This window comes from Passer montanus, unplaced genomic scaffold (genome assembly GCF_014805655.1).
Source record: "Passer montanus isolate IOZ18808 unplaced genomic scaffold, ASM1480565v1 scaffold27, whole genome shotgun sequence".
Taxonomy (NCBI): Eukaryota; Metazoa; Chordata; class Aves; order Passeriformes; family Passeridae; genus Passer; species Passer montanus.
Genome location: NW_024367372.1, coordinates 1,294,196 through 1,363,873, shown reverse-complemented (window position 1 = coordinate 1,363,873; position 69,678 = coordinate 1,294,196). Strand labels below are relative to the sequence as shown.

The 69,678-nt window shown below is 44.9% G+C and overlaps 1 protein-coding gene across 11 annotated transcripts; it reads left to right on the top strand.

Annotated features, from left to right (window-relative positions):
* The first annotated feature begins 9,678 nt into the window (after window positions 1-9,678).
* Window positions 9,679-67,607, top strand: KTN1 (kinectin 1). 11 transcript variants are annotated; one of them, XM_039712656.1, is made up of 44 exons: window positions 9,679-9,819; window positions 13,444-13,895; window positions 15,610-15,747; window positions 18,084-18,251; window positions 20,507-20,637; window positions 22,999-23,115; window positions 26,192-26,332; window positions 28,185-28,291; window positions 29,607-29,739; window positions 30,725-30,812; window positions 31,105-31,271; window positions 31,867-31,935; window positions 33,715-33,752; window positions 34,337-34,427; window positions 34,691-34,759; window positions 35,481-35,518; window positions 35,635-35,725; window positions 37,959-38,027; window positions 39,079-39,113; window positions 39,239-39,329; window positions 40,644-40,712; window positions 41,999-42,036; window positions 42,669-42,759; window positions 42,922-42,990; window positions 44,515-44,552; window positions 45,018-45,108; window positions 45,212-45,289; window positions 46,155-46,192; window positions 46,865-46,955; window positions 47,057-47,125; window positions 47,490-47,527; window positions 48,451-48,541; window positions 50,479-50,565; window positions 52,435-52,524; window positions 53,500-53,580; window positions 54,141-54,230; window positions 54,314-54,406; window positions 55,892-55,963; window positions 56,407-56,490; window positions 56,687-56,770; window positions 59,019-59,102; window positions 60,424-60,516; window positions 65,719-65,838; window positions 67,294-67,607. In XM_039712656.1, the coding sequence occupies exons 2-43, from the start codon at window positions 13,478-13,480 to the stop codon at window positions 65,821-65,823; spliced, it is 3,963 nt and encodes a 1,320-aa protein (XP_039568590.1). In that variant the 5' UTR covers window positions 9,679-9,819; window positions 13,444-13,477; the 3' UTR covers window positions 65,824-65,838; window positions 67,294-67,607. The 11 variants fall into 11 exon arrangements, with proteins under 11 accessions (XP_039568590.1, XP_039568583.1, XP_039568582.1 ...); XM_039712649.1 differs by having other exon boundaries at window positions 13,444-14,000; window positions 18,150-18,251; XM_039712648.1 differs by having other exon boundaries at window positions 13,444-14,000.
* Window positions 67,608-69,678: the final 2,071 nt, after the last annotated feature.

Here is a 69,678-nt window from a genome sequence, read left to right as displayed (position 1 = left end):
ATTGCTTCTAAAGCTTCTTTTGTTCCTAAACCATTTTGAAACTTTGTTTCTAACAGTATTAACAGCACCACATTCTACAATGTGAGGGATCTGGCTTGGATATAGAAGTGCTGTCTTTATGCCTGTGTGAAAATGTGCTTTAGGATAAATGTTGAAGGACAGCTTTGCTATGGAGCAGTCAAACTAATTCATATCTGCTGTGGAAGTTTGTTCAGCCTTCAGCTGGTGCAGATTTCTGCTGGAGCAGAAAGTCAAAATATCAGTGCTGTAGGAAGCCCCATCCCCAGCAGAACCTTCTGTGGTCCGGGTTTGGTCCTGAGCATACCTCTAAACATTCCCTGTGTTCAGAGGGTTTGTAAGTAGAGTGTGAACAATGCTTTAATCTGGCAAATGATTTTAAATTTAACGCACAGTTGAAATAAAATCCAACCCTCTTTGGAGTGTCGTTCCTAATGTCACTATGGATTAAAACTCATTGATTGCTACCAGCATAAAGAATGAAATAAAACACAGTGCCCCTGCTCCATGCAGGGGCTGCAGATTGACCATTACAGCACTGAGCACCTTGCTGGATTGAGCATTGAGGGTGTTTTCCCAGCTTGCAGCCAAAATGCAGCCATGGCCCATTGCTGCCCATTTGTCCCCAGGCCAGCATTGTCCTCTGGCTTCAGCCCCTCCCTGCAAGGTGGGAGCAGAGGAAGCTGGGCAGGGTCCTGTTCCTTGGGTGCAGTTCAGGGCAGCAGAGCTGTTCCTGCACAGAGGAAGGGAGGCTGGCAAGAAATGCCTGCTCAAGCCTGGCTGTTCAGATTTTCCAGTGTTTTTGTCTTTCTGACCCACCAGTGGTGTAGAGTATTAAAAGTAAAAATAGACCTGCTGATGCAGTGCTTAGCCGGCTGTGTGGGCTGAAGAGGAGGCAATTCCAGCCTCGTAGTACTCCCTAAATTCTAGTTTGGTAGTTTTGCATGTTGGTGATAATTTCCTTTATGATGCCTCTGTCAGCTTACAGGAACTTTGACTTCTCTGTGTTTAGTATCTGTTCCTCCAGCTACCCAACCTAAACTGAAGCTGCCCTTTTAAAATCTTGGGGTTGAGAAAATAACTGCATGCCCCTGACTTCTAAACTCTTGGCACATTTGAAAATTTATTATCACTCTGTGAACTTTGGTTGTTTAACTGGTGGATACTTTTCCCCCCATTCTTTTATTGTACTGTGTGTGGTGACAAAGAAGAAAGAACTTCCCTGTTGATTTCTCTCTGTTTGCAGCTGAAGAATTGTCAAGACTCAGTCTGAGGATGGGGTGCAGCAATCTTGTTTCACTTGCTGCCTTCTGATGCTCTCATTTAGCTACATCTGTGCCACATTGACAGTAGTTTTCTCTTTAGAGACAACTGAAATCACTCAACTGCTTAGACATAATGTGTGCAATAAATAATGTCTTGAGACTCCAGGTAGTTAGAAGAAACCACATGAAAACGTCTAGATCTGATATAATTCACAATCACTGAAGTTTTGATTTCCCTCTGAGCTAACAACTCTCCTCTGCCTTGCAGCCTGTTCCCAGCACAGCTCAATTTCATTTTCCTCTAGGAATTCAGATAGATGAGAGCATCTGTCTGCTGCTGGCTTCTCCTTTTGTCCATTGCTGCTCAACAATAGGATTGTCGAGTCACTGAGAGGTTAACGAAGCTTTTTTTTTTTTGTCAGTGGTCCAACCTCTTTGTATAGCTGTGTGGAACAGCACACTGAACAGAAATAATGGGAAAATCTTGTTGCTGGAATGACTGGGGCTGTCATTTTGTGATACCAGGGTAAAGACCTGCTTAAGCTTCGGGCTTGTGGCTGTGTTATGGAGTGGCTGAGCACAAATCTCTCTACAAGAACATTAAATATTAGTTTCTCTGTGTCTCCTTGCACCCAGCAGTGTTGGAGCAAGGGGAGGGAATCTGAACGATTACAGTCTCTTCCCATTTAGTATTTAGAATGGTTTTGTTAGGAGCTTTTTGGGGTTTGGCATTGGGAAAAGGATGAATTGTAGCCCTTAATTATGAAGTGTGGGAACAATTGGAGCTGGACAGACAGGCAGCAGTCCAGCTCCTCTTCCTGAGCGAGCAAAGCTTTTGTGCTGTGCCATCCCACTGCACAAATGACCGTGCCGGGCTGGTGCTGGATTGATTGGTTTTGATCCCTTTTAGGAAGGGGTTTGGAAACTCTAATTTTGGGTTTATCACAGTAGTCAGGCTCCTGCCCTGTTGCTCTGAGCAAGGCTGTTACTGTGGCTGCCCCAAAGAACTTCCCGTGGAGGGGGGAGTGTGGGATTAAAACCCAGTTGTTAAATCCAGTTGAACTGGGACATCAGTGGCTTGGCTCGTGTGGGTTCAGTGACAGAGTAACTGCAAGGAAAGATGTGAAGATGCTGTGCTTTGCTCCTGCAGGGAATGGAGAGCTTTGAGGAGGAATTGAGCTTGGGATGGTGTGGGATGGGTGGCACTTGGGTGAGCTGTGGCTTGCTGGGTGTCACCTGGGACACTTTTATTGCCCTATCTCTTACCAGCTTGTGCATGAGGGCACCCAGCAGAGCAGGCTGGCAGTGGGATTTACAGGAGTGTTTGCTGGTGGCAGTGCTCCAAGAAACTCTCACCTTTTCCCTCCAGAGCACCTCTCCAGGCTGGGCTTTTCCTACAGCTCAGGCAAAGTGCACCTGTTATCACTCAGGCCCTGCTGCTGATCCCAGCCATGCCTCCTTTCCAGCTCTCATTCCAGCAGAGCTTGTGCTGAAAAATGGAGAATACAGAACTCCTCTTTGGGACACAACTTCACATTTTTTCTCTCTTTTAAATCTTCCCCTCCTGGGAGCTGCTGAACCTCCAATAGTGGCTGGTGTATGCATGGCCCTGCATTCTCCTGTTGGGAATGTTAAAAATACCAGCTACAATTTTCCCTTTCCACATACCAAAATATATTAATGTGCTGCTGCTTTGATTAGTCATTTCCTCTTCTTTTGTTCCTTTCGCAACAGGGTAAAGGACAGCGTGTGCACACTTGAGTAAAATCTTGTCTGGTTAAGAAGTCTGAAGCTAAATAGATTCTCTTAGGTTAATACCTGTCTTTGTTGGCAGAAGAATTCTGTTCTTATCCCTTCAATATACATTCAAAAATAAGTCTGGATAAAGTCACTTTTATGGTGTTCAGACTAAATATCTTTTGTGTGATTTATTTTTGTAGTGGAAAGAAACTCTAATATGAACAAGATTAATATTCTTAGATGAATTTAATATATTCTTGCAGGAAGACCTTTGGTGATACATTGCTATAGGACATTTTCCAAATTCATTTATTTTGAGGTTTCTTGTCTTCCTTCTGTGCCATCACCTCGGTGCACACAGTCCTCCTTCCCTGAGCTCCTGTGAGACCTCGTTCAGTGTGGGTGGAAACGTGGTGAAAGCAGCAGTGACACTGTTGGGCTGTGCATGGCTCAGTTTGAGGTAGTTCTGGCAGCCTCTGCACCCTCGGGGTGTGGGGGTACAAAGGTTAATAAATCCAACCCGCAGGGACCTGCTTGCCCTTCAAGCCTTATATTGAGGATATTTTTTGCTTCTCTGTTGCTGTGACTGCCTTAGTGAGAAATTGGGGAGAAAAGCTTGAGCACCAGGTGGTCTGGAGAGCTGCAGAACAAGTGGTAGGGCTAAAACTTCCTTGTGTGTGTGTGTGTGTGTGTGGAGGAATTCCAGTGAATAAGCTGAAAAGTTGCCTGGTGAGTATAGTTAAGGGCAAAGTTGAGTAGAAATCTGGAGAATCAAGCAATAAACTAAGACTGATCTCTTCTCAGTTAAGTCCAAACTTTAGAAACACAACCCATAAACAACATGCCATCCTCTTTAGCAATCTGTCGTGGTTTTCCTGTCGCTGTGGCGCCGAGGGCGGCTGCTCTGCCCTGAATTCAGATGGAGAACAGCTTGTGCCTGCCCAGGGAGGGAAAACTCTGCTGCTGGGGATGTGCAGGAGGAGGATTTTGCCTCTCCTGGGATGCACAGGCAGGTAATACATTCGAGTTTTCTCCTTGACTCTTTGCAGCTCTTGTGTATCAAGACCTGAAAACCTGGGTTGGTTTTTTGAATGAGCATTAGTCTCCCAGTACTCGGATGCCATTCATACTTTCACAGAATCTGCTAAGGCAAAAAAAAAAATAGCTGGACCAAAGGCCTTTGCCTCTTTTGTTTCCATCTCCTCTTATTTTACATTTATTTTTTAAATTATTAACAAGAATTCATAATACAGGAATATATGTCTATATAGTTATATTTGCTGTATGCACTGGGAAGGGGAAAATGTTCCATTCCAGCTGTTTTCTCTTTGCAGATTTCTGTGAAGGTATGAGAGGAATTTGAGTACTGAGAAGCTACTGCTCATACCTGCTGTCCTCTGTTACAGAATCATGGAATGATTTGGGTTTGGAAGGGACCTTAAAAACTATTTGATTTCCACCCCATGCCATGGGCAGGGACACCTTCCACCATCCCAGGCTGCTGTAAGCCCCATCCAAACTGTATTTGAACACTTCAGGGATGGGGCAGCGTCTCTGGGCAAACCTGTGGCAGGGCCTCACCACCCTCACAGCCAAAAATGTCCTTCCACATTTGGAATTGGGGATAAAGAGATTAAAGGGATGTAGCAGCCCTGAATGTCTCAGGAGATGACCTTATGTTTTTTTTTGGTTTTACTTGGAATTTGGGGCTCTGCCTCATTTATGACCAGAGGGTGGTCAAGTGCATCATTCCCGTGGGTGCTTCAGACTTAATTGAGTTAAAATAATAGAGCATGGCAGGGATAGGTGCAGAATGAGCACACTTACAGTAATGCAACTTATTCCTGCGTCAGAAAGGGATTAAGCTGTGTTAGAGTGAGCAAACCCAGCTGGGCTCAGACCTGTATTGTACCTGTCCTGGCTTTTTAGGGGCTGGTAGCTGCTCCCTGAGGCTTTCTGTGGGTCCAAGGTGAAGATTATCTTGTGAATGTCTATTTATACACTAGACCACAACAGCTGTCTTAAGGCCTTTGTTGAGGTGCACAGCACTTTAAAGCTGTGTAAATGGCTTTTGTGTGTGGTAAAGCTGAGCTGCTGTGGAGTGTCACAGCAGCCTGGATTGTACAAACCCCTGTGAACTTCCCAGACAGCTAATTAGAATAAAAACAGGTGTGACCCGGTCCCTCCCTCCTGCCCAGGTGCTGGGCAGAAGCAGATTTCAGGTGTGGTTTTGTGTGTTTAATGCTTTTGCCTGTCTGACCCAGGAGTGCTGGCTCCAATCTGTACCAGGTTTGTGCTTTTGGATGGGCTCATGTTGCAGGAGATCCCTTGATGCTCAAAAACTACACGACAGATGGAACTGCTGCTCAGACAGGGAACCTAAGCTCAGCTTTGGCCATAAGTCTGCTAGATTTGGCTCTTATTTGTAGTATTATTTTGAGAAAATTCTGTGATCTCTTTTTTTGTGCCTTCCTATTTTGAGAAGTATCACTTCCCAGTTCCCTGTGCACGGAAGCGGGTGGTGATTGAAGAGCAAATGTCTGATCTGGTCCCTGCCTGCGTGGAGAGCAGGGAAAGGGGAAATGCTTACCCAAAAGCCTGAGCTGGCTGCTTGGGTGTTTAAATGCCTCTCAAATAGTTCATGGTGGTGTGGGCAGAGCGTGTCTGTACATGCATGTGTGAAGGAAGGAGCTGGGGAAGCCTCAGGGACTCCTTGGAAGTAGCGATGGGAAGATGCAGACTTGCTGAGTAATTCCTGCTGGAAGAAAGAAACCTTTGATTCTTTGCAGGCACTTTGGAAAAAGGTAGTGTAAAGATAATTTGTTATCTTCTAACTCTGGGGATAATAGGGCTGTATGTGTGAGTTAGCTGCTAGTGATTTAAAGGGGAAACTTGCAGTTTCTGGAGCCTGGTGGAGCCAGGGACATTTTTTGCTGATCCTGACACGCACTGGTTTTTATCCCAAGTAAAATCCCCTCACAAATACTGCAAGAAATGTTTTGGTTTCCTAAAACTTTGCTGTGCTGAGCAATATAGACTCATTTAAGTTGGAAGAGCCCTGTAAGATCAAGTCCAACCATTCCCTCAGCACTGCCAAGGCCACCACTGACGCCTGTCCCCAAGTGCCACATCCACACAGCTTTTAAATCTCCCAGGGATGGGACTCCATCCCTCCCCTTGGCAGCCTGTGCCAGTGCCTGACCACCCGTTCAATGAAGAAAATTTCCCTAATATCCAATCTAAACCTCCTCTGGTGCAACTTGAGGCCATTTCCTCATGTCCTGTCCCTTGTTCTGTGGGAGCAGAGCCTGAGCTCCTGGCTGCCGCCTCCTGCCAGGGAGTTGTGGAGAGCAAGAAGGTCCCTCCTGAGCCTCCCTTTCTCCAGGCTGAACCCCCTCAGCTGTTCCTGGTGCTCCAAACCCTTCCCCAGCTCTGTTCCCTTTTCTGGACAAGATCCAGCTCCTCTACATCTTTATTTTCATGAGGGTCCCAAAGCTGCCCCCAGGACCAAAGGTGCTGCAGCAGTGCCCAGCACAGAGGACAATCCCTGCCCTGGTCCTGCTGCCACACCATTGCTGATATCCGTGTATTTGTGCCCATGCTTTGGTGAGCCCAGTGGGTGCTGCTGTGCCAGGCTCTGTGCAGTTTGGGATATCAGTGTGAGGAATGCAGAGTGTGATTTTCCCACTCTGTGCCAGCAGCAGGTGTGTGTGCATTTATCCCCAGCTAAACACAAGGTTGCTCGCTCCACTTTCACTGATGCTAATTCCAGTGCTGGGCTTTATCCTCCAGCCCAGGTGGTTTCAGGGCGTCAGCTGCCGCCTGGTGAATCCCTGCCTTGCCTTATCTTGTAGGAACTTGCCCAAACAGCCGGGCTGTGGTGGAAACCTCTTGTGGGAGGTACCTGGGTGCTCCCTGCTGCCGGCACTGGGACAAGATCAAGGCCATCTGCTGGTGCTGGTGGCGAGGTGGTGCAGCCGTATTGTGCTCCCGGCTTCCTCTCGGCGCTGCTGCTGCAGTTTGTCAGGTGTTGGCTCTGAAGCTGCATCAAAAAAAAATCTGAAAGTAAAGGCTTTTGTTGAAGCAAAGCTACTCTTTCTGGAATTTAATAAAGAGCTTGTCTGTGTTAACTAACATCAAGCGACTGAGAGCAGACAGAGCCTAACAGATGGTACAAACAGCGGCATGTTTGGAATGGAAAATATTTACCTAGAGGGTATTTGAAGCACTGAGCTTGTGCTCTGCAAATGGCTTAATTGTATCAGTGAAATAAAGTGGAGAGCAAGATTTATTGACAAGTTTTGCTCTGCTCTTGCTGTCAGCACCTTGGAGGGGGTGTCAAGCACTGTTGAGCTTCCCTTGAACAGGTCTCCTTTCTGAGAAGAGTAGTTTTAACACCTGAATGGCTCAGTTGGTGTTTTTGAGTGTCTACAGCTTTCTCCTGTGGCTGCACAAATCATGCTGTCAGGGCAAGACTTGAAATGAAAAATTCAGAGCTTGAAATGCTGTTTATTATGCTTCCCCCCCAGTCTTGGGTTTGGGGGGATTGGTGTAAACAGAGCATGGAAATAGAGATACAAAACTATATTATTTAAAGAGAATACAAATATGTAGGTTAAATTTTACCCTGAGTAATATGGATGCCACAATATAAGAAGGTTAGGAAAGTGTTGGAGGGTACCCAAGGGCCATAGAAGTGGTGAAGGGTCTAGAGGGGAAGCCAGGAGAGGAGTGGCCGAGGTCACCTGGCTTGTTCAGCCTGGAGGGGATGAACTGAGGGCAGAGTTGATCCTGATCTGCAGCTTCCTCACGAGGGGAAGTGGAGGGGCAGATGCTATTCTCTTCTTCCTGAGCAGCAACAGGACCTGAGGGAATGGCTGGAGCTGTGTCAGGGGAGGTTTGGGTTGGATATCAGGTTCTTTCCCCAGGGAATGGTCCCATCTCCAAGGCTGCCAGAGCTTCAGGAGTGTTTGGAACATGCTCTCAGTCACAGGGTGGGATTGTGGGGGTATCTGTGCAGGGCCAGGAGTTGAACCCAGTGATCATTGTGGGTCCCTTCCAACTCAGGGTATTCTATCACTCTCTCCTGTAATTTTCTGATTTGCCACTGGGATCAAAACTCACAGGTCCATTTAGAGCTCCAGCTTTTGTGGCTGCTGAGTGCCTCATGCATGACTTCAAACTGTGCAATTTAAAAGTGACCTGTGAGAAGATTGTGTGTGACCTTATTGGAAGCTGTGCCTCTTTTTTATGTAGGTGTCAGGTGAAATTTATGTGCAATACCTTAATTCTCCTGTGAAAAACTGCTTGGGTGCAGTCAGCTCCTTGCTGGTGTTCTCTGCACTGGGTGGTTTTGGGAATGCTGAGGACTGCAGGGGCTCCTTCCTTCCCAGTGTGGCTCACCTGCTGAAGTTAGCCAGGTGTTAATGAACTCAAGCAAGTTTGATGGGCTAAAATCCCTGCCTGCTCCAACAACTGTTTGTGTCACATCACAGCAGCTCTGCTGTCTTTTTTGTCTTGTCTTGGGACATGAAAAACCCATCGTGTTTTTTCAGTAACACACAGGGCTGCTTAAAAAACCCAAATCTAAACCCACCTAAGCTGTAATTCTGCAGTTCTCCCATATACAGTACCAACACTGATGTTAAATGAGGTACCCTGAGGTTTTTCTGGCAATCCCCCTTCCTAGAGCTGGAGCCCAGCAGTGCTTTAGTCAGGTAATGCAAACAAGTCACAGAGAGCTGGTTGCTCTTGCTGTATGAATGTAGAATAGGCATGGAGTGGCTGAACTTCTTGTTTAATTTCATACCTTGCCTGTGGCAGGTCTGGGTTTAGTTGCCCAAGTTGCAGGCTTTTCTCTGGAAAAGTTCTGGGGGAGGATGGGTTTGGGAGTGAAGCTGTTTTCAAGAGGATCCTCTTTGCAGCTGGCTGATATGGAGTGTGTTCCAAGCTGCGTGCAGATTAGGGAGAACAAAAATAATGTTATCTGTTGGAGGAATTTATTCAGTCCAGATACAGCTCTGAGACTTCTTGCTGTGTTCCTAGTGACTGTTGGATGGGAGTCTGCTTGCCAGCTTGAGAAAATCCCAGGGAAATATCCCAATTAAAGGAGCTGTTGCCTTGGCTAAATCATACGTGGTATCTCCTAAACTGCTTAGTATTTAAAAAAAGGCATCTTGGTACCTGTATTTCCCCTCTTTAATGTTAGTTTTTCAAAGAGGCACAAATCCCTGAAGATTATGTGCATTTTGGGACCCAATCATTTATAGAAGCCATGCTTCTCATGTGCTGGGGCTAAGCTATGAGTGACTCATTAGCCAGATGGAGCTATAATTTATTTCTATCTTCTCAAGTAAGTTAATCCGCTGGACCTAAACTGAATGAATATCCCGTGAATTGTGGTATCTGCACAGGGTGAAACTTGAGATTTAAATGCAGAAAGGCAGAGGGTGGGTTAGAAAATCCAGGGCAGCATGAACTGGCAGGAGAAGTCAGGTGCAGGCAGTAATAGCACACTGGAGTTCAGAAATAGTTATTTTTCTGTGGCACGGGCTCTGTTCAGGGAACAAAAGTGCAATTCTTTTGTTAAAGGCAGGATGGGAACAGTAACTGGGTCTGTGCACGGCCTGGGACAGATGCAGCTTGTTCCCCTTTTTCAGAATGACTGAAGGGATGTTGTGAGGTCTGGAACTTACGGGTGAGATGGGAGCATGTCTGCAAGGGGGGAGCCTGGCACGGGTGCTGGACTCTCAGAAACGTGATCAAGAGCAGGTTGAATATCAAATGCAGATCAAAGGTGAGTATTTAACCAAATCCCTTGAAATTTAAGTGTAGCTAAAGTTGCTGTGCCTCTGTAGGCAGTAGGGAGGGGGAGTGCAGTGTGATTGCTGCTGGGAGTGCCTTGCTGGGATTGTGGGTTTGGGTGGGTGGGGAGCTGGTGCAGCCACCCTGGAGACTTCAGAGCTGCAAGTGATAAAAAGTCCCTTTTTTTATTTTTTTTTTCTTTTTTTTGAGTGTGTCTCCTAACCAGGATGGTAAAACTAAATGGAGCAGTTAAGCTGGTAGGTGCAGGTGTGTCAATGCAGCATTTGCTTTTTTCTGTCTTAATAGAATGAGTTTCTTCATTCTGTTTATTTCTGCATGGCATAGAATTTTTCCCCCTATGGAGTGGTTCTGTTTTTTCCTAGATGGCTTGTCAGTGTAATACAGAAATATAAATGGAAGTTATAGAACTGTTGTAGTAATTGTAGATTGTCAAAGGACAAGTGGAAACTGTGTGAGCCAAAACACTGCCAATTTACCCCATGGCAAGGATGCCACTTTATAAAGACATTTTGACAGAGGGTGGTGTGATGGATGTTGTTTTGTCATTCTGCATAGTGCCAGCAGCAGTGGGATCCCCCTGGAGTGAGTTTTAAATACTCTTGCTGGGCTGAGATGAGAAATTAGTCTGACCATCAGAGCAGAGCTTTTGCTTGCTGTTCCTGTATGCTTAATCAATTCTAGTTACACCCTGAGACTTAGATTTAGATTTAATGGGGTTTTTTGAACTGTGTTTCTATGTGAAAAACTGGATTTGTGTATGGAATTCAGAGATCAGATCTGCCTTCCTCTGATCAGTGTTTGGGGTGGAAAGGTCCGTGTGGCTCATGTTTGGCTTTGCCCTAATGAGCAGGAGGGGGACAGGAGCAGGAATGGAGCTTGGGGATGCTCTGGACCTCATCACTGCAGTGTCATGCTCCAGATCTGGGAGATGATCCTGTTTTTGGGGAAGTACAGGGAGCAGGAATGGAGCTTGGGGTGCTCTGGACCTCATCACTGCAGTGTCATGCTCCAGATCTGGGAGATGATCCTGTTTTTGGGGAAGTACAGGGAGCAGGAATGGAGCTTGGGGTGCTCTGGACCTCATCACTGCAGTGTCATACTCCAGATCTGGGAGATGATCCTGTTCTTGGGGAAGTGCAGGGAGGGGGGAGCAGGGTGGGGGACAGAGGCTCAGCAGAGCTTGTCTAGCTCTGAGATCAGAGCTTAGCTAGTCCAGCACACATTCCCCACCCAGAGTAGCTGTTGTCATTATGGATTTATGGCTCCTCTGGAAGCAGCTGTAGCTCTTCAGTGTGTCTATCCTCTCTGGTCTCGGAGCAGCAATCTCTTTGTGGAGCATGTCCTGCCTTGGTGGCCATGGTGCCCTCCTGACCCTCTTGAAGAGCCTTGAAGCTCTTTACCAGCACGTGTTACCCTGAACCTGTGCTTTGCCCTGAGCATCTGGTGTCAGATGCTGGGAGCTGTGTAGGGTGTGCCTGTCCATGCCATGAGTTCATGGCTGGCTGTGTGCTGCTGTCATGAGCTGGGCTGTGCTGGGCTCCTTGTGCTTGGCTATTGTAGCTGCTGCAGTAATGTATTGTAATGATCAACTTAATTACACTTGTGAAAAATCTGCTTAATTACATATTTACTTTGGGGATTAGCTTTTCCCTGTAAGCATTCAATATTGACTCTGGCTGAGACAAATTTTCAAGATCTGCTTCCTTCAAGAGATGACTAATATTAGATCACTTAGTGCAGGGAGCTGGGTTTATCAAGTAGCTGTAATTAATCATTTTGAAAGCTCCAGCTTAGTTTTGAGCATCTGTGCTTTTTTCCCCCCAAAAGACAAGCTTTTCTTCTCATCCCTCTCAGCCCTTCCAAAACTTTCTGTGCTGGATGTAATTTTAGACCCTGTAATTTTCAGTGAGCTGTGTGCATGCAGAAAATAAGTACAAACTGGGAGGAGACTTAATGTTAAGACAACTGATGAATAATTAGTGTATTGAAGTGTTAGTCTTCTATTTGGATAACTTAATAGCCAAATTAGTGTTCCCAAGCCTTGCTTTCTGTGCTGCTCAATGCACTGTACAAATATATTATCACAGGAACTCCTCTCTGTCCAGAAATCATTCTATATAACAACTCTTCCCTCTTGAGCCAGAGCCAGACTCCACACCGAGCTCTCTGCAGTGTGGCAGGATGGCACAAGCCAGTTTGTGACAGCAGCTTCCAAACCAGTCAGGAATTGAGGTAAAACAACTTGAAATGAGTAAATGCTCTGCCCAGAGGCAAGGAGAGCTTGCCCTCTCCCTGCACCATGCAGCTTCTCCATGGATTTATTCCCTGTGCCCTGGGTAGACACATCTGTTTTCATTTTTCAAGCAGCAGTGGAAATATTCTGAGCAACCTGGGTTAAATCCCTGCCTTTCATTCCCAGGAGGATGGGTGTCCCAAGGGACACTCGAGTTGAAGAGTAATTTTTTCTTGTGTAGAGGAAAATGGAGTTGTGGCATGTGCTTTCCATGATGGGTTTTAAACTGAATTGGTGGATTGGGAATTGCAGTTGCCTAATTAGTTTGGATTAAGTGTGGATTATTTTTTTTTCAATATTAGGTGGTGGCTTTTTTTTTTTTTTTTCTTTTTTTGGTTTATTTTCCTTCTTGGAGCAAACAGTCTGGAGAAGATTTGTATTCTTCTTGCAAAAATCCAGGTCTTTTTATAGCAATCAGTCATGAAATGGGAAAATCTGGCTTGTTTTGACCCCAAAGTTAGGATTTTTAACCTTGTTCTGACTTTTTTTTTTAAACTCTGTGGTTCCTGCTTTTTTAGAAAGAAAATAAATACGATGTTTGGGACAAAAATACTGTTTTCAGCAAATTATCCTGGAATCATCTGGTCTGTATAAGTGCCCTAGAACTTTTATGCCATCACATGTTCAAAATAAGTAACAGATCTTCCTGTTTCCCCATAAATGTATGGAATTTTCCTGAGTGTAAAGCTGGGTTTTAGACTTCAAAAAGCAGTTTTGAAAATACCTGATTCTTTATGGCTGACTAAAATTCAGGGCTCTCTCCTGTCTTCTCCTCATTCCACTTTTGAAGCTGTCATAAATCTGGGAACAAAAGGAAGGTGAAATTTAATTCCCACTTGCCAGGATAAGAATCTTAATTCGTTATATTTGATTTATGAAAGGAAAAAAAAAGAAAAAAAGTGGAGTTCTGCATTTACTTACTGGTCTTTATTTCACAGCCTCTGGAAGTGCTGTCTCGTGTATTTATGAAATCAAAAGCTTTACCTTTATGAAAGTCACGTGGGAAGGAAGAGTGAGGAGGAGGAAGGAAAGCAAGGGAAGGGAATATTCTCTCCCCAGATCAGCAGTCTGGCAAACTGCACTTCTTCCTGTCCAGCCAACAACTTTGAAGCAAGTGGTAAATGATTCCAGAAGCTGTTCCATGGCTGATGTAGTTTGGTAATTTTATTAAAGCTACTTTGAGGCTGCTCTGTAACAAGGAGAAATCTTCTTTTATTATTATAATTGGTGGAGGAAATAACACTGAGGGAAAACCTGTTCAAAACCTAATTTTTCCTCTTTTTTTTTTCCTTTCTCCTGTAGGTTTTTTAAGAAATCATAGCTAAGAAAAAGCACAATGGAGTTTTACGAGTCTACCTACTTCATCATCCTCATTCCTTCTGTGGTTATTACAGTTATCTTCCTCTTCTTCTGGCTTTTCATGAAAGAGACTTTATACGATGAGGTCCTCGCCAAACAGAAACGGGACCTGAAGTTCCCACCCAGCAAGGCCGACAAAAAGAAAACCGAGAAGAAGAAGAACAAGAAGAAAGAGGCTCAGAACGGGAACATCCACGAGTCTGACTCGGAGAATGCCCCTCGGGACTTTAAGCTGTCTGATGCCCTGAGCACGGATGAGGAGCCCGTCCCTGCTGTCCCCTCGGGTGGCACCGAGCCCCCCGCCGGCCTCAGGGAGCGGAAGAAGAAGGAGAAGAAGCACAAGGCCAACCAAGATGATCACGTAACTAAGGACTCGGAAGGATCCAAGTCTTCAGGCAAGAAAGTAGATCCAGTCCCTGTTACAAAACAGCCCACTCCACCATCTGAACCAACAGCAGCTAAGAAGAAGCCTGGGCAGAAGAAGCAGAAAAATGGAATGGGTATCTGATGTTGCATATGCTTCTTGCACAGAACGCCAAAACCATGTTCTGCTTTTTGCAAGGCCACAGAGTGTCTCTCACAACTGTTCTGCCTGATCTCTACGGGACAAAGCTCCCTTCTAACCTTCTCCTTTTTTATGAGCTATTGCTTTTTGTCCCCCTTGTTTTTCATCTGGCAGCAGTGCTCTGGTTTTCCTCCTCCCGTCCTTGCTTTCTTCTACTAAAGATAAAGTGAAACAGAGTAGCTCGTTCCTCTGCTTTGCTCTGTGATTTGGCTGCTTTGCTCTCAATCAAAATTTTGATTACCTGAGAGAAGTCAGTAGATAGTTTTGCTGTGTGCATTCTGAGCCAGGCTGTGGAAAAAGGGAGTCCTAAGAGTGGTTGCTCTGATAAGGTTGGGCATCTCAAGAAACCTCATAGCAGTCTGCAAAATAAATCACTGTAAGTGCAGGCTTAATGCACAGAGAGGTGTTTGGTGGCTGATTCATGGATTGGTGGTTGATTCATTGCTGCCCACCTGCTACACCTCTTTAACTGAATGGAACTGATGCTAAAACTGGTCTGGCTGTTGTGACTGAAATATCCAACCTGGAACAAACCAAAAACTCATCAGAATCACTTCTGACTGTCTTGACCATATCCTCGGCAGGATATGTCTCTGTGTGGTTGTCTTGACTAGGAATAGAAGTGAAAAAAGAATAAAAATACCCAGTTCTAGAAATAAATGAAACCCAAGATATTTGCAGATCCCCTTGTGAGATGCAGGCACAGCAGGTCTGCACAGGGAGTGAGGAAAAAGAATGACATTGCTGCTTGATGTGGTAGATTTTTTCTTTTTCTGAAAAAAACCCACCAAAAAATTGGAGAAAAAAGACCCACCCACTACCAACAGAGAAAGTATCCAATCTTGTTTGTGGGTGTTCTCTGCAAATCTCTGTGGCACAGTTAAAATGTGGTCTGCAAGCACAGTTCTGAGGGTAGCCACAACGAGCTCTTATCCTTGATTACAGGAGCTGACACCAGAGCCCTGTGTGGTGCGTGTCAGCTCTGACAAGAATCTTAATATAGCACAGGCTGTCCAAAATGATAAAAAAATTTCTCAGTAGAAACTGCTTTTAAAAAGACCAGTTCCCTAATGGGAAACGCTTATTTTCTGCTTCTCACAGTCCCAGTAGCTATTGGGGGTGTGTGTTTAAAGTGCCCAAGTGGGTTCATGGAGGGGAAAAGTACACTTCTGAATAAGAAACTGATATGGGTAATATGTGCTGTCTGTTCTGTCACAGTGAAATCTGGATTGGAGTTGTTAAACTGTTCCTTGCATTGCCATGTGTTCTGCTTGCACATGAGATTCCTGTCTTAAAAATCACTGGGTGCTGTGGCTCTTGACTTTGCTGAACCTTCCTGTTGCTTTGGGGTCTCACCTGACCTGGGAATTGTGTGTGTATGAGTCTGTGTGTGTATGTATATGGGGATAAGTTTGTGTTCTGATTTAAAAGAGGTGAGTTTGTTTTCCTGGGATTGGAGAATTTGGTTATTACAGACCTGCTGATTGAAAAGTAATGCTGAGAATGTACAGAAGAGCATATATTGTCTTAATTGTCTGTTGCAGATGATCAAGACAGTAAGACTGATTCTGTTGTATCTCCTGCCAAAAAGCAAGAGCCAGTGCTGCTCCACCAGGAGATAAAGCAAGAAAATGTGTCAGGGAAGAAGAAGGTCTCTGCAAAGAAGCAGAAAGTTGATAATGGTAAGAATCCAGTCTGTGACATTGCTCAGATAAACCTGACTGTTAAACCTTTTTCCCATCCATCCTTTAGTTCCTCTTCCTTTGGAAAAGGAACTCGTACTCAATAGTAAATAACTCTTGATTTGAAAAAGCAGGAATTCCAGGTAGGAAAGATTGCTGAGCTTGAGATCCTGTTAAATTTTATGAACATCTGGTACCACTGAGCATGAGATAATGAATGTTGTGAACCTTTCTGAGCTCTCTTGGATCCAAATATCCACACTTGAATGAGGAATAATAAACACACTTTGAGTATAAGCTGGGCAGACTTGAAGTTGCTCTGAGCAAGGCATGTCTGGAACTGCTGCAGTCATTGCCCCAAACAAGATTGCAGTTTTTTCAGCCAGTTGCTTTGACCACATTCCTCTCTTATTGTCCTTTTGTTGGCTGGCTCTTGCTCCAACAGAAACTGTTCATCTTTGCTGTCAAGGCCTCCACTGTTGTCATCCCTTGTTCTCTGCCAAGATGCTGCTTCTTGTGTCCTCTTGGCTCACTGTGCCTCTGTGTCTTTGTGTTTTTCTTTTTTTTTTTTAATTTTTTACAATGACTGCTGTTGTGTCTGGCTTTTGGGCACAGGGTGACCATGAAGTTCTGTGAGGCCAGCTTGTCAGCTTCTCAGGACTCTTCTGGGCTGCTCCTGGAGGAGACACTGTTGCCCACTGTTCCCTTTATACTTTGGTCAGGTTATCAGGGTGCAGATCTGTCATGGACCCTGTTCAGTCCAGGATGGAGTTCCAAGCTCTGTAGGGTTCCTGTACAACTGAAAAACTCCTAAATGATTCTTAGGAAAAGCCTACTGATGGGGAACTCAGGATGTGATCACCTTTTATGGATGTTCTGTGCTTTTCCTGATGGAAATGGATGTATTGCACTTTTTTAGGGGCCACAGACTTGTTTGTACATGGCAGGAAATGTTAGTACCAGCTCAGCAGTAGCAAAGCTGAGCTGTCAGTGCTACAGGGCAAGAGCTGATGCATTATTTGAATGCAAACTGTTTTCTTTTCAAGCCATCTCTCCAAAATGACAGAGTAAAAATGAGCTGTGGTGGACACCAGGATTAGCCAAGACACGACTGTGGGGATTTCATACTGCAAAATGTCTCATTGATATTAAATAGGTGTTGAAAGGAAGGGAAGTTCATAAGGAGAGGAAGGGAAAATATGAGGAGAGCAGCTGGTGGTTGTTTCTGCTAGAGGAGAGCTCTCCTCTCTTCTGAGCTTGCAGTGTACCTGCAGGTGTTTGCTGGCTGCTTAAGTGGAGAGAACCAGGTGACACAAAAATGTCCATCTGGCCTATTCTCCTCCTTTTACAGCATCCAGAATTTAAGAGTGTTTCATAACTGGCACTTTGGCAGCCAGGAGTGCCTACTTGTTCTGCACTGCTGCCAGAACCCTGCATCCCACCCAATTCCTCCTCTCTCTGTGCTGCTGCCTGGCATCTGTTGTCCATCAGCCCTGCACTCTGGGCTGGCTGGGGCAGTGATTTGCCTGCTGGCCCATGCACAACCTCTGGCATCCTGCAGGCACTGTGGAGCAGGAGCTGAGCAAGCTGCAGCTCTGGCTGTGCCTCTTGCCCCAGCTCTGTCACTCCCGCTGTCCCCTCACCTGCTTTTGTCTCTGCTGAAGAGCTCTTTGGACAGAGGCTGCTCCTCACCACGGTGATCCAGTGGTGTGGGAGTGGAGGGCTGGGGTCAGGCAGTGCCTCTGAGCACCTCTCTGCATGTTAATGATGCCCAAAACCTGCTCTGACAGATGAGAAATCTTCATTAAGTGCAGTGGAGTCTGCATGCAAAACAAGCTCGAGTGCTGCCCCTGCTGCATGTTCTGCCTAAGTGGCTGAGTTCACAGGTGATGTAATCCCTGGAAATGCTGGCAGTGAAGTACCAGCTTTTAACAGAATAGGGACAAAAGGCTTTACTCATATTTTAGGGATGCTGAATGATTTCCTCCACAGCCACAAGTAAAACCATTGATGCCACGTGTAACTTTCTTACTAAAGTGAAATGAAAGTCAAATGTAAAGGTTCTTCTCTTCTTGTTAAAATGCTAAAAGACAGTTTTGGATGTAGAAATTTAATTGAAGCTATTAAATTACTATGCATTAGAGACCTTTATTTAATGGACTTACCTGAAGAGCTTTAATGAGTTAAACTGTGAAGGATAATAGAAATGGAGAGTATAATTAACTGTTGAGGTTAGAGTTGCTTTACTTCAACTCTTAATGTTGTGGCACCTTTTCTAAAAATACTGGTGTCAATTATTACAAAGTTTAACCCATCCTGTGGACTTATGATTACAGTTTTGGTGGATGAACCTCTTATTCAAGCAACAACTTATATTCCTTTGATGGATAATTCTGACTCAGGCACTTTGGAAAAGCGTGAGCCGGTTGAAGTTGTAAAACACAATGTGAATGAGGGCATCCAGAAGAGCAGTGGCAAGAAACTGAAGAATGAAACAGATAAAGGTAAGAAACTGATATTTCAGTCTCTTTCTGGCATAGCCTGCTTGCAAAATTCAGTAGGGAAGATGTGTGGGGAGGGGGGATCCTCTCTGATGTAATGTGAAGAAGGGATTTGAGGAAAACATTTTTGCTCTTCTTGTGTGTGCTCGTTTCTGCCTTGTCTTTGGCACTGTGGAAAGGGCTCAGTGCCATCTGAATCCTTTCAGCTCTGACTGGGCTTTTGTGTCCCCAGTGAGCAAAGGGGCAATCACAGACCACACAGATGCAGCGAGGGAGTTCACAGTGGAGAGTTCAGACATTGCTCACAGGGATGGACTCCAAACCCAGGCGTTCAGCACAAGCTCTTGGGGTCTGCTGGAGGCTGGAAGGGCAGCCTGCACGCTCTAGGACTGTTCATGGAGCTGTCTGAGGCTGACCCAGTGCAATACAGAGTGACCTGAAGCAGATTGTCAGTGGAGAGAGTCTGGCAATTTCCAGAGAGTCCAAATTTTCCATTCAGTGCAGTTGGAATTGGTTGGGACAGGAGAACTTCCTTCATACTCTCCCACAGATGCCTGGAGTGATTAATGAGCATTGTGTTCCACTCTGAAGCTTGAAATAGGCCTTTGGCCATCTCAAAGGCTGACAAACTTACTGAGCCATAAGGTGAGACCTCAAGTTTGTGAGCAGCCAGAGAGAAGCCAAGCAGCTGAGCAGTGACACCCAGCTCAGCTTTGGGCAGAAGGCTGATTCTTCAGCACTGTCTGGTCACTCATTTCACTCTTTGGGGCCTCTCTTTTTAGTCTTGTCTTCTAAAATATCCCCTGGAAAGCTTCCTGGCAGCTCTTTAATTGGATTCCCACATTCCTGAGGTTCCTGTTGTGCTGCTGGCTCAGTGGCTGCACGTTACTGTCCTGCAGCATCAGAGCTCCTCACATGCTCCTGTCCCTTCTCATTTCCTCAGCATGCTGACCTTCTGCATGAACTCCTAATTCTCCTGTGTCAGCTGGGATTTGCCCTCCCAAGATAGAAATCTTGCCCTGCTCTAATTGTAAGCTCCTTGGATGCAAGGGCAAGGTCTCTGTGCCTTCAGGGGTGACAGGGCTGGGGCTGGTCCTGGCCCAGCTGGGATCAGTTCCTGGGCTGTGGGCTCAGGATCTTGGCATATTCCTGGTAGCAGCATCACTGGTGATGTCAGTGCAGCTCTGATGTGAGCTGAAGTGAAGACTAAGTTGGATTTAGGACTAGGACAGAGTGTGCTGGAATTCCTCAGCTCTCCCTCTCCATGCTCTGTCATTCAGTGGTTTTATGTTTTGTAATTTCTTTTAGGGCATAGAGTCACTGCTGCTTTTTTGCTCTTTATTTATTTCTCAGACAGTTGGGTTTGATGTGTTACTTGATTTCAGGGGCATGTATAGCACATGTGGTGAGAAACCCAGACCTGTCTCCATTATCTGTGGGACAATTTCTGACCAAGCATCACTTTTAAGCTTGTGCTTTTTAAAATTCCCATCCCTTCACACACTTTTGGGCACTGGTGAATATTTGGCAAGAATATGAGGTGCCTTGGTCTTGTGCTCCTATTTCCTGGAGTCAGAGGGCCACCTAATGACCTGTCTATGAGCAGCCTGTTTGTGAGCAGTGGTTTTGTTAGAGAAAACAGTTTTGTTTCAGTTGAATTGTGTTTCCTTGTGTGTGTCTTTTTAAATGCTTGGTCAGCCATTAAGAGGGATCTTACTGATTTATCTTCCTTCTGCTGAACTCTTCTTGCAGCAGTTCCCTCAATCTAAATTTGGAAGTTAATATTTTTGTCTTCCATATATTGTAATCAAAAATGTGCCAGTTTTTTAATTAATTAACTTTTCATGTGCATATTGCTTGTGCAGCCAGGCTGTCCCTCCAAATTGAGAGCTCAGTTTAAATTACTGTCATGATACACTGGAAAGGACCCTTGAATTTTTCACATTTATGCTATTTTTCTCCTCCAAAATCTGTGTTATGCTTTGTCTTCTTGCTAGCAACACTATAAATGTTACCAACTGTGCAAACAGAGTGGTGGGATTTTCTCTTTTCCCAAAACTATCAGCTGGCAGATTGTTATCGGGTTTAAATTGGAGAGATGTTGTTTTTGCTGAATGTTCCTGACCTCTTGCTTCTTGGCATTTCAGACTGGAATTAAATATAATGCATAATGATACCCTATCACATGCTGTTTCAAGGCAAAATAAATAATTCTGTATGGAGTCCAAAGTAAATAAATCCTCCCTTCTGTGTTGCAGAGAATGCTGAAGTAAAATTCAAGGATTTTGTAACATCCATGAAGAATATGATCTTCTCTGAAGACGAGGCCCGTTGTGTAGTGGAGGTGTTAAAGGAAAAATCTGGTGCAATTCATGATTTCTTGCAAAAGGTGAATGACTGTGGAGTGTGGGGGGAAGACAGAACTGATTAAACACACAGAAATTGGAAGGGGTGCTGTCAGATGAGCTCTGTCAGTGTGATCTGGGCAGTCTGCCTTTGGGACACTCTCTCCAGCTGCTCTGTGCCTGCCTGGCATGCAGCAGTGAGCTGTCACATGCCTTTGTGCTGCCATCTGCCACGCCAGGGGTGGCTCTGGCCACTTGGGAAGAGCAGGCATGGCCATGGAGAGCAAGGAATAAAGCAGGAATGCTGCTGCTGACACGTGTGTGTTGGCACGGGGAGGGATGGCTGGTGGCTTTTGGGAGTGATCTTTCCCAGATGTGTAAATAGGATAAGCTATGGGAGGAATTCAGAACAAGCTGTGCTTGCCTTGATCAGCTAATTCTGTGTTTTGCAAGTCTACACAGTGTAGTTTGACTTCTTTGGATATTTTTCATAGGATTGTAGGGCACTGCAGGCTTGGAAGGGACCTCAGGGGGTTTGGAGTGGTCCAGCCTCCTGCTTGAAGCAGGACCAGCTCTGAGGTCAGCCCATGCTGCTCAGGCCTTTATCCAGTCTGGATATCTTAAAGCCTTCAGGGAATGGCTGCAAAACCCCTCTGGGCAGCTTGTGCCAGTGCTTGGCAGCTCTTTTTAATTCTTGTAGCCAGGACAGAAGAGAGTGGTGTCCACCAATATCTTATCAATGCAGAATCTCACAATCCTTGGGGTGGAAGGGAGCTCTGGAGGCCGTCCAGTCCAATCCCCTGGCCAAGGCAGGGTCATCTGGAGCAGGTGACACAGGAATGTGTCCATGTGGATCTGGAATGTCTCCAGAGAGGGAAACTCCACCCCTTCCCTGGGTAGCTGTGCCAAGTCTCTGCCATCCTCCAGGGAAAGCAGCTCTTTCTCATGTTGAGGTGCAGCTTGTGTTTTAGGTTGTGGCCATTGCTCCTCGTCCTGTTGCTGGGCACACACCTACTCCTCCCTGCCATGACTCAGTGTGGGTGTCACTTTGTGCTTGTCACATCCTGTGTGTCACACTTGAGCTCCTGCAATCCTGTGTTCCTCTGCAGACTCGGTACCAGAGCAGAAATGCAGAACTGGCTACGTGTCAGTCCAATTAATGCAATATATCAGAATAACAGCACAGTTTGGGCTGGGAGGGGCTTCAGGGGCTCTGCAGTCCAGCTGCCTGCTCAGAACAGGTCCAACACTGAATTCTGAGCAATTTGCTCAGGGATTTGTCCAGTTGCATCTTGAAAACCTCCAAGGACAAAACCCAGTAGTGCTGCCCCTGGAATGGTGTTGCCTGTTTGAGCAGCCACCCTGCTTGCTCTGTTTTATTTTTTTTTTTTCTTTTAAAGGAAGGTTTGGTGTTAAAGCTGATCCTTTAGGATGAAAACTAGTTCCTGGGTTTATAGACCACAAAAAAAAGTGGGTTTCTGTAGGTGGAAGTGTGAATGGTGTTCTCTCTGTAGCTCATGCAAGTCCCTGACAGTGTGTTTGTACTGCAGGCATGCACATTATCACTAAAGGAGAATTTCCAAACAAATTCAGGGTCCATTTGTGAGACTGACACTTCTTTCCTTCTTCAGTTCTCAGACTTCAATGGGTGAAGTCCAAGTAGTCCACCCTCCTCCCCAAAGCAGCACCAGCTCTGAGGTCAGCACAGGCTGCTCAGGACTTTACCCAGTCTGGGCTTGAAACCTTCAAGGGCTGAGACTGCACAACCATCACTCAAATCTGAGCACAAACACATAGAATTTGTGCTCTTTATTACATTTATTTCATTTGTAGGACCATGGGGATTGTTCCTCTAGGTCTGTTCCCTGGAGTATCTCTGAAACTTTTTGTGTCAGTGTGCCAGCAGAAATGTAACTACATCAGCTGGAGGCTCTCCTGGGAAGTGGAAGGAGACACCAGATCAGTGTTTCCTTTTCCCTTTGTGGTGAGATGTTTCAGGCAATTACATTTGTTGGATTATACCTGCCCTGATCTGGGCTGGACCAGCTGATCTTGGAAGTCCTTCCAACCACAGTTATTGACTGATTCAGCATCTCTGCCTCTGCTTCCATTATTTCTCTTAATGGCTGTTCTTTGTTTTCCCCATTGCAGCTCTCTTCAAATGGGAAGCACCTTAAAAGCCCATTTGCCTTCCTAATTGCTTTCCATGCTTTCAAAATGCATTTCTTTGCCTGGTGAATCCATTAGTGGCAGAATTGGGTACTGGTGGTGGTGCCACGTGCACCAAAGTGCAGATGGAAAATTTGGGAGCAGGAAGGGAGTGTTTCCTCCTCTCAGGTTTGCTCTGCTGCCTTTTAGTGTGCTGTGCCACTAGTAGTGGTTATTTTTATGTCATCCTGCTGCAGGCCAGCAAGGCTGAGACAGCTGCAGCTCTGCACCAGCTCCAGGACAAGGAGAAGATGCTCACAGCAATGAAGGAGGAGGCAGCTGTGGCAAAGGAGCAGTGCAAGCAGCTCTCCCAGGTAAGTACTGAGGTGTTCATGGGTGTAGAGAGGAGCAGGGGTTTGGAGGACTAACAGCCAGCAAATGCTGGTTTACTGGCTTAGTATAAGCCAAAAGGTGGAGTATTTTTACTGAAAAAGCTTACCAAGACACTACATTTGATTTTTACATTGTATTTATGCAGTTTTTATCCAGTAGTTTTTCCAGGGAGTTCAATTTACTGAGACTTGTAAGCTGAGCCTGTTTTTCTTTTCAAATCTTTTTAAAGCACTTCCTTCACTATGAGATTGTTCTGTGGATGCAAATATGGAATGTCTTTCCTGCATCATAATTTTAATTTGGTCCATAGTGTAGCATTCACATGCCTGTGTGTTTCTAGGCACCACAATCATTGGTTTTCTTCAAGAAGGAAGCTACAGAAAGTGCAGACTGCCTGCTTACCCCTGGAGGTGCAGCTCTGATTGCTTTGGAGTTGGGATTGTTTTGGGATCCTGATGCAGCACTGTTAAAACTAGTTTATGAAAATTTACTCTCTTATGAATGTTTCAGAGGAAAACAGTTATAGCAGACCAAATAATGAGGCAGTTACGGGAATTTTGGAGTGTTGGGAGAAAGATTTATGTGTTTTGCCTGATCTGGAAGCACATGAGCATTAGACTCAGGAAGGCCACGTTGTGGGACATAATTTGGGCACAGAAAGCTGGGTGGCCAGAGGTGGGAGCAGAGTGGTCAGAGGATGCAGGAGTTGGGAGATGAGAGGGGAAGAGGAGAGTGGGTGTTGTGTGAGCTCCTGGCAGGACACAGGTGTTTACAAGTGGGATCAAGAGGTTTGGGATAGTCAATATGTAATTGTAGAGAGAAAGGGCTTGTGATGTGTTTGGAGGGAAAAAAAGAAACTGGCTCAGGACTGCAGAATAAAATTGGAGAGAGGGATCTGCTGCTGAAGGGGCAGAGGGAATGGATGAAGGAATCTGAGTGTGGGAAATGCAGATGTCTTTGGGGAAAAAAAACATCTGCAAAGTGGTGCTTGTAAAAGAGAGACAGGAGCTGTAGAGAGGTAGGAGTCATTGGGGGGTGTTTCCCATCTGAATTGGGGAAGGAAAAGCTGGGAGAAAATGGATAAAAGCAAAGTTGCTGCAATGCTGAAGTATCAGGACAAACAAGGGATAAAGCTCAGCTGGACTGATAAAAGCTCTTATCTCCCAGTTAATGTGTTTCTCTGAAAGCACTGTCAAAAGCTAAAGGTGCTTTAAGGTGCAGAGTGGTTCCTGCAGGGATCTTGATAAAGATAATACCTGGAGAGGATAAATGAGAGCAAGAGCTGAGTACCTCAAGACTCAGAGGTATTTGGCAAAACACAGACTGGGGAAAAGTTAATCTCCCCAGGATCTCTGGTTCTGCCCTGACAGGGTAGCTGGGTTATGGAGAACTGCAAGTGAATGGTGGAATTGGTGTAGGGATAGAGGAGGCTGCAGTGTGTCCTGGTGCCCTTCTTTTAATTGCATCTTAGTTAAAAAAAGGCATGGAGAAAGATTTGTTTGAAGCTGTCTGTATTGTATTTGCAGAAGTGGTTTAAAACTTGGAGTTTGATCTACCAGACAGAATAGCTTTTATTTAAACTAAAAGGTGAAAAAGACTATAATTACTCCAAAGAAATGGAGGGTATTCAGGCTAATAATTTAGAGCATTTAAATTGTGTCAAGACTCCCTGGCAGTGTTAGGAGTTGTGTGGCTGAAAACACCTGAAGCTTGGGTGGTACAAACTCCTATTTGTGTGATGACAGCTGCTGAAAGCTGCACTTAATGGTTTTGCTTACTACAGCAAGTGCATTTATATTGCAGAGGAGCAGCTCTGTGGATTTCTCAGGTGTCTGGGTTGAATTACTGGCTAATAAAAGATTAAAAAGCAATGTGTATTTTCATCTGAAAGCTATAATATGGCATCATGCTGGTGGGATTCAGGGCTTCTCTGGCCTTTGTAGTGCGCTAATAGCCCATCTCCCGTGGCAAAGCTGTTGGCTTTGCTACCTGCTACAAAGCAATTATTTTGCTCTAAAGTGCTCTATTTTGCCATGGTGCTTTACCAGTGTTCTTCATTTTGCTGAACTTGGGATGATTAAGCTTGGGATGTCTAAGCTTTGTCCTCTGTGATATCTGTGGTTTTAGTTGTTAGGACTCTGTGATTTGTCCAGACTTGATAGAAATAAGACTCCCATCTCTTCTGAGACAAAGCAAGATCAGTGTTTAAATTGGCAAACTTTTTAATAAACGTGAGATTTATGGTGATAGAGGATCAGTGTAAGGTTTTGGAAGTTTGATTTGATTCTGTGAATTTGCTGAACAAAGATTTCATGCTGACTTCAGGAAGGTTGTGAGTTCGATCCTCACACCATTAAATGTTGGTTTTTTGGCTTCTTTTTTCTCTTGTTGAGGTTGGGATTGAAGGTACTCCAGATGGATGATAGTTTGTGTTCAGACTGAGGTGTTTATTATTTCTCATTTATGTTAGTTTCACAGGTGGTGAGTTCTGCAGTTCTTCACTAATTAGATATAAAATGGTTAACAATCTTTCGTTATAAGGTTTTTTAAGGCTAAACTGTCTAATTAAGAAATGACACTTAAATAATTTTCACTTTTAATGCAATAACTAATCACTCCAAGTCCGCAGTGCAGACTTTTCTGTCCAATTACAAAATACCACCCAAACCCATGGAGAAGAAGGTGAAGAAGAAGGACTAGCTTTTGTTTTAACATTTTCTATCTTGCTCTGTATATATATTGCTATATTGTAAACCTCTAAACTCTTAAGTTTTCCACCCTGTGATATTACACACTTGTAATCAACTACACACCCATAATCCCTCTGCTATCAATCAATTTTGGAAGGCTGTTCCACAGCCTCAGGTCAAATTTTGAAGTGCTCTCCTGGGAGTCAGAGTCTGTCAGCACAGAGAGTCTAAAATTCTCAGCATCCAGAACTCCAGCAACTTTGGTTTGATGCACACTTGCTGTATTTGTAGTTACCTTAAAGACACTTAGCCTTAAGAAAGCAGCAGTGGGTGATTTGTTTCCCTTTTGCTGTCACTTCCACCCCAGGAGCTGGTGGCAGAGAAGGAGAGGAATGGTTTGCTCACGGCCAAGATGCGCGAGCGCATCAACGCGCTGGAGAAGGAGCACGGCACCTTCCAGAGCAAAATCCACGTCAGCTACCAGGAGTCTCAGCAGATGAAGATAAAGGTAAATGCTTTGCCAAAACTCCTGGAGTTGGTGCTCATGAACAACTGTTGAGAAATCACTGCAAAATTTTGTGGCAGCTTCCTGGTTTAAAGGAGAGGGAGTTCTCACGGGAGGCTTTTGAGGTGTGTAAAGCCCAGTGCTGGCCAGGCAGCTGGTCCCTGATCTAGTGTCTTTTCCTTCCTGGTGTTCTGCTGAAGTATTATTCAATTAAAGTGTAAAGTCTAATTGAAATACTCAGCTTAAGGGAGCCACTAATGCTGATGATCATTTACCAGCAGATAAATGTCTCTAAGATTATGGTACAGAGTGACAGCATGGCATAATACACATGAAATATCAGTGCCTGAGGGAGTGCTTTGCTGGAAATATTTGAAGAGCAGCCACTTGTATTTTTTTAAGACACTTGTTACTTTCTATTTTAGTTGCTTTGTAATGGAGTGACCTTAGAAGGGTTTGTTTAATCAGATTTAAAAGTTTAACTTAGATTTTTCTAAGGAAAATGGCCCATCTTATGCTTAGATTTCGTCCTAGTCATTCTGTCCTGTGTGGATGTCACAGCATTAAGCCCAACATGTGGACTTCCCAACTTCAAAATTGTATCTTCTTTCATGGCCATTTGGAGAGCAGCATCTCTGCAATTTTGGAGCAGAGGAAACTTCCTTGGAACCTGTGTAGATAACTGGACAAGGAGAGGGTCTTGCTGCTGGCTAGGGAAGGAGACCTGGGCACACCTGGGAGACTTGAGCAAGTGCTGCTGTCCCAGGCTGAGCTGGAGAAAGGAAATACAAAAGATCCGATGCTTGGTCCTGCTCCCTCTGCTGATGTGCTGCAGCATGGCAGAGGAGCTGAAAATGGTCACAGCTTCCACTTGGGTGGGGTTTGTGCCCCTGCTTCTCTTGGCATCTTGTTGGCATTAAAAACCAAAAAAGTCAAGGAAAAGAAGCCCCCAATAAACGTCCAAGGCCCAGCTTGTTATGTTTGTTGGGGCAGAACTGGCGGTGGCTGCCCTTCTAGGGACTGCTCCCTGCTGCTGGGTTGTTACACAAATATTTATTTGGATTTTCTAGTGTGAGAAGTGCTCACTGATGAATCATCCACGTGTTGAAACTGGGTCTTGGAATGGTGTCAGCCATATCTGCAGACTGGCACTGATAAAGGAAGAGTGTTGTGTGTGCTCAGGGATTTTCAGAGCAGACTTTTGGGCTCCAGGACCAGCTTTGCTGTGTCTGTATATGCAGAGTCCCTTTTTTCTGTTTAAATTCTGCCTTTTGACTTAGTTCACGCCTTGGATTATCAGGGCTTTTTTCTGCCTCAGCTTTGGAACCTTGCTGAAAATCAGAATATTAGATGAGGACCTTTTGGAGTTTGTATGCTGTAATCTTTGTATTGTTAGTTTTTTGTTACTTTTCCTGGTTTGTTGAAAGGAACAGCAAATGAGGATTATCTAATGATAATTCACAGCATGTTTGTTTTATTTCCCTTTGGAAAAGTGATATATTGCTATCTAGTTATTGATAAATATCTCACGTTATGTAGCTGAGCAATTGGTATTCTGAGTAACACTTTTGTAGCCTTTTAAACAATAAAAAAGGCTGCCTTGATAAATAGGTTGATGCACTGATATAAATGGAAACCTGTGCTTTGATTTGAGCATGAGGGTCTCAGTAGCACAGTTTAATTTAAGAACTGGTGTGTGAGGAAGGAACAAAGCTCCCCCTCTCCCAAAAAATCCACTTAGTTTTATTTACTGAAATTATTGTGATATCTTACCTCCTTCTACAAGCAGCTTTATTTTGTTTTTATTGCTCCTTAGCCTAATCTTTTATGGAATTGATCTTTCTTTCCCCATCAGTTCCAGCAGCTCCGTGAGCAGATGGAGGCAGAAATAAGCCACCTGAAGCAGGAAAATGGTATCCTGAGAGATGCTGTCAGCACTTCCACCAATCAAATGGAGAGCAAGTATGTTGGCAGCTCTTTGGAGCTCTGTGTGTTTTTGAGCCTCCCCTGAAGAGTTGTTCTGACTTCTGCTTCTTTTGTTTCCAAGTCCTTGGCTGTCTCTGAGTTAGTGGTTAAGCTGGGAACACAAATATTTTGGGCTGAACAGGTAGTTGGTGGTGTTTGCATTGAGCCAGGGCTTTCAGAACAAATAATTGCCTTTTTACAACTTGAAGCCTGAGCTTTTAGGCTGTGCTGCTGAGGCTTTAAGAGAAAGAAGTGCAGCAGTGCTCAGGCACCTCTGGTGTTTTTGGCAGGGTGTGTGTGTATCCTTCCCCTGGGGCTTTAGGAGAGGTGCTGATTGTTGCCTCTTGGGAGAACAGCAGCTCTAAACTTACATATCAATACCCTGCAGTTACTGATGTTGCTGGGGTGGCACTTGGATTTATTTGCTGGTGTTGCAAATGTTTGGAGAAACAAAAATTGTCTTTTGGGAGTTATGACTTGGCCTGCCCCTGAGCTGGCAGGGAGGATTTTGTGCATTGTCCAGGTAAAAGCTGAGCACCCTGGTTAAGGTGTGTAGAAGACAAAACTGACACAATATCCTCTCTCAGCTATTTATTACTGATTGTGAAGTGCTCAGAGTAGGGTGTGGAACCCTCATTTTATGTGTCCTGTTCGTTTAAATGAAGCATCATCATCTTTCAGGCAGTTATCCTGAAAAGGCTTTAATTCAAGCAAACTTGAGATAACAATGAAATGCTTTTTACTTGCTTAGGCACAAAGGGGAGCCTCTTAAAATTCTTCCCTTGGGCTGAACAAATGCATCTCCTCTCCCAGCTGAGAAAGTGCATCAGATACCTTCATAAGTTAATAGTCAGGTCAAGGCCAGGAGGCAACAAATATTCTGAAGAAATGTGTGCAGTTAGTCCAGGAGGAATAGTCCTCAGTGAGCCAAGATCAATAATCCTTTATGGGAAAAGGAAAAGAATGTGAATTTCAATGTGAGACCTTTCCTTATGCTGAGCCTCTTTAGCTGACATCAGCCTGCCCAAATCTTGCCAGTCAGCTTGCAGACCTGTTCCAGGAGCTGCTGCTTGTGCCTCATTGCTGACCTTTAGTTCCTGACCCTGGCTTGTGGCTACTGACTTGTGCTGCTGACCAGGAGCCATGGTTCTGCTGCTATGGCCAGGAGTACCTGACCCTCATCCCTTTCCTAGGATAAAACAATTTCAGAGGGGGAAAACACCCAAAAACCCACCCTTTAGTTGCAAATACAGGACTTGCTGTTGACATTTGAGTGGCAAACCTGTGGCAATGTTTGTTTGTTTGTTTGCAGGCAGTCGGCAGAGCTGAACAAGCTGCGCCAGGACTACGCCAGGCTGATGAACGAGCTGGGGGAGAAGAACAGCAAACTGCAGCAAGAGGAGCTCCAGAAGAAGAATGCAGAGCAGGCAGTGGCTCAGCTCAAGGTACCTGGGGTTTGCTCTGCCTGTCAGGTTGTGCTCAGGGTTTTATCTGAGCTGGGCTGTGAGGCGGGTGGGAATTGCTTGAGCTGCTTGTTTCAGATGGGCTCAGCCAGCCTTGGGGTTTGTTTAATGGTTTGATTCAGTGCACTGGGTTTTGAGTGGTTACAGACCTTCCTGTGAAGTGAAACTTACCTTCCAGGTAAATATCTTTTCAACATCACCAGTTAAGCTTTTTATTTTGCTTTCTGTGAGAGTACAATTCCAATTCTGGGAGAGTACAATTCCAATAGGAGTTGGTATTTCAGAGCCATTCATCCAGATGACACTGTCCTTGTGTGGTTTTTATTTGAAGCTACATGCTTTTGATTAAATGTGTGCCTAATTTTTACAATAAACACACTTTTTAAAGACATAAAGTGTAAGTGGACAGGCTTCTAGATAAATCTCTTCCTGTTTCTTTGGAAGAAAAAGTATTTGGATTTTTTTTTAGAAGAGAAAGTGTTTTCAGGTGAGGATGTCTATCCAGAGCTCATGATTTCCTTAATATTTGCAATTAAATCTGATATACCAGAAGTTCTTCTTGCCTTTTGCCCTGGCAGATGGAGAATTGGTATCTAGAGTTGAGATGTTTTAATTACTGAATGCAGATTTATGTGATGCTTGGCTGGTCTGGCTTCTAGTGTTAATTCTGAACTATCAGGGCAAAGTGCTACATTTTCATATTACAGAAACCATTCTGTTAAGAGCCTATAATGAAATCCTGTTCACAATTTGCCTTTCAAATTAATAGGCTGAGCTAGTCTAGGAGGAGGATTACAGAGCACTCTGTCTCTCTGATGTGCCCTAATGGAAACAAGAAACAATTTCACTTCATTGCCATATGTTTTGGGACTAGCACTGAGGAGATGCACTCTGAATGCTTCAAAAAGAAATTAAAGGTAAAGAAATTAATTAAATTCTTCTCATCAACTCTTTCTTCAATGTGAAGGTCCAGCAGCAGGATGCAGAGAGAAGATGGGAAGAAATCCAGGCTTATCTCAGGAAAAGAACAGCAGAACATGAAGCAGCACAACAAGGCACGTATCACAAAATTCCCAAATAATGCTTACTGCAGTGAACTGGCTGTTGTCATTTGTAAAAAAAAAAGGGCATTATTGAGTAAATATCTTTAAGAAAGCTCAGGTGAAGTCAGCCCTGCTTCAGCACCCCTGGGGAAAGTGTTTTGGGATCCCAGGTAGTCTGAATGCTGGTGGGGGAGCTGAGCCTTGGAGTGAGGCTCCTAATCAGCCTCCCCCTTTACAGTGAAAATTATTTCCCCCAAAGTTAAATATTGATTTCTGAATTAAAATCCTGACATTTCTGCTACAGATGTGCAGAATAAGCTTGTGGCCAAAGACAATGAAATCCAGAGCTTGCACAGTAAACTTACTGATACAATGGTGTCAAAACAGCAGCTGGAGCAGAGGATGCTGCAGTTATTGGAGGCTGAGCAAAAGAGAGCTACTGAGAAGGACTCCATGCAAATGCAGATGCAGGTAGTATTCCTCAAGTGTTTTAAGGGTTTGGGACTTTCCCTTTCACTTTGTGTCTTTGGAAACACAGAAATATCCCTGAAATGCTGTTTTAGTGAAGCTTTCCCACTGAATAAAGGATGAAAAAACCCTGCTTATGGAGTGAGACCTTGTGTGTGGTGCTTTGAGAGGTGTGGAACCACCTCACACTTGGGGCAAGTCAGGAAAAGGTGCTGATCCCATTTCCCAAGCTGTGAAATGATCTGTGGTCTGGGAGCAGCCTGGCAGAGCAGCAAACCTTTAATTTTTGTGTTATCTCCCTCCTCCTGGCATCAGGTGGTGAGAGGCAGCGTGGACGTTACCTTTGAGGGCTTCAGGGAAACCAAATGGGTTATGGTGGAGCAGGGAATGTTTTTCCTTGATACAGAGCAGGTTCTGGTGCTTCCACTCCAACTGGTTGTTTGTAGTGGGGAGAAAAAACCCAGCATCTTTTGTAAAGTGTCTGACATGTAAATGCTGAACTGTTCTTACTAACATAATCATGGCTAAGAGCTAATCCTAGCAGAAGTGGAGTAGCTGCAGATCTCAGCCTGCTTTTCTTTCTGTGCTCTCTTACAAGGAGCTGATAGAGCAGAATGATGCTTTGAATGCTCAGCTTCAGAAGTTTCATTCACAAATGGCAGCCCAGGTACAGCATGTTCTCAGACTTTCTTTTGTAGTCATGACTTGTGAACTTTCATTAAAAGTAAGACTTTTAGTAGCTGGGTATGAGATGTAATGCTGAAAGCAGAGACTTGTGAGCATCCTCTTTTCTAATGTTCCTTAAACTGTTTCAAAACTTTAAGCTTCATTTTTTTGTGGTGGGGGGAAAAATCCACTTATTTCCTTCCCTAGTGGCTTTCATTTATAACTAAAGGGTATAGTACCTTTTTCAGTGTTTTTTGTCCTGTAGCTTTGCATGAATACAATTCTGTGTTGTGGTTCTTTTGGTCTTTCTGCAGTCCTCCTGTGAACCACCTGATTGTGCTTTTTCCCTTGTGGTAGCTCCTGTATCAAGCTGTCTGTTCATTTTAGTGCTGATTTCTGTGCAGAAGGAAAAAAAATCACACCAAAACCCCACCAAACCTGCACAATACCTTTCTCAGTTATTTTAATCTTTAAAATTTTGGTTTAACTAGTTTCTTACAGACATTATTTCTGTTGTAAACACTGTGTAAAGCCTCAGGATCACTGGAGTGATGTAGAAGAAAGTCACAGAAATCAGCTCAGAAAGGCTTTGGGGGCACAAGTGGAGGTTGTTCCTATGCAGTTGAGTGCTGCCTTCTTTTAATCATGGATGTGCTTGATGGAATTTGATTAAATTTGACATCAGGCTGAAAATCTGGTTTTGCTTGAAGTGCTTTAACCCACTGGGTGGGGAGAGCAGTGAGGGAAGAGCCACTCTAGATTTCCAGCATCTTCATGGCCTGCTCCTCTCATCCCTTTAAGGGCTTTGGAAATAAATTCCTGGGGAAATTTGACTTTTTAGCTGTGAGTTACACAGGGAGGGTGCTGGAGGTGTGTGCTTTCCCCTCAACTGGCCATGAAAATTCAGGGATGTTTTTCCACCATGGACAGCAGGGGTGAAAATAACATTTTGGAGAAGGGAGTTGGGGCTGTATCCTGCTCTGGATGTCAGGGATGGTGAAACTCTTTTGGTTTTAAAAGGGATTGGAATTGTGAACATGGAAGTTTGCACAGGTCCCTTGAGGCTTTCAAATACAGTGTGGTGGGTCTCTCATGCCCATTGTGTGTGACAGCCTAAGGACAGGCTTTTTCCAGAGGGAAAAATGCTACTTGCTGAATTTGTGGTGTTGTTTCTGTTCACAACACAACTCCTGATGCAATGTGCAAGATTTCCTTTTTCCCCTTTCTTTTTTTCCCCTTTCTTTTTTTCCCTTTCTTTTTTTCCCTTTTCTTTTTTTCCCCTTTCTTTTTTTCCCCTTTCTTTTTTTCCCCCTTCTTTTTTTCCCCCTTCTTTTTTTCCCCCTTCTTTTTTTCCCCCCTTCTTTTTTTCCCCCCTTCTTTTTTTCCCCCTTCTTTTTTCCCCCTTTCTCTCCACTTCCCCCCCTTTTTAAAAATTTTTTCTCGTTTTTTATTTAATTTGAGTAGTTTGTCAGCAGAATATCCCATAAAGCACTCATTTCCTGGGAGGGAAGTACTGGTGAGCCCCGTGGCTTGTTTTAATCTAGAGAAGGACAAAAAATAGGGGTCTTTTTTCCCTTCATGTTGTACCAGGCCAGAGGGGAAGGGCCATTGCAATGTGCTGGTATTCCTTCAATGTTGCTTAGCCAGGAAATAGTTGGAAGCATCCTGTGCCAGTTTAAAATAACCAGACAAATGCTATTCCTGGCTCAGTGCAGATGGGGATTCTTTGACTTGCTTTACTTCCAGTTATTTGTTTTTATTTTATTTTCCCCTCCTACAGAGCTCGGCTTCAGTCCTGGCAGAAGAACTTCAGAAAGTGTGAGCATCCATTTCCTCTGGGATTTGGGAGGTGTTGCTGCCTTTCAGTGCCTGCCACCTTCCCTCCACTCACCTGCAGAGCATTTGGGAGGCACTGCTGAAGGAAATGTTGCTGTCTGTGCTTTTAACTCCTCATGAGATCAACTTGGGGGCTGGGAAACACCTTCCTACAGATTTCCCTTCCCTGTCTGGCCTCGGGTTTGGAGTTTTGCTGTAGCTCTGAGCTCCAGAGAGCAGCATCTCCTCTGTTGTTTATCCCTGCCTGTGTGCAGGGCCAGTGCAGCGTGCAGGAATGTGCGTGACCATGAGAATTGTTATTATTTGGGCTGTGCCAGGAGGCTTCTCCCTCTGGGAGATGGGGTGCTAATTGTGTTTCAGAGCTAGGGAATGTCTCATAAATACTTTGGCAAGCAGACAGCATTTAAAATGGAAAAGCTTTTGGACGCAAAGTGTACAGTCAGCAGGATTTGGAGTAGGAGCTGGACTAAAGGGCCAGGGTGTATTTTGGGTTTAGCCTGATGCTTCCTGCACCACTTCCATCCACATCTTCTGTGCTGATCTGTCACTGTTTCCCCCTTGTGCAGGGTTGCAGAGAAGGACATACAGATCAAGCAGATGGAGGACTCATTAGGCAATGAACGTGCCAACTTAACCAGCAAGGAGGAAGAGCTCAAGGTACAATACAAGCTGTGCAAATGCCAGCTGATCTGGCTGCATGTACAAAATGAAGCCCCCAAGGCTGCTGTCTTTGGGTCTAGAAACAGCCTTTTCAGCTACAGGTCTGCTCTGCTAGGCAAGGCCAATGCTAAATGCTTGGAAAGCTGTTGAAAAAGACACTTGAGGATTTTCCTTCAAAAAATCCCCTGAAACTTCACCTTGGAGAGTGAAAGACTATCTGTGTGTGAACTGCAAATTCATTTCTTTTTTTCTTCCTTCAGGTCTTACAGAATATGAACCTCTCCCTGAAATCAGAAGTACAGAAGTTACAGGCTCTGACAAATGAACAGGTAAAACAGTTGTTTTGATTTTCCTCCCTTCCCAGTACCTGTTCTGTCATAAATGCAAATGCAGATCTGCTGGCTTTAAGCAAGCTCTGCTTAAGCACATTAATGGTGTGAGGCTTCCGGATTGGGCTAATATCTGATTCCGTGCAGTTCTTAGAGCTGGTGGGAGGCCTAATTCTTCCCCCTCCTTCACCAGCAAAGTCTTGTACTTGGATATCCAAGTTACTGAAGCATTTTGCTTGGTAGGTTTAGATTTTCAGGCATGCAGAGTGCAGGACAGTTCACAGGAGTGAGCACAGCTGGCTGTGAATATGCAGGCCTGGCATTTGCATACAAGATTCATAAACATCCCCCCAAAAAAACCCCAAAGCCCACAGCTCCCCCTGCCTCACCACAGAGATGTTTTTAGAACCAAACAAAATGCTGTCCCTGTTTTGCTGCTATGTGGCCTGTTCATTACAGAAGTGGAAATGAAGTGTTTAATTAGAGATAATCCCAGTTGTCAAATGAATCTCTTGGAGATGGTCTTCCCTTTGTATAATTGCATGCTTGTAGATTGGTGTTGTAAAAGTGCATGAAGACAAGCTTACCCCTTTCACTCTTGATTTCAGTCATGTGCTGGGAGGCCAAATGACTTGTTCTAGCTTTTTAATATTGTGGAATGAAAGGTTGATTGAATCATGTGATGTATCCTAAGTCTGTGTTAATCCTCTTTATAATCCAGGCTGCTGCTGCACATGAGCTGGAAAGGATGCAGAAAAGGTAAATAGCTCTGGGATTTGATAAACAATGTTTATCAGTCTTTTATGTTCTTTTCAATCATGCTTTTTATAAGACTTGGATGGGGAAACGTGTTTAACTGTTCTGCTGTGTCTCAGCATTCACATAAAAGATGACAAAATAAGAACTCTTGAAGATCAGCTTCGAGAAGAACTCGCTCAGATTTCAAACACAAAAGAAGAATTCAAGGTAAGATACAGAACAGGTGTTTTTGTGCTTGTTTTCAGTAAGTTTTCCAGTCTCCAGAGATTCACTGCAGAACAGTGAAATTAAACTGACTTTTGGGTGCTTAGGTAAATTACAGTATTGTGTTTGTAAGGCAGGAGCAATGTGGGATGTCACAGCAGAGTGAGAGGTGGCACAGCACAAGTTAAATGCAGTGTCTGAGTTGTGGAGAGAGAGGGCTTTGAATTCTGCAAGAAGAGGTTGGACAGTAAAAACTGTTGTGATTTCCCTGTATTCCACCTGCAAATATGCCTTTCAAGGCCTTGGTGCTTTTATTTGGAACTTCTCTTGCTTGGATGAGCATGCCAAGCCTCTGTTTTCTGTCAGGCAGATGTAAAAATGCTTATTTTAACTCTGCCTCTTTCCACATTTTCTCATAAGGCTGCAGCTGAACTGCTGAAGCTTTTGTTCTGACATCTGGGCTCTGCAGAGCAAAGCTGCTGCTTGTTTCTGGATGGTGTGTGCAGAGAGCAGGTTAATTCCTCCTTGCCCTCTGCCACCTTGGCCTTTTTCTTCTGAACCTGGGCTGTTAGAAACAGAGAGAGAGAGGTGCTGACTCCATCCCTTTAACTCCTTTCAAGCCCGTGGTGGGTGCTGCTGCTCCTCTGATGTTTCTGGTGTGAGGTCAGTCCCTCTGAAGCTGCCACTGTCACCTTGGTGAGTTTGCTGGTGAGGAACAGAGCGAGTGGGCAGAGGCAGAGGCAGGATGCTTTTGTAGGAGAAGCCTCTGGAGTCTCCTGGAGCTCTTTGAAGCAGGTAGTAAACTTGATTCTTGTATTTAAGTGACACTTTCAAAGAGGTTTTGATGAGAGTCCCTTTCCAAGGCTCTGTAGTTTCTCTAAGCTGTCAGAGGAGAAGAGGGAAGAAGTTTGTTCAATTAATGAGATAGGAAACATAGCACAATTTCAGTTGATTTTTGGAATAAAGCTGCTAACTCTTGTGTGCTGGGTCACAGGTGCATAACCAGTGTGGAAGGGGGAGTGGGAAGATGTGGCAGGTTGGGGGAAGTGGGCAAGTCTCAAGTTTGTGACACTCTCAGGGCTTTGTGTGGTGGAACATTATAAATGGTAGGTCAGGTGAAAATGAATGTGAGAAGGAATAGGAACATCCTTTTAGTGTGATGGTTTCTGTAGTAACTGTTCCCAGGAAAAAGGCCTTAGAGGTGTTGTGAATGGTTATGTGCTGTAATCAGTTCAGTGCTAAAGTAATGGCAAAAATCACCTGCAGGCAGTTCCAGCAGTTCTTGGGAGGTGAATAGAGCTGAATGCAGATCATCAGCATGGTGATGGTACAGAAATCCACTGTGTGCTCTCAGCATGAAGTTTATGTGCACTGCTGCTCTCTCCTTCCTCCTCTCTTTGATCCCAAACAGAAACCAGACCAGTGCTGTTCTAAATGCTTCCACCTAAGGAAGTGCTGCTTTTTTCCCAGGCACATGAAAGAGGGAAAAGCCAGGTTCAAAACAGAGCACTGCATTTAATCCTCACTGTTGCTGTCCTTTCCTGCCTGTGTTTTCCCTGTAAGATTTTGGGGCTGGAATGCAGAGCACATGTCCAGCTTTTCACTTTTGTAAAGCACCAAGCAAGTCTTCAAAAAGACAAAAAGCAATAATAGAGGAGGATTTTAAAATACTGTCTGTTAAGGGCTGCTGTGACCATTGTATGGAGCAGGAATGCAGGAGGAGAGGCAAAGTCTGTTTTTTCCTCCCCATCCACCTCTTCCCAGGCTTCAGTGGGACCAGGTGTGGGAGCTGTGCAAAGCTCTCTGCTGCTGGACTGCCAAGTCCTTGCTGTGCACTGAGACAGCTGAAGGGAACTCAAAAAAGGGATCTTGGATGATTTACTTCAGCAGATGAGGGTTTTGTAAGAGGCAGTTATTAAATCTTGACACTATGCTGGTGCTGCTTTAGGAGGAAAATGTGGTTTTTTCTGAGCTTCTCACATTTGGTACTGTCTGATTCTCTGCCAGGGAATAAAGATGGTAACAGCTGAATTTCTCATGGGACATAAGGACAATACTTTTGTCCTTAATACAGAAGAGCAAGACAGAGAAGGAAAGGACTCTTTGTAGTCTTGAAGCTTCCACAGAACTCTCTGTAATGACTTCTGTGCTATTTAATTGCCTCTTTGCCATTATGGAAAAGCTGTATTTAGGCTCTGCAGTTCTGAACTGATAAAATGCCTCAATTTTCTTCCAGGTTCTAAAGGATCAAAACACAGCTCTGCAAGCTGAAGTTCAGAAGCTGCAGACTCTCCTGTCTGAGCAGGTACAGCCAGTGTTTGCTGAGCTTTTATCAAGTATCTTCTGTGCTTTTAATTTCTTCAGTGTCTTTTCTTAACCTGGCTGTAGGTTGAGCTGGTTGATGTCAAAACCTGATGCTTTTTTAGGTGTTTTCTCTTCTGTGGAGGGTCAAGTAAGGCAGTTGTGACTGTTGTGTAACCTAGTCAGGAATGTCCAAACAAAATCTGGATTTTTTTTTTTTCCACTCCTGAAGACTTGTATAGCTTAACACAAGCAAGAACTTCTTTCTGCAACCACTCTGACCTTTGGAAGTAGAAAACTCTTTCCATTGTTTTGTCTTTTGCCTCCTGTTCAGTGTTTTTGCCCATGGCTCACCTGCTGCAGCCAGACTGGTGCTCACAGGATGCTGCAAAGCTGTTGTGTTGTTCAGCTTCATCTCCTTTGGGATGTTCTCTGGGAGATCCCATATGAACATCCCTGACGTTGCATCATTGTGATTTGAGAAAACTTCCTGATACACTGGGAGAAGACTGACAGGACAGGAAACTTTTCCTGTACTGCTGCTAGTCAGGAGCTCCCTTCTGGAGCTGCTCCCTTTCCCCTGGTGGAGAGCCAGACCTGCAGCCACTGCTCCCCTGGCTCTGGTGTCCTGTCTGAAGGACTGCAGGTGGTTTTGCTTGGATTCTGGTTTATGTTTCCCATCTGGTCTCTCACAATGTGGTGGTGTTGAGGAATCATAAATGTTCTGCTGAGTGAGCCTCAGGTGGAGCTTGTGGTTCTGATAAATGCTCAAAAGGGGCAGATTTTTCAGAGCTGGCTGGAAGTCCAGCAGTGTAAAACCATCAAAGCATTTGGGCTGGATTTGTCCCTCCCCTGAAAGATTGATTTGCTTTTTTTCCAGCATCAGTATTAGACACATATGCCATGAGGACTTTGTGTCCCTACTTTGTTTTCCTTTCTGGATTAGTGTTGTAACCAAGCTTCTGGTTAAGTTGGTGCTTTCCAATTATTTGTTTTTTAAATCCCAAACCATTGTTGATCCAATTAATAATGGCCCTATTTTTTATTCTTCATAGACAAACAAAGACTTGATAGAGCAGATGGAAAAAAGGTAAGAAACTTTGTTCTGTGTCAGAAGCTAAAATAAAGATTTTGGTGGCAGTAAGATTACTGTTGTAGCTAGCTGCCTTCAAAGTTAAACTAATTTTTCCTTAATTTTCACTCTTGCTTTTTCAGCATGAGAGAGAGGGATGATAAAATCAAGACAGTTGAAGAGCTGCTTGAGGCAGGACTCATCCAGGTGGCTACTAAAGAGGAGGAGCTGAAGGTAAAATCCCTCTTATTATCTTTGGATGGGGAAATAGAGATTAAGTGCTCTTGTGCAAAGTGAATGTTTGAGTGCTCATAGTTCAGTGTGAATTCCTTCTGAACAGGAAAAGCACATTGTGGAGATGAGGTTTAAACCTTTTCTGTAAGATAGACTAAGCATGAGTATCAGTGGAGTAGAATAAATGCTTCTCTCTGCTTACTCTAGGGCAGATTTTGCTAAAATGCCCTTTGGAATAATGGGAATATATTTCTAGAGCTGTACATTTGATTTAATCCCCAACAAACCTCCCTTTAGGAAAGGGTGTTTTGTAAAAACTCGGTATTATAAACCTTCGGGGGTTTTTTTGTTTTAGTTGATAATCTGAAGGGTTAAGTGGATTATGAACTAGTGACATTTCTGGGATGGTGATAAAGTTATTTCCTTCTTGTTTATTTATAAAGAAGGCAGTGATGAGAAACCTGGATGAGGCAGTACAGAAATCCCTGTTTTGAGCTGGCTCTTGCTGGCTCTGTCCACCTGGGCACAGCCAAGACAATGTTCCCTTTCTTAAGGTGCCTGAATTCCAGGGGCATTGCTACCAGCCCTGTGCTGGGGAGGGGTTATAAATCCTGAGGTCACTGAGCAGCCAAAGCTGTGTGCACTCCATAGACTCCTTTAGGCTGAAAAACCCTCTGAGATCAAGTCCAGCCATCCCCAGCACTGCCAAACCACATCCCCAAGTGCCACACCCACATGGCTTTTAAATTCCTCCAGGGATGGTTGTGTTTTGCGAGGTATTTGTTTGAAATAATGTTTTACAATTTTTAATAATGCTGACAATGATGTTTAGATTACGTGATTTTTATTTTTGTAGTGCCTTTCTGTACAGAAGCATCTTCTAATTCTTACATATTTTGGATGTTATTATTGACTCCAGAATAGGATCTAGACTGTTAAAGCCCAGGGTGTTATATAATTTTTATTTGTATTCCCAGAGTGGTGAGGAGCCTGTCTGTGGGAGAATCCCAATATTATGTAAATAGATATAAATAAGTGGGCTGTACATGATTTGTTGCATTTGTTTTTTTGACCTCTCTGCTCAGTTACAGCATTCCCACCTTGCCCGTTTCCTATAAATTAGTGTCCACTCCAAGTTATCCATGGTGAATAATTAGTCCGTTGAATACTTTGGCTCCAACACCTGCAGAGGGGGGTCTCTTCCAGACTTTCAAAGTCTTTCACTTATTCTAAAAGAAATTACTTTTCTGTCAAGCTTAACACTTTTTTCCCCCACAAATGAGTCTTTCATTATCTGTGTGTCTGCTTTCAAAGGCCCTGCGAACGGAAAATTCATCTCTGAGAAAAGAACTTCAAAGCCTGCAAATTCAGCAATCGGAGCAGGTAGTACTTTTCATCTAAAACTTTTATTACACCTAAACTAAATCTGAAAGAATCTTGCTGTGGTTGCAAAAGTCAAGGGAAGAAGGTGGAGATGCCTTTGAAGCCTGTTGGCAAAGCATCCTGTTTTCTTTCAGCGTTGGTCTGGGAGCTGATGCTTCTGTCAAATCTTTGCTTTGCAGAAGTGTCAGAAGCAGGGCAGATGTTCAGGATCCAGTCAGAGCTGCCTGGGGGTTGGTTTAGTTTGAGGGCAGCTGGGTTGATGAGGGGCTTGGAGCACAAACCCTGTGAGGAATGACTGAGGGAGCTGGGGGTGCTCAGTCTGGAGAAAAGGAGACTCAGGGGTGACCTTATAATTTTCTGCAACTCTCTGAAAGGTGCCTGTGCTCAGCTGGGGCTGGGCTTTTTCTCCAGGCAGTACTGACAGAACTAGAGCACACAGTCTCAAGCTGCACCAAGGGAAATACAGGTTGGATATCAGTAAAAGGTTTTTCACATAAAGGGTGGTAAAGTTCTGGAATGGCTGCCCAGGGAGGTGGTGCAGTCACCATCCCTGGGTGTGTTTAACAAAGCCTGGATGTGGCACTGGGTGTTGTAGTTGAGCTGTTTGGGCTGGGTTGGACTCAATGATCTGGAAGGTCTCTTCCAACCCAGGGATTTTGTGAGTTTGCCATGCTCCTGAAATGGCTGTGGATCTCCTTTTCCAGAAGCCTGGAGCAGCAGGCATGGCTGGCAGGCACCTTGTACTGCCTCAGCTTCATGGTGAATGTTTGAGCTTCCCAGTGTCAATCCACACTCTACAGGTGTCATTTGTCCCCTTTCTCCTTGTGTCTGCTCAGTGACACTGTCACAGTGTTGTCACTTCTGATGTGCTGATCAGGAAGGGCCTTTCCCTGACATCCAGCTCTGCTTGGACACCTCAGGAGGGCAATTAGCTCCTAGAAAATCATGTATGGAAGAGGGGAGGCACAGTGACCCTGTAGAGATGTGCAGTAGTGTCAGTATTAAAGGGCAGCTGATTAAATGATGGTCCTGAGCCTCACCCTCTCCTGCTAAAGGTGGTGTGGGTTTGCTTTTGTTTCTCTGGAACTTGCAGCAAGTTTAGTATTACTGGTTTTCCAGGGGCTGGAGAGTAATTTTCTCAGGAGCAGCCAGATAAATAAAATATTAGGCTGCTACAAAGCTTATCCAGTGGCAGAGAGCTCTAGCTCTCTATCCTCACCCCTCAACATTCAGAAATTGTTTTGCTGTGTTCTGTTTTTTCTAAAATGAACCTCTGTTTTTAACAGGTTTCCTTCCAATCACTGGTGGAGGAACTGCAGAAAGTGTAAGTTACTGCACAGATTTAGTTTCTTATTAATTCTCTCTGTCTTTATTCCATGACTGGAAGTATATTGCTTCCCTGAAATGATTGGCTTTTGGCTGGGTGAAGTGTGTGTGTGGCAGGAAGCATTTCCATTTTTGAAACATGTCACACCAGATCAATACCTGCTGAAAATCCAGTTGCTGCTCTGCTAAACAGTTAATTTCATAAACCTGGCTTTGACTAGGTGAGGAATTGCTCTGATTTGTCATATAATCGTTTTTGTCCAGTAGGCACTTGAAAAGGAGTGGGATTGTCCCCTGTGTGTTTCAAGTTGATAAATACTTTCTGGAGTGTCCAGTGAAGGCTGATTTTAAGTTTGTGTCATTCCAGGCACTCTTGATATCTTAATTTGCATTTTTTGACTGTAATAGTATTGATTTAGTATGTGTACTACTGATTATATAAAGCCAGCTGGTTCTGCACTAGTCCCAGTCTTATTCTTCCTGTTTGTTCCTCCTGCCTGGTCCCACTGTGGGTCCCTGAGGCTGGTGATGGGATGGGATGTGATGTGATAGCAGGATCAAATCTTGTGTATTTGCTTGGGCAGCACACTTCTTTCAACCAGCTTATGTTGTTTCTCTGCTCTTTTTAAGGATCCACGAGAAGGATGGAAAAATAAAATCAGTGGAAGAACTCCTACAAGCTGAAATCCTAAAAGTAGCAAGCAAGGAGAAGACTGTTCAGGTATCCCTGTGCAATCCTTGCAATTCCTTTGTGTGTTGGTGCCACAACCACATTTGTCTGTTTTACTGCATGGCATTCTACAGTGATCAATCTGTAGCATCCATTTTTGTGGTGTTTTTGTGTTTCCATTGTCCAACCCTGTCTTGTTTTGTCATTGAAAAGGCTTTGACACAGGAAATAGAGGCTCTGAAAGAAGAAGTAGGAAATTCCCAGCTTGAGATGGAAAAACAGGTAAAATACTTTAGTGGCAGCAGTGTGAACCAGCCTTGCCTTGGGTGTGCTGCTCACTTGTTTCTGTTCTAGTGTGTTCTGTTTCACTGGTGAATGTCCTTGGGTAAGGAACTTTTTCATGCTGGAGCTACACTGTTCTTGGACATAAAGGCATAAAAATGTAGGATAATTAATGATGTCCTTCAGAAACCATACACCTCTGGAAGTCTGAGCTTTTTAGGCCATTAGTATGAAATTTGGCAGCAATTGCTGTAACTTAATGATTTGCAACATCAGCTCTGCCTGGGCACGCTGTCCCTGTAGTAAACATGAAACCCTGGGGCATCCTTGGGGGCTGGCAGCTTGGAAATCTCAAGTGCTGAAGTTACTGCTCCTGGTCTGGCCTTTCTGTGTTGCTGGGGCAATACTACAGGCCCAGATAGTATCTGGTTTCCAGGTAAACCCAAGACTGTTTTTTTTTTATCCCCAGTGCCCAAAAAGAGTTCAGTCTTGGCACAGTCAGTTTTACTTTAGCTATCAGGAATGCAGGGATGGAGGAAAATTGGCTTTTTTGGCATGATTGCTGTCTGGCATCCAAAGCAAGGGAAGCCCACGTTTCCTTAGGGAGCCCATTCTGCAGGCAGCTGAGTCCATTGTGCTGTCAGGAAGTGTGCTTGTTTGTGTGGGTTGTGTTTTTGGTCTGCACTCTTTTCAGTCCCTTTAGCTACATTCCAACATGTCACCCCCTTCTCAGTGTTAGAGTTTTGTCCTTTTTAGGCAAAGCTTCACAGAATGTGTTTCCGTCTTGGGCTTTTCCTCCAAAGCAAATTTCCAGGAACTAAGGGAGTTATTTGTGTGTATTTCCTTCCCTGGGACTGTCAGAGCTCAGAAAAAAAATGCAGTGTAGGTTTGCTGTTTCTGGAATGCTGTGTGAGGGATGCTTGCTCCAAAGGTGCTGTATCTGTGCACCTTTTGGTCTCCTGCATGCAGAAGGGAGATTTTTGGGAATGTCTGAAACTCCTGCTGTGTTGTGGTAGAGGATTGACAGATAACCACTGTCAGGCTTTCACACAGCATTCAAAAGCAACATTCCCACTAAATCTTATGTCTTCAACCCATATTCCACCTTAGAATGGGAATGTAATGGAGTGCTGACTTTTCAGAGGGCACCCAAAAAGCACTTCCTTATGCAAAGGTGTAAGTGGCCAGGGATGGTCTCTGTGGTTGGAGCTGCAGTTGCCAGTGGGGAGGTGGTCACAGTCACTCTCTGCTTCTTCCTCTGTGTCTCCTGTGGGCCTGCTTGTTGTTCCCATTTGCACTGTTTCCTTTGCTGCTCTGAAAGTCACATTTTAAATGTGGGGACTGTAAATAGTTGGAGACACTCGGTGCCTTGTAATTAAAAAAAAGTGCATTTATGCTCACTGCAATAAATTGTGCCTCTTTTGAAAATGATAATTTTTCCTTGTGTTTCTTCATAGAGAAATTTTTAGCATTTATGTTCCTTTTCCATGTGCATTGAACTGAAGTGCTGATTATTTTCTTTAGGTGACAATAACATCACAAGTCAAAGAACTTCAGACTCTGTAAGTGCAGTTGTTAATTCTGGTCTGCCCTGTGCACCCCTTACTGACCCCTTAAATTCAGGTCAGGATGGAGGGATGTAGGCAAGGCATAGTGGAAAACCTGCTTTGGTAACACCTGAGCTGTAGGGGTGGGGAAATGATCAGTCAGTCCCTTGTATCCCCAGCTGAGGAGGGACAGGGAGGTGTTTTTGGATGAGGAGAGCAGACATTTGTGAAACCCCTGCAATGTGTCAGCACAGAGTTTGCTTTCACCTAATGAGCAGTGCCATTGATCAGGGGCATCTCCTGCTAACCCAGGCTGCAGTGGAAGGGCTCACACGTTGGTTTTTAGTAGGTGAATTGTGCTTGTGCCTTTGATCACAGATGCTGCTTTTGTTAGGTGCTGCACAGCATAGGCTGTTTTATTTCCAGATGGATGAAAGAGCAAAGGGTTTATGCCGTGTTTGTCTCTGTTCAATGGCACAGGTTGAAGGGGAAGGAAAAGCAGGTGAAAACCATGGAGGCCTTATTGGAAGAGAAGGAGAAAGAGATTGTTAAGAAAGGAGAATGCCTGCAGGTAAGCTGCTTTAATATTCTGAAGGGAAATAAGTTCTCTTGCAGCTTGTCTGGCTGGGAAAAATAAAGGCACGCTTGTAACTTTGCCTTTTTTCTATCCAAAGGGTCAGAAGGATACAATTGCACAATTAACCAGTAAAGTTCAGGAGCTGGAGCAACAGAACCTGCAACAACTCCAACAGGTACAGCCTGCAGAGTGGATGTGGTTTGGGAGTGCTGCTTGGTTGAACAGGAAGCTGCTTTTTCTCCTCTGCCTCACACAGAGGATTTGCATTGGCTTCAGCTTAGAGATGTTTTAAATCCAACTTGACTAAGCTGTTTCTAATGCAGAGAGCCCACTAGTTCAGCTGTGTTCATCCAAAACAGGTTTTACATGGCTAGCAAGTTCTGGGAGGTTTTAACTGGGATGATAACTGTGCATAAAGAGGAGCTTTGGTGGTCTGAAAGCCTTGGAGCTCACAGACAGTCCCAGCTGTGTCCCAGCCACCTCCTTGCCAGGCTGAAGCAGGATCTCTGCAGGGCTCTGGTCATGCAGGAGCTTTAGCTGTAACTGGATGTAACAGCATCTCTTGAAGTGGTCAGGCTGTGCTGTGACTCCTTCCTGCCTTTCCCTGGGGCTGGAATATTTTGACTTTTGATTTCCTGCACTGGACTTGAGAGCAGACAACTGGACAACCTTAAAGCCAGGTGTTACTTAATGGAAGAATTTTTCCAATAAGGTGGTGTTATGGCTCAGTTTGGATTTTTGTTGATGATAAAAGGAGGAGACTGAGTTGAACTTTTTATTTTGGGTGGATGTCTAGACAGAGGCATTTATCCCAGGGGAAAGATGGAATGGAGAGCAGTTGGCTGGTGTGAAGTTTGGGATGCTTGGTGTAAGCTCTGTTTCTGAAATCCATTATGTGCTTAGATATTCTTGGAGCAATGCCTGATGCAAAATTCCTGGTATTTCTTTGGCAAGTGTCTTGCAAGCTGTGTGTTGCCCCTTCTTGTGCTGTTCATTTGAAAACTATGCCATCAAAATGAGACTGGGAATTACTTTTTCAGGTACCTGCTGCATCCCAAGTCCAGGACATGGAGAACCTGTAAGTATGCAGAGTAGCAGTTCCTCAAGTGCCTGCTGGGAATATGCATTGAGTTTATCTTCAGTTGGAATGTTTGAATTGCTGTCAGGAATTTAATGGGCTTTGCTAAAATAAGCTGTTAGTGCTGGTGGCTGCTGCCATGCCTGGTGTCCCTGCCCTGAGTTTTGCTGCTCCCACACTGGGAATGTGCACCCAGGGCTCTGTTAACAGTGGAACTGCTGCTGCTTCTCCTGTCTAGTGCTGATTCCTCCTCCTGTTCAGTGTGTTGGAAGGTTGCAGTGCCTGTGGCTCAGTTGGTAGCAGATCCAGTTTGTGCCATTTTCAGGCTGAGATGCAATAGCCAATTCTCCAGCTCCTGTTTTATGGAGAAATGCTGCCAGGCTTTCCTCTGCTTTGTCTGGCTGCTCCAAGTCAGAGGAAGGTTGTATGAGAACGTGCCAGAAAGGGCTCTGTCTGCAAAGCAGCTCCTGGGATGTGCTGCTCTCCCAGCAGAGCTCTGGTACAGCCAGTGTGTGGTACCTGAGGCAGCCTCAACACACAAAATGTATTTATCTTATCTTCTGCTGCTCAAACTGCCCTAGTTTGAGTGGCTGTCCCTTTTTAGCATAAATTCTTTAACATTTTTTCCCCTACTTTAACCCTTTCTCCTTACTTTCTAAACCATCTCTGCAGGTTGAAAGGGGAAGAAGAACAAATGAAGAAGTTGAAAGCTATGGTGGAAGAAAAAGAGAGAGAAATTGCAAACCAAGTAAAACAGTTACAGGTAAGGTTTTGATAGAAGCACCTTGTCTTGAGGAGTGTGTATGTTGTGTGTGTATATCTCTATTTATACATGAGCATATATTGCCTTTTTTCTTTCAACAGGATGTGCAAAAAGAAAATGAATCTTTCAAAGCTCAAATACAGGAATTAAAGCAGGAGAACTGCAAACAGGTACAGCTTCCAATTGCAGTGTAACTGAGAGAAGTCAAAAGTGAGTGGTGGTAGCTTGCATGGATGGCATGGAAACCCAGGAGTTGTACTGCCCATGGAAATCCAGGGGCACCTTTGGGCTTGGGTTGTACTGAGCCAGCTTTTCTGGCTGTTGCATATCTGTTCCTGCTTCCTTTTATCACATGGATTTGCAGCCTTGTGTACCTTCTTATGCCTGCTGTGTTCCTGGCCAGAGGAGGCTGCACAGGATTCCCTCAGAGGCCCAGAGTGCAGCTTTCTGGTGTTGCAGCAGTGCCTGGTGAACAAGGCACATCCTGGTCTTTGCGGCTGCTCTGCTCCTAACACATCTCTGATCTCTTTGTAGGCATCTCTGGCTGTCCAAAGCGAGGAGCTTCTGCAAGTGTGAGTACTGCCAGGTTGAATGCATTAGAGAATTGATTCAGTTCACTTAATTGCTCAGGAAATTTAGAAATAAATGTCAAATGTACAATATCAGACTATGTGAAGTGGCCAGTAAAAAAGAAATAAATTAAATTACTGTCTAACAGAAGTTGAGCATGGGAGATTCTGCTCACACTGTTAATCCTCAGGTGTAATCTCCTGCAGACAGACAGTGTTGGCAATATGTTGTGCCCACCATAGAAGCAAGCCTTGATTGATGTTATTTTGAATGCATGCCAGCTCAGCTTATGGCTCAAGAGTTAAATGTTGGTGTTTCAAGCAAAAGTGACTTTTTTTTTTTCTTGGAACTTCAGCTTAGCAGAGGGTTGTTCCTATTACAAAATCATCTGGAAATCTCTTCCAGGGAAAACCTCAGGGGTAAAAGTGTGTTATAATGTGGGGCTGAAGCACATCAAATAACTATGTGGAAGCTAATGCTATATTGTGCTAAGAAAATTGCCACTGTCATGCATCTTTGGCTTGCTGAATTATTTGTCTTTTAAGTTAAATGACTTACAAATTGTGGATTAGGTGCTTAAAAGGGAACACTCTCATGCAGCAGGCAGTGCCTGTTCTGTGGTGTTGTACTGGCGTGGGCTGGCTGACTCTACCCTCAGCTAATGTGTTGCCTTTCCCTGGCCTTGCTAAATGTGTGCAGATGCCTGTTGTAGGCAAACAACAGCTTTACAATGGGTTTGCTCAGGCTGAGTGGTTCAGGGAGCAGTGGGAAGCAGGCAGTGCTGCCAAGTCAGTGAAAACAGCTTTTCAGAGAGAGCTGAAAAGGGAAGGGAAGGCAAGTTAGTGTGTGGGAAAGGGTGTCAGTGCTTCACTGGGAATTTCTTCAATGTCTCCTGACTTGTTTGTGGTTCCCTTTGTTAATTCAGGGTTGCAGGCAAAGAGAAGGAAATTGCCAATCTCCAGAGCGAGCTCGCCTCTCAGAGAAATGCATTTGAGCAGCAGAGGAAAAAGAACAACGTAAGGAAATTCTTCCCCCACCACTCCAGAAAACCCCCCAAAACAACCAAACCTGTGTTCCCAGCACTCCTTGAGGCCTGGGACATTTTGCAGAGAGCTTTTCTGACAGCTGTGTTGTGTCCCTGGGTGCTCCTTTCCTCTTGGGAGTGACACAGCACACCTGACTTCACTGCTCAGAGTTGTGTCAGCTCCTGGACAATTTGTTGATTAGATGAGAGGAAGGAGACTTGCTAAGGGACACATCCCACAGCAAGTTCTTGGATTTGGATTCAAGCCTGTTTAACCCTGTTCAGAAACGTGTCCTTTGCCAAGGGCAGGGAGGGTGGGAGGAGGAAAGGTGCTGTGCTCTGACAGAGTTCTGGTCCTTGTGTGGGGACATGGGAGGCATTACCTTCAGGGTGCTCAGATCTGGCTCTTCCCATTCCTAATAGTGGCTAATCCTGATCTTCCAAAGGAAGTGAAAGACTGAGCCTTCCTGCACATCAGCTGCTGATGGTGCAGTGTGGGTTCTTTGTAGATGGAATTAAAGATTGTATCTTCCATCACAGAGCTGTGCAGTTACTTCCTTGTAATGGAATGGAAGTGCAGGGCAGGGGAGTGTTATCTTTTAAGTTATATGGAAGAAAGTTAAAATACAGGGTGTTTGTCTCACCTATCTCTCCTTGATACCCTGTAAAACCCAATGAATACCAGGCAATAAGCTTTATTTCTTAATAGTCAAACAATCTAAGGAAAATGCACAAGGAAAATACTGAGAACTTTTGAGCAAGGAGTGCTGTTTAAGAGCTGAAATAAAGTAGAGAGCAAGAGGCTGAGTAGACTCAGAAGACAGATGATGAGCTGGAAAGGTAGAACAGAAGGTTTATTTCCTGCAGATTTACAAGGTCTCAATACCCTTTGTGCTGCAGGCAAAGTCTGGCTGCTGCTAAAGGCAGACCAGGCCTGTGGGTCCCAGCTTTTTCTCAGTTTTATCCAATGTTGTTTATATCCTGTGAACAGCCCTTAGGATTGTGGGCTAATAGAAGTAGTAAAGTAAAGCTAGTGTAGGTGCTTGATAGGCTTTTGATGAATTCAAAATGCAACCTTTCCAAAATAACCCTTTGCTAAAGGAGATTTGCTCTGAGGGTTGGAAAAAATTAAATCTAAATCCCAAGCAGTGTAATCTCCTTGCTGCAAGGCCCCACCATCCTTGCTAGAGAGGAGCAGTGAGGCTGCTCTTAGAAGAGCTCTCAGGCTCTCACTGATGGTGTTGACATCTTGTGGAGTACACGTTTGATGACCTCGCCAAGAAAGACACAGGAGCCTGGCACCATGGCCTTCCCACGTGGATCTGGGATGTGCTCACCTCTTCTGAAATCCCAGAGCCTCCCAGGAGTTCTGCTGAGCACCAAACCAGTTCTCTGTGGGTGCAGTGGAGGGAGCTGCAAACCCTGAGCTGTGTGTTCCCGGAATCAGCGCCGGGGTTTGGGCTGAGGTCTGGTTGCAGGATCAGGGATGTAAATGTGCACACCTCCATGTCTCCTGGGTCCATGCTGGGTTCTGCACTGCAACACGCCTAACACTCTGTTGTGTAATCTGTGGTTTGGTGTCTGTGTTCCTCACTACTTTTGAAACTTCCCTCTTTCTTCTTACAAGTGCAGTCAAAGTGTGGGGTCGCTGTAGTGATAACGCTCTGCAGTAACACTTGCATCAGTTTTGGACATGGGGACAGGTTGGGCAGAAATTGGCATTTTCCCCCCACCTCTTTTCATTCAGACTTTTTGAACATCACACTTGTTTTTGCTAGTGTATGTCGTACTCCCCCAGCAAAATCACCTTGCAGTAACCAGCATTTAAATGCAAATGGTGGAATGTAATGCAAAATATTTCTCTGAAGTAAAAGCGAAAACAGTTTGAGTATTGGCTGAACTGAAATCATTCTTTCTAAAAATGATTAGGACCTTCGGGAGAAAAACTGGGAAGCAATGGAAGCATTGGCATCAACTGAAAAATTGCTGCAGGACAAAGTGAACAAGACTGCCAAGGTTGTAATGTTGACTGCTAGAAATGATGCGTTAAGCTAGAAGCAGATCTGCAGCTGGTTCTTTAAGTGAAATGGAGACATTTAACTTTTACTGCAGTTTAAGTATAATCTCTTCTGAGTGATCATTCATATACTTTCACCTCTGCTTCTTCCTGTTGTCTTTAGGTTGTTGCTTTTTTTTTTTAATGGTTAGTTTGTGGGCATGCTGACTTTTGATTTCTGTTTGCATAATTGTTAGAGCTGTCGTGAATTGTTTTGGTTTGTGGGGAGCTCCAGAAAAGCTGTGCTGGTGAGCAACCTGCTTTCTTCTACTGGGTTTTGACTGTGCTTGAACAAATCTGTTGGACCTGGGAAGAACCAGGACTAAATTATTATTAAAAAATCTGGGAGCTTCTCAGAACGTTCTCACCACAGCTGTGAATTTCCTCTTTGAAGGCATGTGAAGCATGACAGGGAATATTGGACCAGTGTTCAAAATGATCTGGGATGCAAATTGCTTTCAAAGGAGCTTGTGTTTGCCATAGGCCTGATCCAGTGTTCATTACCACTGTGCAGAACTCAAAAAGAAAAAGCATCCAACTAACCCTAAGACCAGCAGCCAGGAGCAGAGGAGCTCTGCTTTGGGGTGGTGTGTGTGTTTTGGAGCTGTCTCTCTCTGAGCTGCTGGAGCCTGTCCCTGCTCTCACTGTGTGCTAATGCTTGCCTGCTTTCTCCTGCAGCTGGAAGACTTCAACAAACAGCCTTTTGCCCCTTCCTGGTGGCTCCTAAATGGCTGCCAACTAACACCCAGCACAGCCTCACCACCTAATGTCTCCTGTCTGTTTCTGTCTCTGAATCTCAACCTGCTCACGCCACCGATCCCTTGCAGTGCAGGAACTCAGAGCAGCCAGGCAGCAGCACTGATGTCAAAGGGAAAAACAATCCCAAATTATCAGTGGAGGATTTGGGCTGAAAGCTGCCCTTTTGTGCAGTGTTTCAGGCTTTCTGCATTTAAGTTTAAGTGGGAGCCTGAGTGTTGTATGGCTGAACTAACCCAATCTGCCACAAGCACAGCAAGCACATGTCCTAAGTTTAAGTGGGAGCCTGAGTGTTGTATGGCTGAACTAACCCAATCTGCTGCAAGCACATGTCCCGTGGCTGCTCTGCTTTTAATGTTAAATACATGGAAGGACAGATCTGTGCTGCCTGTGGCTCTGGATATTTATATTTGCAGAGCAAATAACAAAAAACACCAGGAGATTGTCACACAGCTCTAATAATTATCTCCCATTGCATCCAGGGTTGGGAAAAGAGGATGTAAGTGGCTTCCTCTTAAGGTTTTAAAAGTATTGTTTGAAAGTCTTACTTTCTTGGCCTGGTTCAAATGTGCATTAACACAAAGTTTCCTTTTGATTTTAATTCTCTGTTTTTGAAGTGATGATGTTACCTTACAGTGATTTTTTTTCACACCTAAAATTATTTTAAAAGTACAGATTAGAAAATAAAAATAGTTGATTGTCCAAAGTATTTGATTTTGAGCTCACTTCACTTGAGTGGCAGGGCTGGTGCGATCTGTGGATGCAGTTACTCAGCACAGTGCAGTTTGTGTTGTGGACAAGTGAATAATGGTGTAATTTCTGTACAAACAGGCTAGATTGGAGGAGAACTTCAGAAAATAAAAGCTTAAGCGAGAACAAATGCAAAGGCCAAATTCTGAAGCAATTTGGTGCCCATTTCTGAGGCAATTTACTGCAATTTTAGAGACTATAGCTCCTTTCTCACTTAGAAAAAGACTTCCTGGGTTAAGTAAATTGCTGTAGGCAGAGGAGAGGCTGTTGCCAGGTCGGTGAGCGTGGTGCCCAATGTCACCTGTGCCCTCCTCTTGCTTTAGGAGAAGCAGCAGCACTTGGAAGCTGCCGAGGTGGAGACACGCCAGCTCCTCCAGAAGCTCTTCCCCAAAGTCTCTCTTCCTTCCAACATGGTAAGAGAAGTGGATCTTCTAAACCTCCTGCTGGGGTCAGGGAGCTCTGCTCCTGCTGGGCTGGGCAGTCCTGGAGTGTTTCCTCACAGCCCCTCTGTCCCACGGTTTTTGCAGTGGGGTGAGAGTGTCTCTTGCTGGTGGTGCCTGTACTTGCACAGGGAGGCAAAGCTGTGGACAGGTTGCTTCAAGAAGTGTTAAAAGAGCAAAATCAAAGTTACTGTCTTGTGGTTTTTATGCCCCAGCATCTGATCTACCTGTCTGTGTTATCTTGTGTCTCACTGAGATAGTAAATTTTCAGGTGTGGGTAATGCCTGCTGTGTTTGCTCACTGCCTGGCACAGTGGGGATCTGGATATTCCCAGCCTTTCCAGAGGAGCTGCAGTGCCTCAGTGACAGTTAATACAATTTAGGGGGGGTTTATTTTGTTCCCAAGCACTGATTTTATATTTTATATTTTTGGTGGCTTTCAGTGATTTGCAGGGAAAGTACCCTGGGTTCATGATGGGGTGAATAACATCAATTTGTGCATTTCATTTATAACCCTTAGAGGTTTTGAATATTCATATTTAAAATTGTTCCCAAATTAAAGTCAGTGTCTTGATAAAAGGACTTTCTGTAGGGTTATAAAACAACCTTCTTAGAGTTACACAGCATCTGCTTGAAGTGCTCAGGGGTTTGGGGAAAATCCCATTTGAATCTTCAAATGCTTATGCAGAGCCCTGACACTTGCAGGGAGTCCTCTGTCACCCAGCTGCATTTCAGCTCATCCAGGCCCCCCTGAACTGTGTGTGTGTCTCATCACCTCGTGCTCCTGGGCTGCTGCCAGCTGTGTGTGGCACTGGCTGCACAACAACCAGGGGCTGTGTGTGAGCTCCAGGGACCTGGGACACTGCTCCCTCAGCAGTGGGGAGGCCAGTGTCCTGAGGAGAGCTTTCCTGAGGTTGTTCTCAGCCTTAACTGAATGATTTCCCAACAGAGCCACAGTGAGTGGATATGTGGGTTTGAAAAGATGGCTAAAGAATACCTAAGAGAGGCTTCAGGATCAGAGGATGTCAAGGTAGGCACAAAAAATGGGCAGCTGCTGTGTGGCATAATGGATTTGTCCAGTATAAATCTTACAAATTGTGCTGTGGGTTGGGAAGTTCAGGTTCTCAGACAAGTCACAAGAAAATTGTTTTATATTAATTCTAGAATGGTTTGGGTTAAAGATGATCCAGTTCCAGCCCCTCTGCCTTGGCCAGGTTGTTCAGCCTCATGCAGCCTGGCCTTGAACACTTCCAGAGATGAGTCAGCCACAGCTTCTCTGGGCAACCTGCTGTTCAGATTTTCACAGAAATGTATTTGCATCTTTGATAGGTACCTTGTGGAATTGTGAGCTGATGAAATTGAAAACCCCCATCATCCTTTTTTTTTAAGTAATAGGTTTTTTTACAGTAACTCAAGGTTTGTGACTGAGTATTGAGAGTTGTAGGTGAACACTGCACTTGCTGTTACTTTTTCATGGGTTGGAAAGACAGACCTGCCCAGGAGTGATACCAGCTTGTTGAAATAAGATGAATAGAACTGAAATCCATCCACTGAGATGTGACTCTTGTGATGCCTTTCCTCCTTTGCCAGGCTATGGAGCAGAAGTTGAAGGAGGCTGAGGAGATGCACATCCTGCTGCAGCTGGAGTGTGAGAAATACAAATCTGTTCTGGCAGAGACAGTAAGTGGGATGCCTGGTCACCTCTGTGATGTTCCAGCTGCCTTTCTTCTGCTCTGAGCTTTCAAATCCCTCTCTCTTCTTAGGAGGGGATTCTACAAAGGCTACAGAGGAGTGTGGAAGAGGAAGAAAGCAAATGGAAGATAAAAGTTGAAGAATCACAGAAGGAACTTAAACAGGTATTTCTGAAGTTGTTTTTTTTTTTTTTTCCTCAGCAGCCAGGCAAGTTCTGCTTGAAGTCACAGAGGGTGTCTGAGGTCTGTGAAGGCAGGTGTGGAACAGCCCTGGCTGCCTGGTTTGATGTGTGCATGACCAGGGGATGAAAAGGGTGAAGCCTGCAACGAGTGTAATAGGAATGATTCCTCATATCAGTGGTATTTTAGTGCTGTGATACTTAGCTTCATGTAAAGGCTGGATTTTAATTTTTGAACTAATGTATTTCCACTAAAGAGACTGAAAAATGGAAGATTTGTTGATATCTTTAGATTTATGTCATCATTTTTGTTGCCATTTTTACAGAAGCAAGAAAAATAAACAGAACAGGTATAAAGTCTTTGACTATTATGATAAATCTGTGTCACAGTCACAGAATCACAGAATGGTTTGGGTTGGAAGGACCTTAAAGCTCATCCAGTTCCACCCCTGCCATGGCAGGGACACCTTCCACTATCCCAGGTTGTCCCAAGCCCTGTCCAGCCTGGCCTTGGACAATTCCAGAGAGGGAGAGTCCTTTGCAGATGCTGCAGGAAGCAGCCAAATAATAAATAATAATATTAATGCTGATGGGATAGGAAGCCAAAGATTGACTGTACAAGTGTCCCATTAATGTGCCCAGGAATATATATTCTTCTGATCCTGGTAACTTGGGCTCTGTTTTTTCCTGAGTATTTTTGGGAGCATATATGGACTCATTGTGCTAAAATTGAAGTATCATAAAATCATAACAGTTTTCTGAAAGCTGTTAAAGTGCTGCTCAATCCATTATGGTCAACTAATTACACTTGAAATTGCCTGCAAAGCTTTCCTTTTAGGAAGGCTCTGTTGATAGCAAAAGTGGGAAGAAAAAGGGCTTTTATGTTTATTTTCTAATCTAGAATTAAAGTAGGTCAAACAGTTTTTTTTTATGAAGTAATTTCTAAAGTATCTCTGCTTAGTAAATTTGAGTGCCACTGTGTGAGCCTGGCAGCAAACAGATGATTTATAAACATCTTGTTTGAGGGGCTTATAAAGGCTGTCAGATCTGGAACTATAGATGTGCTGCCATCTGCTGCACTTACACAGCCCCAAATAAGGCTAAAAATGCTGGGTTTGGGTATGTGGATGGTGAGTATTCCCAGTCTGGGAAGGATATTTTCCTTACCATGGCTAATGGACAGATGGATTAGTGCTTATGTTCCTAATCTTTCAGGCATGTGGGCTCTAAGTGTGTCAGAGAACTTGGGCTGGGAATAGGTAGGAATGGTGTAGATTCAGTGAATTGAATTATTTGAGTAAGCATCTTGTTTTATTCAGCCACTCTGATTTCATCCCTAATATTTTTAGGATACAATATTTAGATACTTAGGATAAAGTAGTACGGATAATTTCTATAACCATGTGTATTTATGCAGAGTTTGTCTCAGACCAACCCAAGTAAATATCTTTCTTGTCCCCCCAAATTGCAGGTGCGTTCCGTGGTCACTTCTTTGCAGCACGAGGTGGAGAGGTTAAAGGAAGAAAACAAAGAAGTTGAAACTGTAGGTGCAGGTGGTTTTTTCTTCTTGTCTTTGAAGCTTTATGTTGTTGAAACACGATTTAGGCTCGCGCTGTAAATCTGAACTTCTCCCAGCCTGTACTGCAATGTAACCTGAGCCTTTGGGGCAGGGTTTTTAAAAGGCAGAGAAGCTGAAAGTTGTTCTTGGTTTTACTTCTGTACTCACCCACTGGGGCTCTTTCTTGGGAGACTGAGCAGTTCACTGCTTGTTGACAATCATGGGCTTGATTCTTTCTCTTTTTATCTTATTTTTGATGTTTAAATCTGCAATCTGATGTGTAAATCTGTGCAATCGCTGGGCTTGAAAATGCTCTCAAAACATCATGGAATATTTGATAGAAATTTACAGTCAATTGTAAATCAAGCAAATGATACTGCAAGAAAGCACTGAAAACATCTGTTTTAATTCTGTTTTTCTGTTTCTAGCTTAAAAAAGAGAGAGAACATTTGGAAAGTGAACTAGAAAAGGCAGAAATAGAACGATCCACTTATGTTTCAGAAGTCAGAGAGGTAAACATAATTGTCCAAGCTGTACTTTTTTTTCTTTTGGTTACCAGTTGGCTGGCAAACTAACCTAGTGCTTAGCCTCTGTGGCTGAGGAGTTTGTGTGCTTGTGACCTTAGGGTAGAGCAGCACACTAACAACTGAGCAGAAGAGAACGGGCATACTAAGGAGACAAATCCTAAAACTCTAAACTTCATTTCAGCTCAAAGATCTCTTGACTGAATTGCAGAAAAAACTTGATGATTCATATTCTGAAGCAGTAAGACAGAATGAAGAGTTAAATTTGGTAAGAAGCTTGTTGGGCACAAACGAGGCTCCCAGCATACGTCTGAAGCGGAGATTTATTTCAAATCCTGTCTGTTCTGCTAACCTCTTCAGCTTGATATTTTTGTCCATTGAAATCATTTATGTAGTCTGACTTTTACAATTTGTCTCTTTTCTCTGCTCCTAACAATAGCATGTCTGGTTCTTAAGACTTTTTTCCCAAAGTCTGTAAGACTTTCATTCCTGAAACTTCTTGAGAAGATTTGCAATGTAGGCATATGCAGCAGCAAATGTAATGTCCTTGGAGCAACAAAAGTGGTGCTCTCATCAGTTTAAGTGTAGGATTATTCTCTGGTGGGTTTTTTTCCCCCCCCAAAGCTTTTGAGGATGCAGCAGTGCTATCCCTGCTCTGACTGTGCAGAGCCTTTTCCATCCTGCTCTGGATGAAGAGAAATTGGCCAGACCCAAAGCTGGATGTATTCAGAGTATTCAGCCATTCAGCTGCTGACACCCTGCTGTTGCTGAATGGCTGTGCTGGCTTGGTGCTTGCATGTGTTATGGCCTGTTTGGCTAGAAATACTTCCAGCCAATAATGCTCCTCTAGCAGCTTTCTCAAGAAGGACTTGGATTAATAGGATAGACCTAAGGATGCATGGTTTTCCATTTTGAGCCCTTTCCCTTCTCACTTGTTTCAGTGACCTGTTTTTTAAGGCTGCAGGAGCAGTCAGAGCCTTCCTCTGCTTGTGTTTGGCCAGTGCTTTCCTGCTTTTGAGCCAGAATTAGGGAGGGTTGTTCCTGTCACCATGTCGTGGGATGATGGGACAACCAGGCTACTGCCACTGATGTGGCTGGGCTGAAATAGCTGATTTAGAAAAATAACCACCACCACAGTAACAACGTGCTTAAGTTAATGGTACACTAGCCTCAGCAAGCAAAGCCTCTCATTCTGAAAGCAAGGAAAATGGGAATTGAATGCATATCTGGGAGTTAATCAGTAAACACCAACCTCTTTGAGGCAACAATTTATTATGTCTGTGCACAACAAAAGCTTAAAAAGCTGAGCTCCCTGCTAGGGCAGCTTGAGTGCAATGTGATGGTGCTGTGCTGGTGGGAGTGTGAGGATGTGTTAAAAAAACACCTCGGTGCAGCTGGCTCAGGAATGCTGTCCTGAGTGTGTGTGAGTGGCTTCTGCAGGAGGCTGAGGAGTAGAAATTGTGACATTTCAGAATGGGTTCCCCACTATTTAAAAGGTAAGCAAGGAAAAATTGAAACTGCTGGGGAGCTTCCCAAAAATGTGTAAGCTCAGCATTCACCAGCCCGGGTGCTCCAAAGGGGAAGCCTTCCAAGGGTGAGATGAACACAATGTGTAGGTTTGGAGTCAGTAGAAATTCAGGGCTCTGAGTAGCCCATTGTTCCCTCCTTTAATCTCCTGCTGGCTTCCAGGAAGATTGACAGGAGGAATAGTGAACATTAGCACAGCACACTTCAGAGGCACAAATCCAACAAAATTGGCACTCGAGCTCCTTGTTAGCACTTCTGTTTGAGGCTCAAGCCTCAAGTGCTCTGGCTGGTTCTGTGTGCTGTATTGAAGAGCAATCAAAATATCCTTTAAAAAACTGTCTATCCTTTGGAAAGGCTGCAGTTTAAGTACTGACTGCAGCCAGCACAAAGTAGTCATCCCTCTTGACTGAAATAGTTTCACTATTTTGGATTGAATCTAAACACAATCGACAAGTTAATATCCCCCTGTCAGTGATTCATGCCTTGATGTGCCATTAACAGACTGGTTAAGTCAACATAGTTGCAGTAAGTGGTGCTTTATTAAGATGATAAGTAGAGCTTTTTAGTTTATTCAGCAGTAGAGAGAGACTGTTTAGCCTGCTGTAGCAAGATGACAATCTTCATTTTTGCATACTTGCTGTGAATTAAGTTGGAGTCTGGGCTGACTCCCTTGATAAGGATGCTGGAGAGGCTGATGCTTCTACTGGAACAGAGTTGAAAAGTTGAAACCACTTGTAAGGAAGCCAATGCCAACCACGTTTTTGTCTTCTGTAGTTTCCATTCTTTACCTTTATCTTTACAGATGGAGTCTCTCTTCCTTGACTGTCCTGGTAAACCTCATCATACATGTCCACTAATCCACTGTGTGCAGTAATTGTTAGTAAATCTTACTGCCTTTGCAGTCCATGTGCACTGGGTTAATCCCTGGGACAGACAGAGGAGATCTGTGTGTGTGAGTGGAACTGATTTGCTTGATTACTGTTTTGCAGCTGAAAACACAGCTAAATGAAACACTATCAAAACTCAAAGTTGATCAAAATGAGAGAGAAAAAGTAGCTGGTGACTTGCCCAAGGTAAGCAGAGACCTTTAGCAGTTTCACATGTAAATGTTAGCAAAACCCCTCAATGTCTGTAGTTTTTTAGTATGGGAATGATGATTTGAAGGAACTTGATTTGAGTTGACTGCCTGGTGGGGTGTCTTGCTCCACTGGCTGGGACTGTAAGAGCTCTACTTGCTTGTCAGAAATGCATGAAACTGCAGCTAAAATGATAATGATGAAATTATAAAACTGCAGCTAAAAGCTCTGTTTAATCATCCTTCTTGAAAGACTCCCCTGTTCATGATCATTTTATGCCAGTAGACACAAATGGTGATTTGGGGCTGACAAATAATTCTTTATTTAAAAGAAACCCCAGCCTAACAAAAAGCCCATCCCACAGCCCTCCATCCACACTACAGGTTTTTAAATCCAGTCTCAAATGGCAGAGGGTTGCAAGCTGCTTTACAAAGCATCTTCCCTTCTGCTCATGGTGACATATCCACTGTAACCCAGGAGACTGCACATCCTAAAAGTTAGATCTGTGCAAGTGTGATGGGACAAACAGGTGGGTTTCCTGTGCTTTTGTTCAATGACTGCTGTTACAAGATGGGTTGGAGTGGAAAATCTTGAAGCATGAGAGGTCTCACTGCTGTCTGTCACTCCAGAAACAAAGATGACATGGGAGAATTGGTGAATGGAGACAGGAATAGCCTGTGGAATGGCTGGGCTCTAGCTCCAGATTCTGCAACACCTTGTTCCTCCAGCACAGTATCAAATTGGGCTGAGTTCTTCCAGGATTGGAGTGGGAAATGCTGTTGGGGGAGCATATCTTGTCCTGGACAGGGATAGGTGATCACAAAAGCACTGGAGGAGGTGGGAAGCTAAAGGAAACCTGCTGTAATAAAGAATTGAAAACATTTTGCTCTGGACAGTTATGTTGGGTGTTGACATACAAAGCCAGCTGTGCTGATGTCCATGGTTCATGGTATATCCTACATAAACACAGACTGGGGTTAGGATTTTGGAGACCTGCACTCCTGCTCTTATGGAATATACTGCATGATTTTTACCTGATAACCTGATGTGAGACTATTAAAGCTTCCCTGTAGGATTGCTCTCAGATGCAGACAGGCTGACATGCAACATGCTGATTGTGAGGAGACATGTCAGTCATGGCAAATGGGTTGGTCCCTGGAGCAAATCTGGCATAAAACAGATTTCCTGCTGAACACTGATTTCCTGTGTCTCTGGTGCTCTCAGGGAGGTGGGGCTTTGCTAATTGTTGTGCCTTCCCTGTTTCTTTCTTTCTTTTTAATAAGTTTTTTTTTTTTTTTATCCTGTCTTTCCCTTACAGGCCCAGGAGTCTTTGGCAGCTCTGGAGAGAGAAATTGGGAAGGTTTTTGGGGATGCCAATGTTATTGAAAACAGCGACGTTTGCACAGACTCGGTGAGTGATTCCTGGAGCTCGTGCTCAGGGGCCACTCAAATCTCAAAGTGGCAACTTTGGGAAGTGAGATCCAGCAGAGGATCAGGATGTTTGGGTGGTTGGGGCTTCATGAAGATTCCAGTGCTACAGCTTGCCAGGGTGTCAAGGATTCACTGGGAATTTTGCTGCTGTCTGGATCGTGACCTCCTTCCTGTGGCTCAGATTTGCACAGGAGGGAGGAGAGAGATTCTGGGCTTTTGGTGGGTTTTTTGTTTGGTTTGGGCAAAAGTGGGGAGATCCCCAGACTTGTCCCTTCAAGAAGGGAAAAGAGAAGCCAAAAATTACTCTGCTGATGACTATGTGGGCTGAAAACACTGTTGGGTTGGCCCTTCTGACATCAGTAATGCCAAAGAAAGGCAGTCTTGCACAACCTGCAACACTCAGATTCTCCTGCCAGAACATGGTTCCTTCTGCTCCTCTGCAGCTGTGGCCAAGAGCCAGAACTTGATTTCAGCTGGTCCTGGCTCCTGGGAATTGATTGACCTTGATGTGGCCCAGCAGCAAAATGTTGCGAAGATGAGCTTCAGCCCTGAGTGCTGTGGGTGGGTGACTCTGCAGGCTGCTGGTGTTCCTGTATCCTCCAGCAGTGGCATTCCAGCTTTAGGGTCTGGAATTGGGTGGCAGTGGCTCCTCTGAGCCTGTGGGTTGCTGTGAGCATGCTGGGTGTGGAGCTGGTTCTCACAGCATTGCCCTAAAGACACCACCTACACAGGGGCTGGGGCTTTGTCACTGGCTTTCTCCATCTCTGGCAAACAGAGCTTTCACACCAGCCTGGAATAGCTTTCCACAGGGCACTTGGGAAGGCTGAAGGAGATTCTCTCCCAGCTCAGTGGTGTCAGTGGAGCTCATTCCCCATTTTCTTCTGAGGGACAGAGTGGAAGGACCCGCTGTCGTTGGAGGGGGAGAGAAGCACTTGCTGATAGCACAAATAATTTATATCAACTCCTTTTAGCTGCTGAACCTAAGTGGCTTCATCAGCTGCAAGAGGAAGCTCAGGGTCCTCTGAGGAGAGCTGCAGGAAAGCCTTTGTAGTCATTAGCAGGAATGAAATGGCTTCTCCAGGCTCATCACTCATGGATGCTGATGGACCCCTGTGCTGGGCTCACTGTGCTGAGGCAGGGATGCAGCTGGGCCTGTGAGACTGCACATGTGCCAACCCTGGGAGCTGATTCCTGGAGGATGGGAGGGCTGCTGAGCCCTCCCTGTGTTCCCAGGGAAGGCCAGGGGTTTCTGGTGCGGATGCCTTGTGAAGGCTGACCTAGAACAGAGGCTGGACAGAGCTAAAGAATAAAGCAGGGATTTATTAGGAGGCCTCAGTGGATCCACCTTGGGCAGCACAAGAGCCCAGTCTGGGCTAGGTGAACCCAAAATGGTCACAAAATGGTCAACCAGCCAAGGGGTCTCTCACTTTTATAAGTTCTGCTCCATGAAATATAAAAGCTAAACCCTGAGGCACCACAGCCAGTCAGGTGCTGTGTCCCTGTCTGCAGCAGGCTGGAGAAAATCTCTCCTCAAGCCAAAGCCCAGCTCTCAGCTGTGCCTTCATGGCCTGTCCCTGTGGTGCATGGGGACAGCAGTGCCATCAGCCATGGATCTGTGGCTGGTGGCTCTGGGCAGCCCTCCTGAGCTGGGCTGTCACTGGATGTGCCCTGTGGTGGCCCAAATGTGCTTGTTTGGTTGTGTTGCCTTACCTCACAAAACCCCTCTGGCTCTCTCATTGCTCTGCTCTTGCTGCACATCGTGAGCCCAGGTTTCTGCCAGAATATCCATGGCTTTATTCTAAAGAGGAGTGTGGAAAAACAGTCCTAATAAACCTGCAATTAAGCCTTCATTAGTAAAAATACATTAATTGTCTAAGCAGCACTCTTGACAGGTAGCCATTGGCAGAGGCTGGAATTAGAACATTATCTTTTCTCCAAGCCTTTTTTGCTGCCTTTTTTTTTCCTCTTTTTGAGGGGAGAAAAGGAAACTGTCTCCCCAGAAGCCTAAAAACCCAGCTGAAAATAGCTCTGAGATCAAAAAAGAAAGTCTTCCAGCCACTTCCACCTAGCAACAGTGCCTTTTTTTTTTTTTTTTTTTTTTACTAAGAACCTGAAAACACATGCTTGAAAATGAACATATTTGTTCCTTCTGCGTGCTGGAACCAACCCACAAAATTGAGAAATGATACTTGCATAAACCCTCAAACACACTCAGAGTGTTTTCTTTAGACTCCTTTTCTTTCTATTTAAAAATAGACCATTTGGGGTTTCTAATCAGCTGCTTTGTCACTTATGGGACCAGCTGATGACTGAAGGGGGCTTTTAGTGTGCTTTAAGGAAGTCATTTATATTCAGCAGCTTGCTTAGGCACTGAGCTTATTTCCAGGCTTATGTGCAATCTAATGTGCTTTCCCCCAGATCTCAGTGCAGAGCAGTCCATCACTGGAAACTGGGAATGCCACGTGTGTGAAACAGCCAAGGGAATCTGTCCAGACAGTTCAGCTCCTCTTCTGGCTGCTGGGTCTGAAATCACAGGGGCTTCCCCACTACATCCTCTTCCTTTCTTCATCCTCATCTCCCAGAGAAGTGGATCACAGAATCCCAGACTGGTTTGGGTTGGAAGGGACCTTAAGGACCATCCAGTCCCACCCCCTGCCATGGGCAGGGACACCTTCCACTGTGCAGGCTGCTCCAAGCCCTGTCCAACCTGGCCTGGAACACTTCCAGGGATCCAGGGGCAGCCACAGCTGCTCTGGGCACCCTGGGCCAGGGCCTGCCCACCCTCACAGGGAGGGATTTATTCTGTTTATCTGACCTAAATTTCCCCTCTTTCCCCCAGTCCTGGAGAGCACAGGGCTGGGGCTCAGCTGTGCACTCCTGGCTTAGCAGGAGCTGCAGGAGGAGGACTGTGCTGAGCCCAAATCCATTGGGATCTCGTCAGGATTGGTCCCAGGAGGATTTGGGATGTGTCTGTAATTCATGAGTGAGCACTGCCTGACATCAGTGAGGTCACAGAGCAGAAGGAGGTGCAGTAAATGAGGGAGGGAAGGAGGAGCTGTTCCCAGAGGGGGGCTGGCAGTGCACTGGGGGGCTCCTTCCCTGCTCCTGCTGCTTCTGTGCTGCTGCCCAGGCACCTCACTGCTGCTCAGAGCTGGATTAATTCATCTGCTGGCTGCTAATTGCCTTTACCTTTCCACTTCCATCAGTCTGTGTGAGACTGCTAAGCCAAGTCTCAACCTTGACAGACCTGATTTTCTACTTTAATAAGGGTAAAACAGGTTAAGGCTACCCTGATACAGATCCCAATGATTTTTTTTACAGTAGAGAAATGTTTACCAGTTGCACAGGAGTAAGAGCTTTGCTGTAGATTGTTTTGTTCTCCTGTCTGAGCCTGGAGTTGTTCCTGTAATGGTGCAGGTGCTTGAGTTTGATTTACTGCTCATTTTGCATTTCCAGCCAAATGGGAGCAGGGAAAATGGCCCTCTCTGAACTCCCTCTAATTTCCCTGGAGCTCTGGGGAGAGATTTGCACCCGCATCATGCATCAGTCTCAATCTGTGGGTAACTCCAGAGAGGGGCTGACGGATGCTGAGAGCCTGCAAACACCTCTGTGCCCCTGTGGAGAGCTGGCTACTTGTGCATTGCTGGCACCATGGCAGAGCTGCTTATTTTTAGCTGCTAAATTTCAAGGAAAAGCTCTCCTGCAGGTGGTCTGCATGTCTGTGCTCTGAGCTGAATAAGGAGCAGTAAGGCGGGTGTGTTGGATGTGGAGTGCTCTGTGCATCTCTGGAGGAGTTAATCAATAAATATAATAAACCAGGGGTTAATTAATCAATAAATATATAATAAAACAGGGATTACACAGCACTGTTAGCCCAGCAAGGCTGACAGGCAGGGAGGCAGGAGGGGGAGAGTCCATCTTCAGCTGTGACACTTCCTGATTAAGCAACTGTTGAATTCTTAGGGAAAAAAAAAGGCTTTTATTTTTGTTTCAAAACACAAGCTCAGCATTTTCATTTCAGCACAGGAAACTTTCTAGCTCATGGTGGCTTTCATTTTTCATTTTCTCTTTGTTTTCTGGTGCTTGGACTGTTGTTTGAAGCTTTCATTTAAGTCCAGGTGTTGCTGGCAAGTGGAAATTTCCCAAGGTTTGGAGCAGAGGCTGAATCCAAGGATGGCTGGGGGTGGGGAAGGGTGTGGATCTCCAGGCAGCTGTTCCAAATGCTGTTTCACAGCTGGAGCTGCCTTGGGCAGGGGTGTTGGGTACTGCTGAGGACACCATCCCACAGCTCCTCAGTCACACCCAGTCCTTGGTGTCCAGGAGTTCTGCTGTTCCAGCTCTGGGGTCAGGAGTTGTGCCTGTGATGCCTTGTGAAGGCTGCCCTAGAGCAGAGACTGGACAGAGCTAAAGAATAAAGCAGGGATTTATTCAAAGGATCTCCTCCATGGATGCACCTTGGGCAGCACAAGAGCCCAGCCAGGGCTGCACCCAAGATGAACCCAAATGGTCCCAAAATGCACGAGCGCTGCCGGGGTCTCTCCCTGGGATCAGCTCTGCTCCATGTGCACATTGCAGTTCAGTGTCCAGTTCCAGCTGCAGCCCCTGCAGTCCCACCCTGCTTGTTTTTCTCTCTGCAGCCCACGGGGTTTGTGCTCTTGGGCTGAGATTTGGATCATTTGTCCTTGGTGCCCAGCTGGAGCAGGAATTGTTTTGTCTCCCTGCTCTGTGCAGAGAGCTCACCATCCCCTGATGTGAGCTCAGAGCTGCACACTAAAGCAGCACAGAATCTGAAAATAGAAAAGCTAAACCCTGAGGCATCACCTGTGCACCCTGGCCTGTGTTATAAACCACATCAGTGGGGTTCAGCCAGGCTGCTGGGGAAATAGCCTTTGAGGCTGGATCAGCTGTGGATACCTGCACAGTTCCTGGAAGCAGGGAGTGCTGGAGTCCCAGGCAGGCTGGGTAGGAGCTGGATGTGCAGGTGATTCCCTGGAACAGGAAAGGGCTCCTTGACTTTGAACCATGTTCTCCTTAAACGTGGCCATAACCCTCTGACTGACAGGAATTGTTCCCTTCTGCACCATGAGTTGTAATTTTATACAGAGAATCTAATTCTGGCCTTTCTTGGTAATTAGATTGTAAATGAGTTTTTAATGATTTCCTTTTTTTTTCCTTCTTTCAGGAATTGAGTGATAAGAGGCGAAATGTGGTGGGGAATCTTACCCAGGATGTGGGTCACCTCAAGAAGCTGCTTGTGTCAGTCAGCCAAATGCTGTCAAAGGGATGAGGACACTACAGCCAGGTGGGTGTGGACACTGGCCCCCAGTTCAGCTGTTGGGAAGGCCACTGGTGTGTTATGGTGGGACTTTGTTCAAATTAACAACTCTCGTGTCAGAATATGAGACTTTTTGGAATCAGTGAATTATTAAGGTTGGGAAAGCCTTCTGAGACTGGGTCCAGCCTTTCCCCCAGCTCTGCCAAGGCCAGCACTGACCATGTCCCCAAGTGCCACATCCAGGGATGGAGATTCCATCACTGCCCTGTTCTAATGCCTGACCCTGATAACACTTTCAGTGAAGAATCTTTTCCTAATACTCATCCAAATTCCACATGCAAATCACTGGATTTGTTCTCTCTGGATGCACATGTCAATTAGCTGAGACTAATCTTCTGTCCCTCATGTAGGCTTGTAATTCCACCCCTCCCTGCTACTTCCTGCAGGTTGCCCCAAGTTTTGTTCTCCCAGAGCCTTTTTTCCTCTTTGTTTGCTCCACCAGCAAACTGTCTGCACTCCCATGCCCTGATTGCTTTGGCATGGAGGATATAAAATAACCCACAGCAGTGGCTGGCTGGGAGTGGCTGAAGCACCAGCCTGCCATGAGCTCTTCATCCAGTTACAAACACGTGGACAAGGCTTTAATTTTAATACTCAGCCAGCTTGGAAACCTGGACCTTTGTGCTGATTCACAGAATCACTGGGTTGGAAGAGACCTTCAAGGTCATCGAGTCCAACCCAGCCCCAACAGCTCAGCTAAACCCTGGCACCCAGTGCCACATCCAGGCTTTGTTAAACACACCCAGGGATGCTGACTGCACCACCTCCCTGGACAGCCATTCCAGAACTTTATCACCCTTTTTGGAAAAAACCTTTTCCTGATATCCAGCCTGTATTTCCCCTGGTGCAGCTGCAGGCTGTGTGCTCTGGTTGTGTCAGTGCTGCCTGGAGAAAGAGCCCAGCCCCAGCTGAGCACAGGCACCTTTCAGGGAGTTGTAGATAAAGTTTAATAACCCAGAGTCAGCTGAAGGTTGGATAAGCTCAAGACACTGAACTTTTTAAGGAAGCTGATTCAGATTTGGGTCAGAACTGGGAGCTGTTTGTCTTGGGAGGCAGCACTGAATGAGGAGTGTCAGAGCTGCCTTTCATCTCCTCAGGATGGGATTTGTTGTATTCCTGATTCAGGAGCTTTTTATGCTCCTGCCTTTGTCATGCAGGGGCAGCAGAGCTGGCAGAGGATACCTGGGTGTCCAGGTGGGAGGGAAGGAGGGGAGGGAGGGAGGTGCTGCTGCTCCTTGGCCTCTGCTCTGGGAGGCTGTTCCTGCTCAGCCTCCACCACCAGACTCCTTCCCCTGGGCTGCCTCATGCCTGACACCAAGGAGATGCAGGCAAGGTGCTGGAATGATGAAATTATTATATAATTATTGCATCCCTCCTTGGGAGGCTGCTCCTCTGACCTGGTGATTTGTGTTTCTCTTGCAGAGTGAAATCACGGGGGAATCGTTCATTTGAGGATAGCAGAAGGCATTGTATTATATTTTGCCAAATTAAAGCCTTATTTATGTTTTCACCCTTTCTACTTTGTCAGAAACACTGAACAGAGTTTTGTCTTTTCTAATCCTTGTTAGACTACTGATTTAAAGAGAAAACCCCAACTCTGTAGACACCTCCAGAGTTTAGTTTTATAATAAAAACAAACCTGTTTGGATAATTAGACCTTTACATTCCTGGAGAGACAGTAAACACATAATCTTTTATCTTATTTTGCTCAATAAAACTTGTTCAGAAAACTCCAACATGGTAAAGTCACCGATGGGAAATGACATTTTAATACTGATGTTGTACACTGTTTTACTTAATTACATTTTTGGGATTAGCTGCCTCTGACTTCAACCTCAAGTAAACACTCCTTTTTTTTTTTTTTTTTTTTTTTTGGTTGCTAATGTAATCAGTTTTTGTAATGGTGTCAGCAAATAAAGGGATGCTATTATTCAAGGTGTTCCTGCTCTCTTCTTTCAAGTGAGTTTGGATGACTCAGGTGAGGTTTCCACTTCTCCCCTCCCCAAAATGAGCATCAGGCTCAAAACCAATGTGCTTGGTTTTGGGCAGAGGAGGAGGCACCAGCTTGAGAAGAGGCAAACCAGGGAGCTTTGGCCACTCCAGAGTGAGTTTTTGTTCTAAAGAAAAGGTATTAGGGTTTTAAAAAATACATTAATTCCCCATCAAAGTGTCATGCAAATTGTGGTTCTGTGCCATGTGGTGTGAGGGGTGGTTTGGTTTTTTAGAACACTTGAGGATGTGATTATCTGAGGGAAACAATGAAGCAGGGGTCAGTCATTAATTGGGGGTTAATTGCAGAGATGAAACAGATCAAACTGCTCACCCTGAGATGTTCACACTCCCCTCTGTGCTGTTTTTTAGTTAATATTTGGCCTTCACCAGGCAGGAGGTAAAGAAGCCTCTTCCTTACATGGTTCCAGTGATCTGGATCATGCCAAGTCCTGCTGAGAGCTGTGAAATCATTCAGAAGATGGAGAAAAAACCTGGAAAATGTGGTTTCCTCACAGCAGGAGCTACCCCTGGGCTCCAGCAGTGGCCACTGAAGTGTTGTGTTCCACGGAGTTGTTATTCCATGGAGTTAGAACTCAAATGCCATTAGCCTGACTTGTGTAGGTGTTTGATCTGGAAAGTAGAAACACGTCCCTGCAACTGCAGATCCAAGGAAAACCTGAACCCTGGAGGGTCTCCACACTTGCCCTGGTTGGGGTCTGAAGCTGGTCCTTTAGCAGGTGTCTAAACACTAATTTGGGGTGTAATTGGCAGTTTAATGGATCCATGCAGGTTTGACTGGTTTAAAATGGTTTAAGAACATAACCCAGGATCTTCAGTGGTGGTGGTTTGGGCTGGGGATGTCCCTGTGGCTCTGGTTCTTTCCTGCCCTTGGCCACCCATGCTGGGAAGCTCCTCTGAAGCATCATCCCACTGGGAACTGGGCTCTGCAGGTGAGGTGATGTCCTTTATTTCCTTCAAAAGGTGGTTTGCAAATGCTGGAGGTCCCTCCTTCAATAAATAAAAAAATGCTTTTGGAAGGAACAGCAGTGCCTGGAGAGCCTCTGGATCATTCCTGTGTCTCCAGGCTCTTGACTTTGTGTGGGTTGAGCTGCAGAGCAGGGGGTGAAGGTGCTGCTGCAGTGCTCAGTTGAAAAGGGGAGAGATTTGCAGCATCATTCCCTTTCTCTGTTGGCAGGAATTCTCCCTGGAGAGGACGGGAGATCTTTTCATTTTGAAATTTAAGCTCAGGTTTTGATTTTGCTTTAGGGGATGTACAGAGGTGTTAGAGGCAGCTGTGGAAAGACCCCCTGGAAAGCTCAGCTGAGCAAAGCCTGATCCCCTCTCTGAAGGGTGAGGAGAGGTCAGGCTGGTTCCCCAGGAGCACTGGGAGGAGGGAAGGATGCTGTTTCATCTCGCTGTCCTCTCCAGCCCTACATAAAACACTGCTCATCCAATTTGGTCACTGAGAAATCCCTCCTGCCCTGAGCATCTGCTGAGAGAAAATGGGATGAGAAAAAAAAAAATTAAAAAGTGTGGGAAGCTGATTCATCAGTGCAAAGGTAGGACTGGAGCCTGGAGTGTTCCCAGGGTCTCTGCAGAGCTCCAGCCCTGGTGCCCAGCCAGGCAGGAGAGGAGCAGGATGGTGTCTGCCTGCACTAGAGGGAGACAATAGCTAATGGATACAGGGATGCTTTGCTTGGAAAAAAGCCCAAACAGGGATGTTCAGATGTTGGCAAATGGATTTTTCCTGGTATTTTTTTGGAGGTGATTTGCCCCAGGAGAGCCTGTGCTGGGTGTGTGGGGCTGAGTGCTGCC

Excerpts from the sequence above, each read along its gene's own strand:
- KTN1 (XM_039712648.1), top strand. The coding sequence starts at position 13,478 with ATGGAGTTTTACGAGTCTACCTACTTCATCATCCTCATTCCTTCTGTG. Across the intron at positions 34,428-34,690 it reads GCAAGGAGGAAGAGCTCAAG|GTCTTACAGAATATGAACCT; the intron begins GTACAATACAAG and ends TTCTTCCTTCAG. Across the intron at positions 35,726-37,958 it reads ACACAAAAGAAGAATTCAAG|GTTCTAAAGGATCAAAACAC; the intron begins GTAAGATACAGA and ends ATTTTCTTCCAG.